Genomic DNA, 55,930 nt, shown 5'->3' on the forward strand with positions numbered 1-55,930 from the left:
ATTTATTCTATTTTTATAATCAACTCTTTAGTATTATGAGTTTGATGTTGTGTGTTTTTTTTTTTATAAACTTCATTATTTCAAACGATTTTAAACAATTCTTGATGTTGGGCAGAGTTTACAAACAAACTAAACCTGAGTCCAAGTCCATCAACGTAGAAAGGGGCCCATCTTCATTTACAATTGGGCTGTCACATTCAAAGCTGGGTTACCAAGTGGGCAACTACTCGGGCCCCCCAAGTTTACCCCATATAATTTAAGTCAAAACTATTTGATTAATCGCAAACTTGGTAAAAATGTGTATACCACTTTAGGTAGCTACAACTGTATCAACTGATAGCTCCTTCATCTTGTGGAGGGACTTGGGACTGGGTCAAAATTTGGTTTTAGGACTTAACTGTTTTAGTTTATACTGTGCTCATTTGTTGTAAAGTTGTGTTTTATCAAATTGCCTCCATTTTTTCTGTGTCAAGTAATTAACACATGGTATTATCATTAAATCATGGAAGTATTAAAAATGCAATCAAAAATAATTTTTCATTATCAATACAGCTGACATTATTACCATTATCATTATTATTCTTTGATGATAAATTGATTGCTCAATGTATAAAAAGCCAAAAAATAGTTAGAATTGCCCATCATTATTCCCTGAAGTCCAAGTGAACATATGACCAACAGTCAAATACCCAAGTGTTGAAACTGTGAAACTACCAAATATTCAGATTTCAGAAGCTGGCACCAGGGAATTTTTGGCATTTTTCCTTAAAAATTTACTAAAACAATCAATCAACAATCAAAACTGCTCAGATTTAAATGTATGTCAATCATCTAATCAATTAATTAACTGTTCATTTCAGCTCTAATGTTCAGTTTTGCCATGTGGGGGTCAATAATGGCCCAGAAACAAATTTTTGCCCTGGTAACCTGTCGGAGGTTAATTGAAAGATGGTCATATACCATTAAAAGGAGGCTAAGTTTTTGTGCATTTCCCCTTTTTGTTTTTGTGGAGACCTTACAGAAAGTGACCAAATTATAAGATTAAAAAAATAACCATCCACAACAATGCAGAGGAAAAGGGTTTAAAAATTGATGGATATAAGACATCTGATTCTGAAATGCAGTCATATTAATCTCAACCATAACTTCTTCTAAAATTAGTTTCATAAATCTGACTTGATTTCATTTTAAACTATATATCTGAAAAGTTTTAAAAGCTTCTCATTTCTTCCTAGCCAAACTTTCACTCTGTCAAAGCTACCAGTGACAGATAAACTTTTATCCAATTTTCAAATGTCACAATGGAGCAGTTGTTACGGATGCAACAGTGAACAGCACAACTGACTGCTTCTCTGCTATTTTAATCACAGAGGATGCAATTATGAAGCACCCTCATGTGGTGACAACTATGATTACACTCAATAGGAAATGCTGTACAACTCGTGGCCTTGAACAACAAGTGTGACCACTGGGAGGTAGAAAGACAGTTTTATTTTTTAGTTGAGCCATTTCTCAAATGCAGGCCTTATACTGTCTCCACACAAACTAAAGACACAGCGACAACAACAGAGAATGAAGAATCATTATATATTTTCTGAACAGGCACATTCCAATTAACTGGGGGTGGCAATATCATGTTTGAACATAATTTGCTAGAGAGCTGAGATGTATTTCAGAAATTTTATCCATCTAGCAAGTCAGAGCACAGAGACTTTAATTCAAATGAATAAACCATCTCTAATCATTCATGTCTTACAGTGTGAATCCAAAGTAGAGCCTTTCCTTGGATTGCATGTAGTTATACAATTTGATGAAACTTTCCAGCACAACAATGACACAGTAATAGCTTTTATTGTTGACAATCTATCAGCTTTTGAAGGAATCACGCTGTTTTCACTTTATGTAAAAATCAGTCAGTTGCTTTCCACACATGCAGTGCTCTCAATCTGAAACAATGTAGTAAAGACAAATCTTTAGAGAATTTACTGCATTGTTAATTCTTCTCAAAACAAAGTACTACATATATAGGTTACCACAGAGGGAGTGATTTACCCCTCTCCACTTCCTTACACATGGGTTGACTTCATAAATGCATCCATCTCAGACCTCTCACTTTGTCTCCCCACCATGCTGCTATCAGCAGAGCCCAGTCCAGAGTTGGTTAGAGAAAGAGTGGGAGGAATGTGTGTGTGAAGTTGAGAGTCCTTTATTGAATCCTCCAACCACCCATTCCATGGCCCATGTAACAGCTGGAGACAGCATGAGTAGGAGTGGACATGGGGTGAGATGTCATCACTGGGGCAACTGGAGCAGAGTGCCCTGTCCTGGGGGCAGGTAAGTGACGTTGCGGGAGCGGGAGAGCTGGAAGGCGATGTCCTCAGCTGCCTCCAGCTTACGTAGCTCTACCAAACCATCGCCAGCCTCCATCAGGGAGTTGGCGATGAGCAAGGCAGCTTGAGAGTCTCCCTCTGCTGAGATGATGGCAGCCTGCTTCTGTTGCTCTGCCTACAACGATAAAAAGTAGATTAATCTGGTTAGTTTTTTCACAATAGAGACTGCATACACAGTTTTAAATGTTCAAGTAGCATAGGGATAACAGGGTTGATTTGTACATTAAAAATACCTTTTCTACAACAAAACGGGCCCTCTCAGCCTCTTGCTGGGCCACCTGCTTCATCTCAACGGCCTCTGTGAATTCCTTGCCAAAGGTTAAGTGCGTCTGAAAGAACACAATACATTTGTTTCTCCCACTTAAAATGAACAATACAATTGTTTCCCCATAAATATAAAATGAACACCACTGCAAAATTTGCCAGCAGCTTCATACCAGTGACACGTCATCCAAGATGAGGCCGAAGGTGGAGGCTCTTTCAGTAAGGTCCTCGCTGACCTGCCGAGACACAAGCTCTCTCTGGGTAATGAGCTCACCAGCATCAAACCGAGCCTGTGAAAAAAGAAAAAACAGACACAGCAGTTTATGACTCTATTTAGCTGCTCATTCTCAACAAAATAAAACTTTCATCTATTTATTTGTTGTTTCTCTTTTTGACACTCACCACTACAGCCTTTAAGACCTCTGTGGTGATGGAGGGTAGCACCCTCTCATCATAGTCCTCACCAATACTGGTGAAGATGCGTGGTAGCTGGGCGGTCACCGGCCGGAACAGGATACGCAATGTGATGTTCACATTCTGCAGATCTGTAGGGTGTATGGTTCACAAGTAACTCATACTGCACACAGTCTACAGTAAAACAATCCTCAAACAACCAATAAAGCCAGAGACACAGAATGTGTATATGCTAAATCAGAAGATGGCAGAGCAAAAGTTCAGTAGTTTGTTAATGTACCTTTACTGCCTGTGATGACAGGCACGTTGCGTGGTCGGGAGCGGCAATCAAAGATGATAGGCTTCTGAACCCAGGGAATGAGGAAGTGGGTACCTTCACCGACAACAGCATCCTGCACTCCTCTGAACCTGTCAAATATCACAGCCCGGTGCCCTGCATCAACTGTGGAAAGATGGATAATTATTCTCCCTGCCAAAAGGTTTGTGTATACAGCATACACATTTTTATAATTTATAGCTCTGCAACCGTCAAATGTCTTATAAAGAACTTTTGAAATCATATATTGCTGAAGAGCTACCTGGAGCTACACGGCTGCTATCGGGTTTATTATCAATTATCAATCAAACTATAAATTTGACCACATAAATGTAACATAAAGACACACTTTGCAAATAAAGAAACACAAGCAAATAGATAAAAGCTGCAAATTATACACAAGTACAAGGAGATTTCCAGGGGACACTGAATACTGAGGGTAAGTAATCCAAAGTATTGCTGGCAGATACCTAGCAAGTATCGCATAATCAGAAAGTTAAAATTAAAATAAAAACCCAGTGTAGAATATCAGTTTTTAGTGTCTCCCAGAAACTTATGTTGTGTTGGTCTTGGGGCATTTCCAGATTTACAACATGTTCTCTTGATTCTTATGTGTAATCAAATCATTATTTGCTTGTGTTTTGTATTAAACTCGTCATGATCACCCAGACTTTCTTGACTGAATGCTGTTGATGGGAAGGACATCCAAAATCACCACAATAACTAGATAAAAAGGCCCCAAGTTGGAAATGTCCACAATTATGCTTGAAGAGTGATCAGTAATGAGTTATGTGTATTGCTGCCTCTTAATACTATTTTCATTATTGATTAATCTGACAATTATTTTCTTGATCCAACCCCCCCCCCCAAAAAAAACATCAAGGTGACATCCTCTGAGTGCTTGTTTTGACTAACACTCCAAAACCAAAGATATACTAAACATATAGTTTACCATTCAACAGGGGTGCAACCAACATTTATTTTCATTGTGAATTAATGTGAAGATTCTTTTTTGTTGTCGGATTAATCAGTCACTTGGTCTATGAAATATCTAACAATTGTCAAAACTAGCCCATTTCAACTTCACAGAACTGAAGGTTTCCTCATATATTTCATTAGTGCAACACTCCAAAACCCAAAGGAATTCAGTTTATTGTGATTTATGACAAAGAAAAACAACAAATCCTCTCTAGAATTATAAAGTATTTATCAGTGTTTCAACTTTTTAGCTCGAAAGATGACGAATGAAAAAAAAAAAAACCAACATGATTGTAAATTATTTTTGTCAATCATTTAATCGACAAATTGTTTCAGCACAATGGAGAAAGACAAAGAAAAGAAGCAAATCCTTATATTTGCGAATCCAGAAAGGGAATTTTTTGCTTTGAAAATGTTTGAAGCGATTAATTGGTTGCTTAATTGATATGTAAGGTATCCAACTGACCAACACTCACCATTAAACAGGGCAGAGTTCACAACACCTCCACCAACGGCGAGGGCCAGTCCCAACTTCCCAATCGACTCAAATAGCTTGGCCATGACAGCAACCTGCAGGCGATGAAGCGGAGACAAGAGGTTGAAACTTTTAGTACACGTTGGTAAAACTACTCCTACGCATTGTAAACCATTTAGGCATTTGTCTTTGTCAAGCCAGGTTAAACCCCTTCTTTCCAATAACAGTTGGCTTTGGCCTTGAGTTGAGTGATGCCAAGGCTGAGGGTGTTAGCTCAGTAGTTAGCATTGCCTCACCAGCTAGTTGTGAACACAGGCAGCTGACAAGTGAAGCTTACTTGACAGAGTTCTGTAGCTTCTAGTTTACGACTATTAAATTACAACTCATAAAAATTGTACGATATATTATAACGTCAATAAAGCTCGTGTCGGCCGAGTTCAAATAGCACGCCGAGGTAACATGCGTACCATGTTACCTCTCCCTGATAGCTTACTCCACACGCGTGAATGATATAACGTTATTTAGGGATAACACAAACAAATAACGTCTCCAACTCGCTTTGTAATTACTGCTATACAAACATTTTTAACGATGCAAGTAAGTATTTTCAATGAGTGTCATAACTCACCTCGGTCTCTCTCAGATGTCTGTGACCTCCACCGGACACGACGTACAACACATGAAATACCTGTCCCACTGCGCATGCTCCCTGGATGAAGCAATGCAGCCTCTGATTGGACAGAAAAAACAGTCCTCTTCTTCTACGGCAGGTTTGAGTTGCAAGCATTCACTGTAATGACGCATTACTGCCACCTACTGTTGTTAGAGTCAGGGTGGACCTCACATAATGTTAAGAATTAATTGGTTGAATAAATAAATCGGTACAATATCATATCCCATAACCCATTCAGTATCGAGCAGTCTACTGTAGGCATTCAAATTAAAGTTTTGCACTCACACTTTGTGAACAAAGTGAGGGTGCAAGTTTCATTTCAGCTTGAAATTAATACTTTCTGTCCCATATTTTGTTCTACCTTTTGGCTGCTATTATATCCCTGCTATATGACCTGTGAAATGACAGAGAGCCATATTTTACTTCATTGAAAACTTTATTTAACTTTATCTATTTATTTAGCATAAAAATACATCAAAAGTAAAAGTTCTCATTATTCAGAATGATGATGTGTAGTTACTGCTGATAAAGGTGGGACACATTTTTACTACTTTATACTGCAGGGTGGCTTAATCTACGATAATACACAATAATTTATTAGTTGATATGCAACTAATAAATTATTGTGTTGATATGCAAAGTAACTAGTAACTAAGTAACTAGTAACTAAAGCTATCAAATAAATGCAGTGGGGTAAAGAAGGCTACAATATTTCTCCCTGAAATGTATAAAGTATCATGAAAATTTTTAAATGTACTTGGTTACATTCCACCACGTCAGAGAGCATTATCATTGCAGTTTAGCGCGTGAAGAAATAATGGCATTCCTGTAAATCACCATACCCACAGAAAAGAGCAATATGTATATGACAAATGCAATACCAGATACTGATTAAATCTGTCTCACTATGAAGTAAATTAGAGAATTGTATGACCTTTTGTATTTTTGGTTGGATTGATAAGCCTGCCTGTCACATTCAGGCTGACAGACCACAGATATACACACATGCTGCATTTATTAGACAAAATTAGTTCAGATCTGTCATTCTCCAGGTTAGCTTTCACTCTTACCTAAGTGGAAGTGGCAATACCACATAATAAAATTACTCTGTTACCAGTAAAAAAAAAAAAAAAAAAATTCAGAGAACCAAAAGTAGAAATATTAATTACTTATAGGATTATAATTAGTGATAGTGTATTCATGTCTAGATTCCAGTGCTTTATATACTGTAAGGTAGCTTAGTCTATGATAATAGGCCTATATCATAACTTATTAGTTGATCTATATTTTGAATTAAGAAGACGCAAAGTAAGGTGTCAAGTAAATGTGGTGAAATAAAAAGTACAATATTTCGCTCTGAAATGTGAGGAAGTGTTAATATAAAGTAGCCTAACATGAAATGGAAGTCCCCGAGTATAGTACTTTGTATAGGCTGAAGAAACTCTGTATAGTAGGATACGCAGTAGGACGGCACACGGTCGCCCCCTCGCGCTGACACGATGAATCACACAACAGTTTGTAGTTTCACTTTTCCTCCGTGGCTTGTAAAGTGTTACGGTCTTTGAAAGATAGAGAGAAACCGCCGTGAAACACTTGTAAGGTCAGTACCGATTACAAATCTGAGAGATTATACAAGACACACAGTAACAGCGTCAGGTTCAAACACACGATCCGTCGATAGTGCGATAGACAGATTGACAGTTTAGATGTGTTTGATTTTTCCACTTCCTTGACACTCAGCTCTGCGAATGTGGCTTTCCCTCTCGCGTCTAGATACATTTTTGTGACATCCTGTAGAAGTGAACATTCGACATTTTTCGCATATCTTGCAGGTTGGTTGCAGATTTGACTATAAGTGTTTACAATTTAACATTAGCTGATATGATTACAAATACCTGTCGTGTGTGTGTGTGTGTGTGTGTGGGGGGGGGGCAACATCTAGTCAACAAAACTGCTGCTTTTCCAGCTGTTTATTCTTTGTCAATTTGTTGCCATCAAAATAGCTGCAAACTGTAGGTGGGAAGGAAGAAGAAGGGGCGTTAACTTCATCATTTGTCACAATCTGTGCAGATTATTTACCATTTTCACATTGCTATCCAAATTACACAAAGGGATTTACACTAAAAGAGGGAAACGCGTTTTCTTCCGCAATACAGATTAAATATCTCATTATAGTTTAGCGCATTAAATCAAATGTCAGCTATCAAAGCCTGTGATTGTCTTATTCTGCCACTCTTTTAAATAATTCAACTTCAGAGGAACTGGAGAAGACACCTGAGTAAATTTGAGACTGACAATGATTTGTTCATAATCTCAATAAAAAGTCATTGATGATGGCAACTGAAATGGAAATTTTTGAGTATGTTGATGTAGTGTCATAGAAACCCCCAATAGAGGGTGTTCTATTATCAAATATGTCTCCCTTCCTATTTGCAAGGGTGGGGTCTGGTCTTTGCATGGCTGCCTGATACTAACATTAACAGCTTCTTAAAGAGGCATTGTGCTTTGACTTTTTGTCACCGTCATGTTGATGTCCGCGCTCACCATTTCTACAGACTCATGACATTCCTGTCACTCTGAGAGTTTCTCCTTCACAGCGGTGATTGTGTTTCTCCCAGCAGATGGCAGAGCGGGGCAGGATGGTGAGGGTGAGTGGTCTGCCCACAGACATTGAGGAAGACAGACTGAAAGACAAGCTAATTATCCACTTCCTGAGGGTCAAGAATGGAGGAGGGGAAATAGACTTTGTCACTATTGTCAAGGCGACACCCTTTTCGGCCCTCATCACCTTCGAGGACAGTGAAGGTTGGTAGGGTCAGGGTGTGTGCATGTCTGTGCATATGAAGTGTGGGTGGGTTTTGGGGGGGGGGTCTGAATAATTAATTGGTTCTACTACAGAGACATTTTCTCTTTGTTGTTTTTATTTCACCCTTGCTTTGGTGATGTAAGTATTGGCTTCCCATTCTAATAAAGCCCCTTTCAGCTGAATTGAATTGAATAGACTATATTAACTACATTTACACACAGGTCTCATGGTACAACATAAATGCTTCATTAACTTTCACTCTAAAGACTCCAAAATCTTGTTGCAATCATTTGCAAGGTAGTAGTAAGGTATCACACTGTATGGGCTGTCACCGGTAATTTACCCGAGCTGGACTCTTGGCATGCAAGTCAATGGTATGGCCAATAGTGAAAGCGCTTAGTCAGGATGCTTTGCAGACTGAGATTGATTTCCCTCTGCTGACCCCTCTCACACAGTGGCACAGAGAGTTATTCAACAGAGCAAGCACATTCTGGAAGTGGATGGGAAGAAGTATGAACTCGTTGTAACTGAGCATCATGAACACCTGGACCCAGACAAGGTATATTTAACTAGATTATTGGAATATACGTGAACAGGTATTGAATATACAGTAACATCCATTAATGTCTGTTGTCTCACTTTTTTCATAATCCTAGGTCATCTTAAATTTGTCAGCGACTGTTGCCTACAGCCAGCTTCCCGGGGGAGTATTGGCATTGAAGAGCCTTCATACGACCCACCCTGACGTCCAGATAAACCATGATGCAGAGGAATTCTGTACATTGTGTGGCGCCTACTCTAAGGTTCAGGCTGCCTTGGCTCAATTGCTTGGCCATCCTGGGTGCCCACAATCAGAGGAAAACAAAGAGTCGGGGCAACCTGCCCCCAGTGGCTCCAGGTCTGTTCAGACAACAAAGAAGTCTCATACTCAGGAGTCAGAAGATCAGAGCAGAAAACCCAATAAGCAAAGAGAACAAAGCAAGAAAGTCCACCTTAGCAGGCCGTTCGATGAGTACAACTCGAGCTCATATAGAGACCTGACACCAAGTGGTTATAACTGGGAAGATACTGGCCAGACAGAGGGTGCAGATCTGCAGTTTCCTGGGCATCCTACCACATCAGAGGAGGACTTCTCACTTATTGTGGATGCAGACATGTTCCAGTATCTGCAGAAACACTGTGGGAAAGAATACCAGCATATCCTTAGTCAGTATGGTGTTGGGGTGGTGGATATGACAAACCAGGGGTTGACTACTCTGTATCTGCAGGTTACAACAGGAGAGGCAGAGGGTGGTCAAGAGCAGGAACGCCTGGTGTTGGCAAAAAAGGCAATAAGTGGGCTTTACCAAGAGAATGAGACCAAGATCCGTCGAGCTCAGCTCCCGAAGTGTATCCTGTCCCCCAGGGGAGGACTGCAAAGGGCGAGAGAGAACTTAAATGTCAGACTTCCTAAGCTTCTTCTGAGTGAGGATGACAGAAATATTTATATTATTGGGAGCAGTAGTGACGTGTCTGAAGCAAAGCAATTCCTTCTCCTGGACCAAGACAAACTGAGGGATAAAAAAGAGGATGTAGCCAGTCTTCGTAGATATCCTTCATATGATTCAAGTTCATTAACTCCTACTGATGAGGTGAGAGTCCCCTTCACCAGGTCCACCACTGAAGGGTCTCTGGATGATAGGATAGATCAGCTGCTGAGGTCAGGGGATGAGGAGAGGAGAACTGATGGAGCCAAAAGGTATAAACTAGCAGCTCGGTTTAAGGATACAGGGCTGTCTGCATTAGGTAGTCGACCAACTGACTTCACTTTACGAGGGCTCTCATCTCCCAGTAGACAAACGCGCCCTGGGCCAATGTTGGGGCACGACGTCCTGTCAGAAACAGCAGGGATTTCTGGTGAAAGATTCCCCAGAGCAGAATCCCAAAACACCGGAGAGGATATCTTGTTTAAAGGTGGAGATGCTTTGCATTCATTTACCTCTACGCAGAATAAAACCCCATTGACTTCAAATTTAATGGATACTCGACCAAAGAGTTTAACATCCCCCCTCAGCACTACTCAGTCCAGTTTGTCAGGAAGTACTACACTTCCACGTGCAGGGTCTGGATCCACCTTGAGGCGAGCCAATAGTTTCTCAGGAACACCTCAGCAGAAGGCTCAGGTTATTAGTCAGAAAAGTCACGACGACTCCAGCAAGTCCACAGTCAGAGCCAGGGGCAGTTCTTCTAGCTTCAGTACCCAAACAGTGAGGGACAAGCGGGAAGTCTGTAATGCAGAGATAACAGTTTCCTTGGTGATGTGGCAGCACATAAAAAAAGCCTACAGCACCCGAGTGGACGACCTGACTTCTGATGTCCAGATGAAAGAGGGCCACCCAGAAAGCAGTGGTGATCTTACTGTCACCATAAGAGGGGCGAACTCGTCCAAAGTAAGTTCATGTCAGCAAGGTCTACAGAAGCTGGTTGACTCGGTTTGTGTGGACTTCTCTGTGCAGGAGCTGCTCTTGTCAGCGCTGGGTGTTACTGATCCAGCTGATGAAACTTTACAGGCTTGTTGCACTGAAGTCCGTAGCCGCTTCAAGAAGGTTACTATCCAGATTTTAAAGAAGAGCTTATTTCTTTTTGGTCCAAAACAGTTGTGTTCTAAGGTACGTGCTACACTGCAGGAGGTGTTTTCTGGAGATTTGGCCCAAATACCTGAACAACAGGTCATCTCTAGCCCCTCTACCTCCAACTGGAATCCGTCCACTTCTTCACAAATGAATGAGGAGCAAAGCACTAGTCTGCACTGTAACAGTAATCCTCAGGGGAGGCTAGAGAGCCAAACAGGCAAAGGCGACGGGACAGCTGGTGGACAGGAAAGGAGAACAAGCCAGATGAGTGACTTTTGTGAGGCAGAGCTTGTGAACGGATCAGTTAGCCAGCCATTAGTGAGGAAAGAGCCTGTCATTAAGGAGAAAGTGAAAATTATAGGTACAGTGGAGATGGATGGATTGAAAATTGAGACACTTGTCAACCACTCTACAGCAGGAAATAATAGAAATGTGACATGTGTGAATGGTGTCGGGTCAACAACAGCCCGTACTGATGAAGCCACGGCCCTTCATAAGAAAGAGAGAACCATGCATTCAACCCAAAAGCAGAGTGTACAGCAAAGACAAGGAGAGATCCAGGATATCCCAGAGGAGTCCAGGGTAGGTCAGGGAAACCTGGGCTGCATCTGTGTGTGTGGGGACAATGGGATGTCAGTGACGAGAACTAAGTGTGGGATCTCCATGTGCTCAAAATGCCTGGACACCGTGCACGTCCACTGCAAAAACTGTTACAAGACAGCTCCGACTCTCCCAGGTGTCCGGGGCAAAATTAGATGCTCTAAACTAGACATCAGGGTACCTGGTTACAAGAGGGAATCTGCTTTCAAGATCACTTACAACATTCCTGATGGCATCCAAGGGGTGAGTGGCATACTTTGAATATATTGTCAATGAGAACTGTTGTATCTACTAGAGGCCATTAACAAAATATACTGGGGTGCCTACTGTGCCTATTTCATCTTGGTTGAGACAACAAATGATATAGGTTTGTTTGTTTTGACTGCTTTACCACTTCACGGAAGGTAATAACATTCTGCGCAGCCTCTTTATTACACAGAAGTTAAATATGGGCTTATTAAAGCTTAATGTGACTTTCTCATTTTATAATATACATGTTTGAATTTACCTTGTGTTGTATTTGACCCCTATGGGATGTGAAGACGCATTTAGCTACACCTAACACCCTTCATAGAGTTTGTTTTTTTATAATGTGGCAGAAATGATAGTTACAGTTCTCGTCCTCCATGGATTTCTTGCTCCGCTGTGATCTGCAAGCACCAGTCAGCACGTGCTTGTTTATTGTCAAAAGTCGTCAATAGTACAACAGAGTGTAAATTCTGATCCTCTGTGCAGGTTGATGCTGTGTCAATAATAGGACTTTACTTTGTGCTTATGTGTGGTAATATCTAGAGGCTTTGTTTATGACTGTGTTCTTTGCTTACTGTCCTACCAGATGGATCACCCATCTCCAGGAAAACCATTTAAAGGAGGACAGTTTGAAGCCTTCCTCCCTGACTGCGAGATGACGAGGAATCTCCTGCCCAGGTTGGAGAAAGCCTTCAGGCAGGGACTCACCTTCACAGTGACAGGCAAAGAGGCAGGGGCCAAGGTCACCTGGGACTGCATCCCACACAAGACCAGCCTACAGGGAGGCAAATCAGGGTGAGTGATGCCAGTGGGAATATCTACCAGAGCTGCAGGATTGAAGGTCACATACACTAGGCCATGTATATCTGAGATGAGCGGTCTTCTTTTTGTCTCTCTCAGGAACGGTTACCCAGATTCCACTTACTTGAGTCGCTTGTCTCAGGTCTTGACCTCCCATGGGATCCAAGAGCCACCAACCAAATCTTAAGAATATAAAAAAGTTCTCATCTACTTTTATACTCTTAATTAATTTGTGATGTTTGATGATGTATATAGAAATGTAGATCTTTTTTTTTTTTTACATAATAGAGATAGTTCTAATTGCAGCTATTTTGGATTTTTTAAAATTTTATAACCTGCCTCACCGTTGCTTTCTTTTAGATAGACAGACGAGTTATAATTTTTCATTTGTGACAAATGAGACCAACCATCACATCTTCATTATTTCAATAACATTCCTGAAAACAGCTTGTTTTGTAAAGATGCTTTTTGTACAGTATAGTGTGTATATTACTGTATAGATATAGATTTTGTACGGTCCTGTTTTGGTTTTAAGAAAAGTAAGGAAACAGGAAGAAGATATTTGTAAAATGAATGAGTTTGTAAAAATCTCTCGAGTTTTTTCAGAATGGGCACGGAAATAAAAATCACATCTCCTGATGTTTTTTTTGTTATGCTTTTTTTATTAGTCCTGGAAAACATGTAAGGCATATGGTAACATTACACACTGAAGCGTTACAAGCTCTAGAGGCCATGTGGACAACATGGCACCACGCAGTAAACCCAGAGTCAAGCACAGAAGCAGCATCAATTCAAAGGGTTTAAAAAACAAAGTCGAGACGAGAAGAGTGTTTGCAACCAGGAAGAAAACAACACAAGGAAGGACAGAGGAGAGGAGTGCTAGCTTAGAAATCAACCTGTTGGGTATGCCTTGTAGAAAATTACCAGTGGTGACTGAACTCTAACAGGAGATGTGTAGCGGGATGGATGTGAAGTGAGTTTCTGAAGCATTCCCAGAGATAGGTTAAGGTGTATCATGAAAGCACCAGCTGGCCATGAGAGCGCCCATGCTGAAGGTGAGGACAGGGAGTCAGGTGGCACAGGGGGGGGCAGTGGATTGGCTTCAGCTGGCAACTTGATACGACTGGAAGGGCATTCTCACTCCCTGACACCACGCCGCTACATGACTACTAAACTAACGTGGAAAGAGACGGTGAGCTGTACATACACACATGCCTTATTATCTGGTCGACTAAACATGCATCCTAGTACTGTACACGACAAGCCCAGCCAGGTTGTACTTTCTTAGCATCTCTGCAATGTTTGCTGTGATGTGGCTGCATTGCAAAAAACCTTTAAAATGACTGCTAAGGAAACAATAGCTGCAGGCAGATGTGGCTGTTTTGGGTTCTGAGTTGGGTTCTGAGTGTGGATGAGTGAAGACAGTGGCTCTGTATCTGGAAATGACCCACTGACAGAACCTCTCCTTTTGACTCGCAATACTAAAGCTTACATCAAACATCGATGGCGTGAAGGAAAATTGGTGTGACAGTTTGTGCAGTGAACTCAATGAAACGGAGTGATGTTGTGTTTGTTATTGAATGCAAAATGAAGTGGTTTCTTACATGACGAAAAACGCTGTTTGGAATGACCTGAGAAACCATATAAAAGAGAAAGAAATTCACCTCAAAGCTGAACGGTGGGTGCCTGTGAGGGACTTCAGCTACACAAGCCAAGACAGACAGAAGAGTAACTATTGGAAATACTACACTCATTGTCTTAGTGTGTTTTTCAGACCTAAAACTACGAGTGTTGATTAGTAAAATCAAATCTAAAACTGCAACTGTTCAGAAAATTACCACTTTGTGTACTTTTACTTTGAAACACTGTTTTTCTCCCGCATATCTCTGAGTTGCTAAGTACTCTTGCATAAGTGTCTGGAATGACTGGGAAACCATTTCAAGATGACATACATTGCAGCTTCACCATGGTGGAAAAGCTCTCAGGCAGCAGGCCAAAGTAGAGAGGGGGTGGGCTTGAGTTTAACCAACAGATCCAGTCGAACCCCAACCCCCAGACATGAAACACCCGCCCCACTGATTGAGTTCATCTCAAAGGCATCTTAGCTCTGAAGAACCAAGTGGAAAATGTTGAAAGAAAAAAAAAAATATAATCCGTTTTCCACATGCAGATGAATGCATGCAATTTCAAATTCCAGATGTCAGAGTAGTGTTTTATTTGCAATGAATGTGAATGGAGAGAGAAGGAGAGGGGGTTTTGGCTGGCTGGCTGGCTGGCTGCTGCTGCTGCTGCTGCTGCTGCTGCTGCTGGACTGCGACTGTAGCACCGGCCAAGACGCTCTGCGGATGCAGCACAGGAAAAGAGGAACGACTCTAATAATCCTTGAGTGAACTGAGATCAGCTGTAAAGCGGAAATGTTGTGTCTGGGACAGGCCAGGGCTGAGCTATGATCAGCCAATAAGCTGGGGTCTTACGCAGCTGCGTTACAGTATTAGCATCCCTGCAACAGCTGTGCAAAAACATCTGCTCCCTCGCTTGCTATACAAGCCATTTGGAAACAAACTGAAAGAAAAAGAAATCCATAGAGAGGGATACCATGGAGATTTGGATTTGGAGGAATTTTGTAATTTCTGTGAATCTATATGTCTTTTGGTGGAGTTTTGAACCTTAAATGCACCTTATCCAGTTCCTTCTCACTGTGATACTGATATTATGATGTAAACAAGTAGGAGGAATCAACCTATTGTGGTCGACCTGTTGTGATGTAAGAGCTGGTAAAACACAGTGAAAAGGACATAAAGATGGAGGGAGGCGCCTCGGACTGAGGTAAGCTGTGTGCAAGGAGAGAGGCACAGTGCAGGCCTTCGCTTGAGAAAGACTCCAACCAATCAAAAACTACAAATTGTGTTAAACCTTTTGTAAACTGCAGCAAAAATTCTGTCAGCACCCATGAGCATTTGGGATACAAATCTGACACAACTCTTTTGTATTTCCATTTTTTCTTCAAGGTTGACGGAAATGCATCCAAAAAACAGAATTTTCTTCATATTTTTTATGCACTGTTAATATTCAAAGCATTGACAGAGGAATATACATACAATTTGGCACACATGGTTCAGACCAACAGAAAGACTTTGTCACATTTAAAAGGAGTGCAGGTTGGCAGGTCCCCACATAAAGAGTATGAGCTTTGAACTTTAAACCCTTGGATAACAAAAACAAAAACAAAAAAAAACAAAAACAAACAAACAAACAAAAATATAAAGGTAAATTAAAATAACATATTAAGTAAAACATCCTTTTTTTCTTTTTTTTTTTTTCACTGAAGCGTTTGTTTCTCACATGGCACTCGGAACAGAAGCACCGTCCACAGGTTCACAAAGGGAGCCCAGCAGATTAGAACAGAACACTAACCAGAGGCTGACAGGACACAGTCACTCCCCACACCAGCGTGGCGGTCACACTCCAGCCAAGTCCACTCCGCCCTGCTCCATATTTTACTTCCCACAGTCAAGGATGGATGAATGCTTTGATTTTAGCTGCCACCCAGGAGAAGTTGGCCTGGACAGGGACTGGCAAGCTGAAAATGAGGGGGGACCTCTACATGAGTGTGTGTTTCTATATATGTGTGTGTGTGTGTGTGCCACCTGTGCTTTCAGTGAGCTTCAGCAGATACACTGGGAGTGGATGATGGGAAACAGGCTGCAGACCTGGAGCACAATCAAAGCCTGCGTGGGACTGGAGTGCGACTGCCATGCTTGTAAGTGCATTAAGATCAGCGAGCAGAGTGCAAAATACTAATACCAACTGTCCTCATAACACAGGCCTCCTATCAGACAGGGAGAGAGAGAGAGAGAGAGAGCGAGAGAGAGAGAGAGAGAGAGAGTGAGGAGGGAGGGCTGGGTTGGAGCTACATAATACTGTAGCAGAGGAGTGTGTGTGTGGGGGGGGGGGGTCGCAGGGATAGGGATGGGTGTTTTTAAAACCTGACAAACGACCTGAGGACACACACACATCTTCACACACAATGGCACACCACACACAGCACATGAGGGAGGCCACTCATGCTAACACAACAACTTTTTTCTTTCTCTTTTTTTTTTTTTTTTTTTTTTTTTTTTTTTTTTTTTTTTAATTTTTATTTTTTTTAAACGTTTTGTTTTTGTTTTTTACAAAGTCACTAGTCACCATCTGAGTCTCAACACCGGGGCCGGGCTCACAGACAGACAGACAGACAGACAGACAGGCAGGCTGGCAGGTAGATAAATGTCTAAGGTTGTAAGATGTGAAATCCATCTACATGAAAGATTTAGAGCCCACCCAGAGGGATTTGTGATGAAACATTTAGGATTATACTTGTGGACTTCTAACATGACACCAGACGGGCAAGATTCATACTGGCCATTAGGGGCAGCGGTGTGCTGCTTTAGCCTGTATGCTCCTAATGGCACACCATTGTCAATACTTTGTTTAAATTTCAGACTGGTTTAAAAAAAACAAAAAAACAAAAAAAAAACAGTTTACGGGCGCTATTTTCTAACAACCTTAAAAACTGCTTCACCTCCTCATTTTATCATCAGAAACTTTTTAATACATGTTACACCTGTTGAAACACTGGTCCTCAGCACCGACTGCTGGCAGATACAGAGTTAGGGAGGCAGAAAAGAGAGACACAGGGAGAGGGAGTCAGAGAAACAGACCACAGTGCCATCTCTGACGAGCCTGACGCCTGTTGCTATGCCGACCATAGAGAGGGAAATGGAAAGAGGAGGGAGAGAGAGAGAGAGAGAGTGGAGAGAAGGAGGGGAGGCAAAGTATGGACGCCAGCTTGAATTGAATTCTCCTCTCTCAGGTCAGGGTGATGGACAGGCGAGCGGCCGCTGTGAAAGCAGCAGAATGCCGTGGAATGCCTCGAGGAGGATCAGGGAGGAGAAAAAAAAGAAAGAAAAAGGGATCTGATCCCGAGGAGAAAGGACTGGTGTTCACCTTCTTAACTTGCTCATTTCAGACGCTTCACTGTCTCAGCATGACAGTGGCCCTTTCATCACATTCAGAGTGTGTATGTTTGTGTGTGTATATGTGTGTATTTGTGGCTTGTTTGAACAGAAACAAATTCTCTCTTAATTGGCACTGCGCACTTCTTGCCAACAGTTGGTCAGCTAGAAAAATCTGTAACTAAGGAGAAGGAAGCTGAGCAATGATTTCTGCCTCCCTATTCAACGCGGCACAGAAAGGCTCATTATGAGGGAAATTCATATTCAGGCAAGTGCAAAACTGCGGCCGCTATGTTAACTTCCACTGAAATCTGGTGGGAACGCATGCATTGTGGAGCTGTTTCCCATGCCGCTGATGGAGGCCGATGCGAGCTATATCCGAGATACACGTATAAAATCACCAATGTTAGGCCTTACAGCATTGTCTGAGCAGTCGTACATCATGATCAAAACCAGGATGCAAATATCTCCAGGGGAGGTGGGGTGCACGAGCCAATCACAGGCATCTCTGACTCACTCTCAGTGACATAACTATAAGTGTTTGGACACCAAGAGAGCAACGTGTGGGTGGGTGTGGTTCTTCTCGGTTTTGTCTGCCTGTCTTTGTTGCCTGTCTGTGGGTCCGGCCCGTGTCTGGGTGGGTGGATGGGGGGTGGTGTGGGAGGTTGGGTGGGGGGACTCAGCACAAGTTGAAGGGGAGGGGGGGGGGTGTGGTCTGTGGTGTGTTGGGGGGGGGGGGGTAGGGCAGAAGAGAAAGAGAAGAGAGAGAGAGAGAGAGAGAGAGAGAGAGAGTAGGTGGCAGGTGGAAGTCAGAGCAGAACAATTTAGCACAGTGGGAGTTGAGGTGCGGAGGGGCATGTGGGGTCGAGGGTGGGGCCGAAGTGCGAGCGGGGATTACGGTTGTCAAGGAGACAGTAATTTGCACCAAGCCTGGACCCTACCCACGGTCCTCCATGGCTCCGAATAGGAAGAAATCTTCCGAGTGTTGTGGCTGTTTTTTCTTGTGAGGCAGGGATAAATGTTTGGAGCTCACAAGGTGGTACAAGTGATTGGATTCTTTTTTCTTTTAAATAAAGGCTCGAAAATTGTATGGAGGGCAGGGGAGGGAGGAGGGGAGGGAGGGAGAGGGGTGGGTGAGCCAGGCCTGAGTAATCATCTGCCCATTGTGGACTCGAGGGTGAAGCGGAGGAGATGAAAGACTGACAGTGGGTGTGATAATTTTGTAATCTACCCTTCTAACTCATTCCCATTCTTGTTTTATGCTCCACCCCCACCCTCCCACACCATCCATCTCCATCTCCATCCTTACCCTAACCCCGACCCCACCCCACCATCCCACACCACACCCCCTGCTCCCAGGACACAAACCCCCAGGTGGTCTGCTTGACTCTCCATCCCTCCCTCTCACTTCTCCTCCTTCTTGACCTCTTCCTTCTTCTCTTCCTCCTTCTTCTCCTCCTTCTTGGGCTCTTCTTTCTTCTTGTCGTCCTTCTTCTCCTCCTTCTTGGCATCGTCCTTCTTCTTGTCATCCTTCTTCTTGTCATCCTTCTTCTTGTCCTCCTTCTTGTCATCCTTCTTGGGCTCCTCTTTCTTCTCCTCCTCGGGCATCGGCTCCGTGGTGAGGATCATTTTGCCGATGTTGTTCCTCTCCTGCATCTTCCTCATGGCATCGCCCACCTGCAGGGGAGACGAAAGGAGAGAGACAGTTACGTAAGGAAAGATGAAAGAGCAAAGGGTGAGAGGAGGGCAAGGAGGATTTTAAATACACCCATCATTGAGAAAAATCTATTGAGAGCAGCAGCCAGTTTCTCTTCCACCAACACATTTCCACAGCACTACAAGCCTCTCTGCATTCTGCGCTTATTATCTTTTTTGCTACCACACACCAGAAACAAATCTTCCAAGCGGGCACCCCTCAAATATTAGTTTAATATGCAGCATATGGGAAATTACATTTGTTTAGACGAGACTTTAATAATCTTTGAGAGGAAATGAGATTGTTTCAGCAGAGAAACAGGAGGATGACAAAGTAAATGGAGGGAATAACACAAACAGATACTTCCAATATTAGAATTTATTAAGTATAAATATAATGACATTTATTCCCATTATTTAAGATTATATGTAGGCAAGAGATGGAGGAGGCACGATGCAGAAAGTGAGAGCTTGTTTGAGGAAAACTGTGAAGGTGCAAAACAAAATGAGACATTTGTTTCTATCTCTTCTGAGCTCAGATAATCACATGCTCACAGAGCTGTGGCTGTGGACCCGTAGCATGAATGACGCAGGTGATGTTGGTTCTGAGACCCCGGTTCGATCCTGGTCTGGCTCTGGGGTCAATTTTAGGTGATGGACTTTTTAAGAACTGCTCTACTTTGAACGCTTATATCATGATTTATGAGAATTGTTGCTGCTGTGATGTCTTAACTGAATTTGAATTGATTTAATTTTCTTTTCACTGGGCAGACTCACTAACAAGGCAAATAAAATGATGATTATAATTGTATTAACTTTTTTTCTTCCCTGTGATGTGAGGAGGCCGTTGCAGATGAATTAACCAATAAACCACAGCTGGAAGAGAGTGTTTCATCACAGGTGAAGCCCCGGGACAGACAAATCACTTCCTGGGTTAAACTGGTGGTAAAATCAGAAGTGGCTAATCCACTGACCACAGTCACAATTTTGTCATAGTATTTTGTTTATAGTTAAAACTGTTACTGTACTTTTTGGCGACCCCCCAAGGATTGATCCCACTGAGTATCAATCCCAGCCAGACCAGCCCCACCCTCCTCTTGACCACCGAGCTCTGTCCACTGTCTGTTCCCGTCTCCATCGCCCCCACCTCCCCGACTCCCTCAGCCAATCCCCCTGTTTGTGCGAGGCAGGCAGACCACCTAACGACCAATGCCACGGCAACGGGGCCATCTCCTAGCAACGTAAAGCCTGGCTGAAACGTGGCCCTGACGACTCAGACACATGGGAAAGAGGGGGGAGTGGGTGTTGGAAGTGGAAGGGATGGTGGGTGGGTGGGGGGCGATGACGACAGAGGGAGCAACTGGTGTCCTTCGGATGATCGAGGAACACGCCTCAGTGAAACTGAAAGGGAGGGAGGGGAGGAGGGAGGGAGGGAAGGGAGGGAGGGGTGAGTCCCGGAATTATAAGAATCATCTTCAATGTGAATGAAAGTCACAGTGAGAGCGACTGAGGCCCTTCTGACGACTCCACCCACTTCCACCCTTCGCTCTCTAAGATCTGTCAGCCTCTCTCTGGCTCCCAGGCATCTCTGGACTGGAGTGTGCTATTTGCGGCTACAGACATGACCGTTGTGTTATCCTTGTGGGTATCAGTGCAGATGTAGATAATGAAGAGAAACCAGGGGAAGGAGGGATAATAATGCTAATTTACAGATATTGCCCAAGCATATTTATTGATTACTGGAGCAAAAACAAAGAGTGACAATGGAAGAGACGCTGTGATGGATGGGGGCAGGGCGTGGCATTTGTAATAAGTCATCTAGTATTTGATTTACTATCGCCCAACAGCCTTTTGTGTCTGCTGCTACTATGAGCATCAGTGTTCGCAGACATCCCCCAAAAGCTTTTACACACCAAGCCAGAGTGAGATATACCTTCCTTTCCCCTCTGTGTTTCCACCCTCCTTCAATGTCTCTTTTTCATACATCAGGGCCCCTCCCTGAGACAGACGCACACACCGACTAAAGGATGTCACCATAGCAACAAGAGAGAAAAAGCAAAAAAGATGCACTGTGAGGAGGGAGAAGGAGAGAACACAGCGAGAAGGAGAGAGAGTCAATAACCTAAAGACAGAGAGAAAGAGTCTGATATGAAGAGCGGGCAGATGGAGGGGCAGAGAAAGAGCGTCAGATGGCGGAGAAAGACAGCGGGTGATTCTCTCTGGCTGCAGCCACACAGGCCAAAAATACTGACCAGCTCCGACTTTGACAACAGAAGATGTCAGCCTCTGACTCCCTTTCTCTCCCTGTGTTTTTCACACTCTCTCTATTCATATCTGCTCGCAGTGTTAATTTTGTCAGCAACAATCTGACTCTGTCTGGCTGGAGTGAGTTACGATAGAGGAGATACAGGGCTTCTTGTGGACAAACTTGCTGAATGTGAGTCTTATTGAATCTGGGCCACACCCAGCTCCTGCAGATCCCCACTACCAAGCGCACAGACCCACCTGACGTTCACAGTCATTCTGGGCCGGAGGCACGAGGTGTAAAAATGCATGTCAATCATGTGAATAATGTAAATGCAGCCATGTCACAATGAATCATCTGGTCATTCAGGCTGAGGTGCACACGGATGCGTTTGGTTACACTAACAACCAGGCATAAATGGATCTGAAATTCAAATACAGAGGCCCGCTGTTGGAAATACACCTTTGGATGGATTCAACCTAAGGGGACATAAAAAATGGCAGCTCAAACAGTCATAGAGGCAATAGAAATACAGTGAATAGGGTGGATGATTAGGAAAATATAAATTTTCTATTATCATGATAGTGATAAATATTGTGACATAGCAAATTGAGCTGAAAAATAGTTTATAGATTAAATAAACAGATAAGATTTGTTTTTGGTTCAATTATAAATACACTTTTATATTCGTAAAAATACTTGTATATTCACTAGTGCCAAGAAAGAGTCCTCCTCAATGATTTTCGACACTGCCTGCATTGTCCTAATGAAACCAGAAATATTAAATGGATTGTGATCTTGGTAGAAATGATGAAGTACAATATCGTTTCACTGTATCTATCATCATATTCCCCAACGCTGGTTATAAAAATTGCAAATACTATACGAGATAATGCAAAAAACATTATCTTCATAGGGCATATAGAGAATTTAATCATTCCTGACACAACCCACATAAGAAACAATAGTATACATGGACAAAATGGAAGACACGGACCTGCTCAAGATGCCAAGTGGAGTCGATGCGGGGCTTGACCTTGCCCTGCTTGTAGAGATCCAGGATGGTGTTCATGGCCTGTGTGATGAGCTCTGTCTCACCGTCCAGGTAGCCCAAGTGGAAGCCGCACACCGACTTGTTGCCCTGGATCAGGCTGAGCGTGTGGATGGAGAACTGGTGGTACCAGTTCTTGGCCACGGCGAGCAGGTTCTTCTTCTGGCCTGCCAGCATGTTAGCCGTACCTGACAGAGAAGATAAAGTCTGGATGCCTGGGAGATAAAGTCTGTCGAAGACAGCGTGTGCAGGTGTGTCTTCTTATTTTCAGGTAAATTCCTAACTCCCTGTCTATAACTGATTTCCTAATGATGCGTTGTTTAGAAGTGTGATTCATCTACTATCAAGTTATCTGCCCCGACTCCCACTTTCTTCTTTTCCTTCTTCTGCTCTGACCTCACCCACTTTCCCTCACCTAATCACCTGCCTTCACCTGTTTTAGTGGTGAAACAGTCACTTGATTATTTGATCGATGAAAAATAATTGACCGAAGTTATTTTAAAGGGGATAACTATATGTTGTTGCTGCTGCTGAAATCTGGTTTCTTGCCGGGCCATTGTTGCATTTGCAAGACAAGAGGTTATAATACTCCCTCTGAGCAGTGCTACTTCTTCAGGGGAGATAGGAGGCTACAGTGAGTTGCTATTGGAAAGTGGCAAGACGGGCCGGAGCTAGCTGGTTAGCATGCTAACTTCAGTAGAAGAAAAGAATGAAGTTTGATGCTGATCTCACAACACTTCTTCTAGACTTGTAAGTAAAGCGCTGTTAATGCTAACGCTGGCTATGTAGCCATAACAAAAAAAATACTACTTCCTTTAAAGAAAAAACAGCCAAACATTTGCTTGTTCCTGCATCTCAAATGTGAGAATTTACTGCCTTCACTGTTTTATGTTATTGAATGTGTGTTGGTTAAAAAACTCTTTTAGGTTTTTCCAATTTTATGACATTTTATTACAATTACGACAATAATAGACTGATTCAGTATTTGGTGACATGCCAAATCAACATTAATTCCTGCCAAGTGCCTCTACTCATTAGTTCTGGTTTATATTTTTGTTCCACCTCTGTTCCCATGTACCTTCACACTCTCGCCTACACCTTTCACCCTGAAAACCACTTTAGCACCTCAGCTCTGACTGTCACCACATCACCTTCCCATCCCCTCCTCCTGTGTTCACACAGCCTCCTATGCTCTCAATGTCTCTGCCTCTCTCTCGGGGGAAACAGGGGACACAAAGCGCGCTCTGAGAGAAGAGAGGGACCCGGCCTGCTACATTCAGACACATTCCAGGTTTCGTGTGCATAGAACGCCCATTGTTCCGCCATGCATACTTCTGATAAGCTGGAAGAGAAGCGGCCAGCACAGAGGGACCGGGCGGGTAGGTTGGGGTTCTGTAGGGGTGAGAGCGGGTGAATGGGCGAGGAGGGGGGATTGGAGGGGGGCACCATGCTGGGTAGTGGGTTTTTGTGCAACATGCAAAGGCAAAGCCCTGTTCTCCGTGGATGCCGACCCCGCCCACTGTTGCATGCACGCTGGTTCCAGATTGGCATCGCAACAGAGCGAGCGTAAAGGCCTTCCCACGGATGACACACAGCACACTGAGGACACGGACCTCTGCAGAGAGGTCACACTGCCCACCAGGAAGCAGCTTTATCGTACGGCAAGTGTGGAAACCCATGACTATTTTATAGACTGAACTGATGTGGTCAATATTCTTCAGCTGGAGGGCTTTGCTAACAAATGCTTGTTATTTTGCAATAAATCACATGTAACACTGAGTAAAGAACTTCCTGTTAATCACAACAAGCAGCTAATGAGCCCCACTAAGGAAGAGCCTGTTCATGGGCATTTCTGTCTATGGCTGCTAGCTTGTGCAGGTAACTTATACAGAACCCTTGATGCTTCCTATACTGTGCAGTGCCGCCAACAAGCTTCATAAACCACATGTTTGGCTTTAGGTATTATCTACATAAGATGTTGTGGTAACTGTCAAAAATAAAACTCAAGTGAAGCTTGGTTAGAGAGGCACATCCAGCCTGAGGGCAAGTGCTGTTGGAGAAGACTTTTCATTTACAACAAATTTGCCTGTGAAAGTTCAAGCTTGATTTTTATTTGACTTTGGCGCAAAAAAGTGCTTCTGAATCTAATTATGTTGAGTGGGAAACAGTGGGGATTGGGGAAATTGGCAAGCAATCTTCCAAGTTGATCATTTTAATCACATTTACAGGGTATTAGCTCTTGACTATTCTTGCCTAGTGAGCTGCTGGACAAGCTGTCTTGTATCAGTGAGGATTCAAACAGAGCCGCTCCAAAACTACTGATGCACTCTCAGGTAAAGGATTTTTTTTTTTTTTAAACTTACCATAGGTAATAAGTTTGCCCATAGGCTTCAGCAGGTTGTAGGCCTTATGGGTGTCTGATCCTCCGAGAGGGTCCAGTATTATGTCCAGCCCTGGAGCAGGAGAGACAAGAAGTGGACAGTTATCACTGGTGTTAATTCAGAGAGCAGCCTGCCAAGTCTCCTCAGCAGCCCCCTCCGCATGCCAGAGTTCACTAGGAGTAGTGAGTGTAGCCAAGTTGTGCCATGTTTACATGAAGAGGAACCCATACGTATGCCAGGAGAGGAGAGGAGAGGAGAGGAGGGGAGGGGAGCGGGTTAGATCTTACTGGTTTTATGTTTTTTCATTCTTGTCACTGATAAAACAAGAGGGATAAAACGTCTCCCCCATTCCTGTTCATTCCATTCCTGGGTGGACAGAATAACAAACCAACCTCTGAGCAGATGGTAAAGCATGGCAACCTAACTATGAAGGTTTCTCTGTGGCTTATTAATGCCTGGCCCCGTAGACTCAACCTTAATGATGATCCTTTGTGCCAGAGGGGACTCCTCAAATTGGGCTACCCCTCCTCGCTCCGTTAAACCCTGCTTCTATTGATTGTGGGAGGTTCACAGCAGGACTCTGCCTTGACCGCAGCACAGATGAATTGACAGGGAGCCAAAGACAGGGGGAAAGGTAGCGAGCAGGGCTGCACATTGATCCAGGCTTCTAATTAGATACATTCTGTCTCAAGTGTCAGTTCTTGCCCTCTTCTTATCCGTCTCTGTCTGTCTCTCTCTGTGCTACAAAGAACAGAGACGGGTTGGAGAGCTGACTATGAAATGAGCCTCCAGCATAATAAGAGTCTCCGACACAGCAGTAGGCACAAGAAGAAACAGGAACTGGACGTTGCTTCATTTTGCTGAAAAGCAGCATTTTTTTTTTGTGTGGCCTCTTAGTGAGTCCAGGGCCAGATCTACATAAAACTCTGCAGATACATTATTGATGGCGATGTGAATCCAAACAGTCACTCCTTATTGCAATGAGTTTTGTTTGGTAGGGATAATGACTCCCTATATGGCAGCCAAAAACACACACACACACACACACACACACACACACACACACACACACAAAGTGTATGAAAATGGATCATATCACTGTCTGCACTTTATTCAGCACTGTTCAACAAATGCTGCAGTCACACAGTATTGCTCTGTGCCAGTGGGAATACATCGATCTGGACCATTCCTCCTATGAAACAATCTCAGTGCATATCACTGTAAATCCTGACTTGTATACAGTTTCCACTGGGCCATTTATCTAACATTATTTCCACTCGCACAACCCTGCACACACAAACTGATGGCCAAGTGTCTCACCTTTGGGACTGATCTTGCGGACCTCCTCCACGTAGTCCTTGGTGCGATAGTCGATGGCATGCGTGACTCCGCCCTGGCTGATGGTCTCATGCTTGCTGGCCGACGCCGTGCCGAACACAGTCACATCCTTCACCGTCTGGCACAGCTGGGTGGCTGCGATACCCACACCACCTGATGGACGAGGGGTCGGGTTAATGCATGGTCATGGTTTTGTTTGATTTCTACAGCAAAGACCACTGACAAAAGATGAACCGAGTGCAGTTGTTGCAGGCAGCAGCGAGAATTCCCATCCCGCATGTGTTTTCTTTGGCAGGTAAATGTGATTTACATTATTTATTGTCCCGAACAAGACAGCATGGATGTGTTTTGCTCAGGGGTATGTAAAGAGCGCAATGAACACAATCAAATTACCCCAGCTGGCCCTGGGGAGAATAGACACCCACACACAGATGCACAGACACACACATATCGAACTCTGGAGAAAGTCGCCATTGTAGCTCAAATGACACATCTAATTTTTTTTTTTTTTTTTGGCTCCCTTATTCAAAACAACCTGCCTAGAATTCCACTGGATGAAAAAATGTAGCTGAAGTATCTGTTTTGTTAGGAAAGGAGAACTGGAGGACATTCTATCGCAAATTACACAAACACAGCTCCTTGTGACCATGCCAGCTGAAAACTCAATGTGCTACATTGTCCAAGATAACTTTTAAAAGACAACATGCTGTAGGTCTGCGTGCTTCAGTGGATGTTTGGGATATCTGTGTTTGCGTTCGCTGTATTTGAACGTGTGTACATAGTTGTGGCAAATGCCTCAGCCGGTGTTTGCTGAGGCAGCCGGACCAAGAAGTAATAGGTTACTGATAAGCAGTGGCTCGTTTGAAACATGGGCCGACTTGAGGACTTGAAATGAAAGGCATCCATAAAAGTCTTTTATGCCTGGCCGAGTTAAGAGCAAGTCTTATCTGATACCGGAGAGTAACGCAACACAAAGCAATATGTGCATTTAAATAACAGCCATTTTAAAAAGTGTGGAAAGCAGAAAGACATACACACACACGCATGTCGGAGAAGGTCTTTCCATGTTTTGATTGTGCAAAAGGATCCAAAGAGGAAGATATTTTTCTAATTTGGTGCATTTCAGATTTTATCATGTGATGTCATTCTGAAACTCTTCTTCCTTTGTCCTTCTAAACTGACAACACACACTTCTTCTATGGTCTGTTTTGAGTAATTGGGCCAGTAATTGCACAATTTTTCAAGTAGTTAATTTCTTTCATGATGTTTGATCATGTACATCTACTAGATATCTTAATAATATCTTGTAGTACTACTCAGTAGTGTCATGTCTTTATATCAGCTGTACGGGCAGAACATTAGATGACACAGATGAACCTCTGGTCCCTTCATTTCTGCATGAAAATGATTCGGAGCCAGCAAACTACCCAAATAACACAATTTCCTCAGTGACATCCTGGCGTTTGCTCTCTGAGGCTGCATTATCACATGAATTCAGCAGTGACACAGGCAAAAAAAAAAAAAGAACTATCTAAAAGAATGATCTAATGATAAGATTAAGGCCAATTCAAATAATCCTCTTTATTAATCTCTGACCAGATACGAGAGAAGGTTTGTTTCAGAGCTTTTTGAAAAAAAAAAACCCTCTGAGCACTTTGTTACAAAAAATGGTCCCTAGATTAAAAATAAATGTAAAAATGATTTGAACAGACCCCTTCCCCTTCCTCAAGTTCACTGCAAAGACCAAAAAAATCATTTCTGATTTGTAGTTGGAGCCCGCGTGAGACGAGCAGACCGCTCTGCATCACTGTAATCACGCGTGCTGACACTGAGGCGACGAGAACTCATGAGAAAACAAAATCAAGCTGTTGGATGTGAGTGCTGTGGCGGCAGCGTTACAGCAGCACACCATCTCTCCTTGTCCTCAGTGAGAAACCAGGTTTGCGTTGCCAAGGAAACCTCGGCCAAATTGCCGGCAATGACTGAGCAGAGGGAGCCATTTTGTTTCATTGACTGCTCTTCCCCTTGAACATGTAGGAGTCATTTGACGGCAGATCACAAGTTTGTCATTAGTTTGTATTTGACAGACAGAGTGTCTCGTTCCTCTCGGCGGACAGACATCCACCTGTGAAGATGTGTCAGGGCTTGTGTATATTCAGGAGTAATTTACTTACAGTGACATGTGATGTACTCATAATGTAACTGCATGCATATTTCTCCACACGCAAACATATTTTTAGACACGTAAACACTACAAGCAAATACACATCTGTTTGCCTATGACATGTGCGGTTTAAGTACACAAGTGAATGTTTGTGTGAGGTCTGAGGGCAGAGAGAGAACAAAGTGAGAAAACGTTGAATATGCATTGTTTGTCTTTGAGAGCTGTTTTTCACTAAGAGGCTCCGCCACACAGTAGCAACCCTGAGATACAGGTGTGAAGAAGTGTCCAACAGGATGATGCATCCATTAAGCCGGGCACTCACATATTAATATTTAACCAACGCTGCTGTCATAAACACAGCGACTCCCCCCTCCTGTGTTTACTCGATGAGGTCAGTGAGCGACGGGAAAACAACCACCGCAGAGATCAGTCTTTGTTCTTATCATATTGCTTTTGTACTTAAAGAAACAAATAGTTTCTTTCCCATCAAGCCTTGAATCATTGGTGAGATGACAACAGAACAGAACAAATTCCATTTATATAATCTGATAGATTTGTTTTTTAAAAATGTGGGTGTGTTAAATTGTGTTTGCGAAGAGTTATTGCGCCCAGAGAGGAAGAAGGTGCCTGATTTTGAATCCGCTAGAACAAACTCCTGATCTCCAATCACAAGACTGCTAAGCTGTGCCAAGAGCCCCTTACCGCACCCCACCTCATTTCACAAATACACACACACACACACACGCACACGCACACGTCCATACATATGTAGACACAGATCACACAAGAGAGTGGAGCGCGGCTGCAGCCTTGAACAGTCCTGAATGGCTGCTGCTGGTTTCTGCTAATCTTCACAAATATGCACAGAGATTACTTATAAACTTTTATCAACCCAGTGCGTTGGTTCCTGTTATTTCCCTGGTTTCCTGATTTCTTTCTGTATAGCTACCTCTTTAGACTGGAGTCTTGTCTCTAGGTAGGGGCAGAGTGTGATTTAAAACCATCCACAAACACTTAACCACTGCACGGGGAAGAGAAAGCAGCTTAAGCAAATTCTTGCTGCTAATTGCATTTGTTCTCCTCAAGATTCATTGAGTTGTTTACACTTGTCAATTAGGAAACGTCCAAAAAAAAACAAAAAAAAAACACCTATCTGTTTTGTTTTTCTCTCTCTGGAGAAACAGGACACACAGCAGGGTTTTGTCTTCTCCCTGAATCCTTACATACTCACATTTTGGCACAAATTGCACTTGGCTTCCATAACATGACTGTTAGCAGCGAGGAGGAATTTTCCCCCAAAACACAGTGGAATCCAGACTGACACAGAGGCCACTGTTATTGCTCCACACCCAGCGTTCAACAGCAGGGGCGGGTGGGGACATCTGAAATGTTTTTCAGATTCATGAAAAAATAATGGGATGGATACCACGTCTGGCTCGTCCTCATTAATACATCTCTCAATCTACGTCCTCATTGGCTCGCTCGTGATTTTCATCGAAATAAAGACGATCTCACGCCAAAGCACATCTCAGCTGCAGCGGCCTGGCAGTGATCTCAGGTGTTAAGTGTGGGGCGGGGAGACACCTGGTCGCCATGAGGCTACCGTCAACACCAAAGAGAAGACTGGTCGCTGAGCTCCATGTCGTTTCCTTGTCTCATCTCTTCTGCATTGATCTCCACGTTTTCCTCAAGGACTCTTGTCTTTCTTAACCTATCATTAGCTTGTGGTGAGACAAAGTATGAAATACAAATGTGAACCTAAGCATCTCTTTTTTTTTTTTTTTACCCAGACCGGCTGTGGCGGTGTTACAACATCAACAAACTGAACCGAATAAATGAACATTTTATTGCCTGAGTAACAGAGTTCAGATGTGAGTCCTGTAACGGTGATAGGGGCTGTGGTTTGGTGTTTGTGAATGTGTACTCTTGAGGTATTACTCTGCATTATGTAACCTTGGTGTTTTTCTAGGATGACAGTGGAAGCGTGTGTGTGTGTGTGTGTGTGTGGGCTTTAACAACAGTGTAATGTGCTCTCTCTGATGGTGAATTTCTCTCTGTGCAGCAAAGAGGAAGCCCATTTTTAGGTCCTGAGTGAGTGAATTAAGGAAAATAAAAAAAAACATCCTTTGCTTGTGTGTGAAGGTGGTCCCTGTGATTTCCTGAGTGGGGATTCTCACACTGCTCACTAACACAAACACAGCACACAGAGAGACACACGATATGCATCCTCATGTACAGACACAAAATATTTTTCTGTCATGAACCACTTTCTTTTAAACCCGTCTGCAGAATGAAACACGAGCTGGTGCACACACTCACCCTGTTAAGCCACAAAGACTCTCTCTCTCTCTCTCTCTCTCACACACACACACACACACACACACACACACACACACACAAACAGGTGTCCTGACACAGGTTTCACATACACCTGTGACTGCATGTGGTGGTTAGGGCAGTGGTGGGGGGGTGGGGGTGGGGTAGATGGGGTCATTTGTCACTGCGGTGATGAGAGCGCGAGCGAGCGATGTGATTGGCGGGTCGGGTTGGAGGTTGCCCTGGTTTCCCTCTCCTATCAGTGCAGCTGATCTGCCGCCGGCGATGCCAGGCCCGGGGAACACAGAGACGGTTCACCCACACAGCCCAGACTCCCGCTTAGTGGTCAGACTGAATTAGCATTCTCTAAACTAGGGTAAGACCTCCCGAGCAGACAGACTGAGGTGGGGGTGGGGGTGGGGTGGGTAGTAGAGAGGAGAGGAAACCATTTTCAAGACACATCAGACTTTTATCGTGGCTCCCAGGAACAATGGATCTATAAAAGTGAGAGATGTAACTACACTTGAGCTCATGCTTAAATAGCAAGGGGCTTTGTCAGCTGGTGAATAATGAATGAGAACAATAATCTAGGAGGGAGTCCTGGGAGAAATAAGATACAGAAAAATCCTTCTTTCCTTATAGCTCACTAATTTTTTTTTTTTTTTTTGCAACAATCCTTCTTCCAAAACATTCTCTGGCTTCTCATTTTTCAATCCCATCTGTAATCAGCTGTGCACTGAGGCTCATAACGCCTGAGGCCCTGCCTACAGGTCTGACAGCAGCCATGAAGATCTACACCAGGACCGAGCTCTCTTTCACCAAAACCAAGAGATCCAGCCACCTGTTCTTCTTACTTTAAGCATTAACTGCAAACCTCGAACAACACGCACACTCCTCCGGGCTTGTGGCACAGAGACGGTGTGTTTAAGGTCTTCACTCTCTGATTTAGTTCATTGAGTTACAGAGTTGGGAGACGGGTGATTTCAGGCATCCAGGGTTCAAAAAGTTTTTGTTCTGCAGAGACAGTGACAAAAAAGAGGTTGGTACAAAAGATGAGCAACTGTGAAACTGAGAAAATACCTGTTTTTTTAAAATCCTGTTGTTTGTACCTCTAGACAGTTTCAGATGAATTTGGCAACTATGACTCAGTGTTTTCCTCCCAATTGCAACAACAACGTTTCCAAAGTATCCATAAGAAGACATATTTGTGATTTTAGAAACCCAAAACCATCTCAGTGTAGTTTTACATCTCCTCTCTCAGGCTTCTCTCTGGAGCTCTAGTAACAACAGGTCGGTGAGCCAATCAGAGGTCATGCTCTGAGCCTCTCTTCTGTTTGGCTGACTGTTTTCTGAGTGATCCAATAAAAATATAGCAGATTTCGAGTAAACACACATAAATCCAAATCCTGCAAGGTTGGATGGTGGGTCCAGGTGGGCGGGGCTTGGGGCGTGGCTGAAAGTAGTGACTCCTTTGTTGTGACATCACAGAGTTCCAGAAGTCCTGACGGCTGGTTTTAAGGCTCAGTTTCTGAATACAGGCTGTGTGCATTTCTCTGTGGACTGAGGCTTTGATACTTTCACAATAGAACCTTCACCTGCTTTATAATCAAAGAAGACATAGAAATCTACCTTTATACAATATGGGACCTTTAAATTATCCAGGATCTTTTGATATTGGAGCACACAGAACAAAAAAAAAACTTTAAAACTTGAATTTTAAAGTGCAGAATCTGCAGTTTGCCATTAACAAGGACTTGACCTGTCCACTGTGGCTGCTGTCACTCATCACTCTCACTTGCAGGAGCTGGAAGCCTCACACATCAAGTATTTCCGGAGAATCCTCAGTGTAACCTGGTGTAACTCAGTCCCATACACTGACACTCCAACAAGAAGCAGCTGCACAAGTATGGAAGCCACCGTAATTGGCTGGTGGGGAAAATAAAAGGTTTAGTGACGGCCAGTATAAACGGCGCTCTGAGGATGTGTGGAATCTAGCACACAAACCTCAAACACACGGCTGTGGAGCTTTATGAGAGGAGATGATTGATAACATCTGACATTCAGTAGACCGAAGCACCTTATGGTGCTATTAATGAGTATGTTTTCCTCCAGTTTGAATGAAACCACAAACTCTGGCAGCGTTGGTGCCGAAAAGTCAAAAGGTGACTGAGGCCATGAAGCAAAATCATCACATAAGTTGATGACACAGGCTCCTGCAGCACCACCTAATTCATATTATGCATTCCACATCTGCAACACAATGCATGACACTTGACGTTGGCCTGAAGTCAGTGAAGATCTCATAAATAAAACCGAGGTGGACGTCATCACTGGAAGCAGCGGAGCCCCATATGTATGCAGGAATGTGTAGTGTGGGTGTGGTGGCGGGTTGGCTGGCCAGGGTTCATAAACATTAGGACCAGTTCAGGGAGAGGTCAGAGGAAAAGCTGTTGGCCGAGCACCGTGGAAGACCCACGAGATACAGAACATCCAAATGTCACCAAACTTCCCCCCGCCCAAGCCCTCTGGGGAAAACAAAGGGGGAAACGTGCGCACGTTCCCCGATGACGAGGGCTCGAGCACGGATATGGCGAGGTCACGCAGAGGGAGCGGAGGTTACGGAGGGCCGGAGGGGGAGGAGGAGAACTGGAGGATGCAGATGTGCGGTGGAGAAGAGAGGCACGATGGGAGGAAATACAACAAGCTATTGTTTGGAGAGGGGAGGACAGGAGCGGACCCACGAGAGAGGCAGCTGAGGACTATTCACCAGAGTTTACTTACACACACACACACACACACACACACACACACACACACACACACACACACATACATAAAAGCATGACCAGCTGATAGACTTTCACCACTGGTCATCTGATCCTGGTGAGTAAAGGTCACTACACATTCGAGGAAGTCGTGTTCAGACATGAGAATGGCGCTGATCCTCTCCTTTAACTCTTATAATATACTGTGAATAGAAAAATAAATGACAACATTATCTATTGATGACAGGACTATATTCTGCATATATCTATAGAAATTTCAATCCCTGTTGAAAATGATGATGCATTAAGAATATTGCTAGATTTTCTAATTAATTAGAGTGAATTATCTGTCTAGCTGCAAGTTCCAGGGACTTTGGGGACAAGGTAATCTAAAAGTAATTGAAAGGAGGCTGGTTATTTTCCTAAAGTAATTAAATCAGCGGATTATTATGAGAATAAACAGGTCAACTGTGAGATGGGTCAAGTGAGGATGAGCCCCCTCAAGCATTTACTAGAAAGATTCACTGATGAAAAGATTTATGACAGTGGAAGAAGAGAAACTGCTCTGCGGCTGTTTCGATAAGAAGCTGTCAATCTCACACGGGCCTACGATAAAAATCGCCATTACCTAACTGAACCCTGCGACCGAGGGTCCGCGCTCTGCACCGCCGCTACTTCTCGGCTGTGCAAACAAGCCCAGTTAATCTGGTGCAAAAGCTCACCACTGTGTCTTTGCTCAACTCAACATGAACTGGTCTAGCAGGAATGCAGTGTTGTGAGGAGACACAACATTATCACTGAGTAGCTGAATATACGGCTTCATATGCAATTGTCAGTTGCAAAGACTTGTGAGACAGTCTGACGAGGTGAAGCAGAGCCATTTAACCACACACTAATACTGTCAGTGGTCGGATGGGGGGGGGTTCACGGAGCTGTGGGCGGGGTTGAGTAGAAACAGACTACTTGTTAATTAATGTTTCATAATCAAAACACAAAAAAAACGCTTTGTGTTCTGACGTGTTCCTTAGAATTGATTTTGACACCAAAAAAGGAAAACTTCAGAAGTGGAAAGAGGAATTTCAAGTGAGGTAACAGCGGTGGTGTTCCACATCTTCATGTGACACATTACAGCCAAACAAATGATGTGTGAATGGGTTGGTTTCAAAGTAACTGCAAGTCATCAGAATACATGGTTGCAAAGAGCACGGCCAGGATTCTCACGAGGGGCAGCAAGATAAATCTGAGGAGTCATGAGAGAAAAACTTAACAGACAACACAAAACTATTTATTTTGTTTGCTTTTTTTTCTTATGAAATACTGAAAGGCTCTAAAAGTTATTTTTAAGCCAAAGATTGAACCACGCCCTTTGGTTACATTTATTCAAGTGTGCAACTGACAATTATTTTTATTATCTTCTAATTGTTTGGTTCATAATGTGTAAGAAAACACTGAGAAAAAGCCCATTACAGTTTCTGAGAGCACTGAAGTCTTCATAGTGCTTGCTTTGTCTGACCTGCTGTTCAAAATGCAAAGATATTCAACTGACAGTGATGTAAAAACTGCAAAACCTCATATGTGCAACATTTTTGCTTGATATAAAACTTTTTAACTGATTATCAAAAGTGTTAATTGTTAAAAAATAATTTCATTTGATTAATAGATTCAGCACTATATTGCTGATTATAATATTGTGGAAATAAAAAGCTCCAGTACTGGAATACATTTAATAAGTAATGTGCAACCCTGGCTGCAATTTCCTTCACAATATAAAAAATATCAGACAAACAGACTCACACAGTCACAATGTTGTTTCCTCTCTCTCTCTCTCTCTCTCTCTCTCTCTCTCTGTCTCTCTCTCTCTCTCTCTCTCTCTCGCTCTCTCTCTCTCTGGGCCTGTCACAGCAGATACCTTTGATCTCTCTAATCAGAGAACATCAGGAAGAAATTTTGACAGACTCAGAGGTGGGACTCCCTGCCCCCCCTCTACACACACACACACACACACACACACACACAGACACTCTCAGCATCCAGCACCATGTGAGCCATGCAGCCCAGGGAGACGGTGCTCAGAGAACAATGTGCACATCTCACTCACTGGTGACACCTTTTTCGCGAGAGGCATTACCGTCATGTGCGTAGCTATTACAAAGCTTTGAGGTCTCGGCAGAGCAGCGCTGCAGAGCGTACAGTATGATAATTATTTACACATGCGGAGAATGACAGAGAGCAGGCGAGCAGACTGTTAAGCAAATGTTTTTGTCATAGCCTCAGTAATGTGCTTTTACAATCCTGATGTCCGGACAGCTGGCGAGCCGAGACTGGCAGCCTTCCCTGAGAAACCAGAGACGCCGCCTCCACCGAACCAGCAGGGAGAAGTGTCTTACACCACACGTCCACAGCATTCCTCCTATAGCAAACACGCTCACAAAACCTCTGGCAGTATGTGTCTGTGTTCACAGGGATGAGTGACATCAGCTGGATGATATTGTGTGTACAAAAACATTTGGGATTCCTCTGTGACCGCCGATCCCACAACTATGAGTCTGTTAGCTGTCAGTCAGCTCTGGGGAAACTACATTTTAATGTTAATCTTTCGAATTCATTCATTTTTAGGATTATTGTGTTAATGCCAAGGGACACATCCACACGGGTTGGCGTTCTCCCAAAGCTCTCTGTCATTTTTTTTTTTTTGTCTCCTAGATAGAAAACAGGCTCAGGTTTCATTACTTGCTTACATCCCTTCGACATCTACACCTACTCACGGTCCCAAATGTCAAGGGATCTCTTTGTGACTCCCTTCGCAGAGAAAGAGTGGGAACCAGAGGAAAAGTGAGAGCTGCACACCGGCAGATAGCGAGAGAGAGAAACAGGGAGAGAGCAATTTTTCCTTTTTTTTCTTGGCTAATGTACTTCCATTCTCTCCAGCTGGCCTGATTGTGTAAATACAGCAAAATCAAATGCTCTCAGGCTCCGTGCATCACACCCCAAAACAGGTGCTTCTACTCCCTCAATCCCCATCTTTTTTCCCACCCACTCACGCTGAACTTTGACCTTACAGTCCAGGTGGCAGGTGCTCCAGTAATAGTGCAGAGAGTGCACTCGCTGAGCCATATCTTATACTAATGAACAATGGGACCTTCTCCAGCAGCCATAATTTATATAGAAAAGAATAGCATAAACAGGAGGCGCAGAGAGGGAAGGAGTCTGGTAAATATAACAGAATGTTTCCTCAATGCCACCACACAAGTTTGTGTCTTTTTGTCTTGAGCTTTTGCAGGGGATTTTTAATAGACGCTACTGTGTGACTCCTTAAGACAGAGAAGTTAGAGAAGCTGGGCTGACACTGAGATCAAACTGATTAAATGTGGTTTTCAGCTGCAGGATCTCAACATGAACTTATATTGGAACTTTGAGTCACTAACAGTTACTCATAGCTACTGCAGTAAACAGGAAAACAATGTTTGTTTTAGTTTTTGAATTAATTATTAATCAATTTATATTGAATCCACCCATCAGTGAAATTAATGACCTTTCATGGAGAGTGATGCATCCAACCCCAACCTGAGGCTGATGTAAAATAAAAGAGTTTATGTGTCCCCTGTGTGTGTGTATGCATTTGTATTTTGGCTCTGCACCTGCAGCAGAGTGGACGAGGACGCTCTGGTTGGGCCGGAGGTTGCCGAAATCAAACAGCATCATGTAGGCGGTGACGTAGTTGACAGGAAGGGCCGCTGCCTCCTCGAAGCTCATGCCCTCTGGGATGAGGAAGGTGTGGGTTGCCGGCACCACCGCCACCTCCTGCCAGAGCCCGAAGCGGTTCAGCACCATCACCTTGTCACCGACCTGGAACAGAAAGAACAGGGAGAATAAAGGTGAGGCAAAGGGCTCTCAATCAATCTGCACCAATTTACAGTTAATGAAAGCTAATGTCATGCTAATGTCGTGTTTGGCTCCAGTAATTTGATAAAACAGAAATTTTAATTTGATTAAAAAAAAAAAAAACATGTCCAAATATTGAGTCAGTGAAAACCCTTAAGCATCACAAGTTGTGCCAAAAATATTACAGTGTTTGAACAATAGCAGTCAGCTAATACTAATGGACAAATGGCTGAAATAGCCGGTTGACAGGCTGAGATGTCCAGCTTCAACCAAACTGAGCTAAACACTGACAGTTCAACTTGTGTAAAAATATATTGAAACATCCATTTTTATATCAGTAATAGTTAAAAAAAAAAAAAATCATGCACTTGCATCAGTGGTGGGTGGTAAATGGCTGAAGGGGTGCTTGAGTTCATCTGACCGGGACAATGACCGGGCTACATCTGACACAAAAGGGTTGGGAGCCACAGCTCTAATGCACCGGAGAAGCAGTGAGATATTGGACTGTTCTGTAATTATCCTCTTCTAATTTGTACGGGCCACATGTCCAACAGTGAAACTGGGTTATTACTAAGCCAAGGCTAAAACTTTGCTTTCTATAATTATTTGTTTTTGGAAAAAGGAATCAAGTCCTGGGGTCAGAGCTCAATCTCCGGTACAATGACAGCATAGGGATAACTTAGAGTTTAAGACCACTTTAAAAAACGAAATCCTACAATATCTAAATCAATAAATGAGGATCCACTGACGGTTCAGTGCCCCAGGAGGTTTCACCACCAGAGCCTGATGTAGTTTGGAGCATCCCTCCATCTGCAGCCTCACAGTTTCTTGTTTCTTTGGCAACATGATAAGAGCAGTGCAGCAGGAACAGTGTGAATGTGGTTTATTGTTTTGCTTACAACAACGGCAGACATGCAAACATGCAGCCACCTTGTCCAACAAACCTCAAACAGTTTGCTCTTGAAGAGTGCAAGCAAACAGGGAGAGCGATAACCCACAGCAGAGTGCGGGTAGTAACCAAGGCTGCGTTGACTTTATAGAGAAGCTAATGTGTTTTTTTTTTCTCTCTCAGCTGAAGTTTGACCATAGCAGAGGCGTCAGAATCTCTCTTCATGTGATAAAATATGTGATGATCATCTAAGATTTAGCCGTTTCAATGCTTCAGAACCACTGTTGTGACAGTGAGGAAGCCACGGGCGTCATTAAACACGCTGCACGTCCTGATCTCCACGTTGTCATTTTCGGCTCCAAAACTATCCTTATCAAAGCAGGATCCTTCGATACACAACTGTCTCTTTCCAGAAGGACGAACCCTGATGTAAACTTCCCCCCCAGCGCTCTAACTAACCAATCAGGAGAGCCCACTCGAGGAGCACAGGAAACAGAGACGACTGCAGCATTATAAGCCTCTTCCTGTTTTCTTCCTCCCCCTTATCCACCTCTCTTGACACCGCTCTCCCCTCCCGCCCCGTTTCCATTCTCCTCACTTTTTCTCTTCCCTTCTTTCTCTTTCACTTCCTGACTGCTTTTCCTCTTACAACTTTAGAACGTCTTCCTTCCCCTTCTCCGGTCTCATCCTGTCTGCGCTTCGTTTTTTTGCCGCCTTCTTTTGACGCGCCCTCTTTCATCCCCATTTCTTCAACCTCCGCTGTCTCTTTCTGTCTTCACCGTCCTCTTTCTTCTTTCCCTCGCGAGGAGTGTCCCGTATCCCCTCTTCCTCATCAGCGAGACAGGACAATGGGGCCCATCTTCTCCCCTGGCTTCTCTCCACTCATCAGAGTCCCTGCCAGATTCTTCCCCATGGCTGAGCATAAGACAAGCTCTCTCCTCCTGGGAACAAACCCTCTCTACCCGGGCCTCTCTAATGGTCTGGAGGGAGCCATGCGCCTCGCTGTCTATCCACTCCAATTAGAGAGATCTCCCTCTCGCTTTCTCTTTCATACCCGCATCTTTCTGTCTGAGGCCGAGTCATTCGGTTTATTTCCAAAACTGTACGCTCACTTTTTCCCCGTGAGCCACTTCTCTCTCCTTCCCTTTGTTATCCATGCTGACTCTCCCATCTCCATCCCCTCTGTTCTTTTAGTCTTCAAACTCATCAGCCTTGCTGGTTTAATTGGGGGTACAGTGTGGCACAAATCGATAGATGGAGGAGTTCAGGCTTTTACAGGAAACACACACACACACACACACACATACACACACAAACACACACAAACATGACTCACACACCGCATTCAAATGCATCTGCAGCTATTCTTCCATGCCCACGTAAAGCATGAGAGTTACTGTCAGTCACATAGAAACTGGTTAGGAACATTCAAGGCCAAGCCAACGAAGCCTTGTGACACTTCTGTTACAACATCTTCACAGTGTGACACACAAGCGCGTCTCGCATTTCCTTTCTGAGCCTTCACGCATCGCATGTAGTCAAGGCTGGGGTCATGGGTGCAGAGGGGAGCTGAACAAAGACACTTCCAGTTAACTGTATATGAATAGACTTAATCAGACGGTGATTCAGTTTTGGGGCATGTGGGGCCTCCAAGTCAGCTGCTTTGTGGCTTTGGAGATTTGATGATCTCAGCAAAAAATTATCAGGGAAAAAAGAAAAAAAGTTGAGTCAGGTTGAGGCAGAAGATGAAGGTTAAATATAACACCCACACAGCCCTCATGGCACCGGTGAACATAATTAAAAGAAAAGATAATATCTCCCTGGTGTCAGTGTAAGTGTTGCTGTGCTTTATCACAGTTTGTATGATGGTTAGATGAGAAGCCACGCCCAGCTCGCGCAACATCTGTGACAGGAGGACCCACATGCTGCTGTGCGCAAAATATCCTGCAAAATAGAAACATCTGATTTTCTTCTTTAACCCAGCAGCTTATGGCCAAGTGTCAGCAGGCCATGTAGAGAGTGAACGCAAGTGAAGGGGACATGCAGGATGGAAGAGCAGGACAGGGAGACGTCCCGAAGGACAGAGTGGTATAAAATGAGGGGAAGGAGAGTGGATGGCATGAAAGAAGGGATTCACCCACAGCACAGTTGATGGAGGAAGAATCAAGGGATTATATGAAGGAAGGAGAGATAGATAGAGAGAGGGAACGAGGGATGGAGGAAATACCAGACTGACAATGTAGGCCAGAGGGAGGTAATTGAGAACATATGGGTCAGATCCTACCAAAACTCACAGAGAGGAGAGAGAGCATGAAAAATGAGAGGTCTGGAGAGGAAAAAAAAAAAAAAAAAGTGCTGATGTTTGGTGTCACAGGAGCTTCGCTGTGATTTGTGATGTTTCCCGTCTTTCTTCGCTTACTCACTGTTATACTTTCCCCCCCTGCACTCCCTCCTGGGTCATTTCGGGTGAGCTCATTGTAGTAGCTATTACTTCACTCAACTTTATTGTCCTTTTAAAAGGACGCTTGTTTAGCCGCAGTTATTGGAAGACTCGCCTCTCAAATGTCTCTCATGTCTGTGTGGGAAAGCAGCAGGCACTGACATCGGAGAACATTAGGTTTCAGAACTGTATTGAAATGTCGAAAAGATGAAATAAAAATCAATCACACTTCGCCCAGCCACTGATGTTTATGTTGCACTATCTAATTAAATGGCATAGCTCTGAGCAAACATTCAGACACACCCATTATTGTATGTCTTTGAGTGCATATATATGTGTGTGTGTGTGTGTGTGTGTGTGTGTGTGTGTGTGTGTGTGTGTGTGTGTGTGTGTGTGTGGTAAACAGAGGCAGACTGGTGAAGCTGCAGCGAGTGACTTGCCTCCCAAAAATCCAGTACCATCAGGGTCAGCACATTCCCTCTGAGTTAGCTGCCAAAAGATCTCAGAGATCTCCATCCATTAGCAAGATTGGCTCTTAATTTTATAAGCTGAGGTATACAAGAGGGGTGTGGAAGTGTGAGGCCTTGATGGCAAGCTGTGTGTGTGTGTGTGTGTGTGTGTGTGTGTGTGTGTGTGTGTGTGTGTGTGTGTGTGTGTGTGTTGTGCTTGACCTTTAAATCCAATCTACATCACCGACAATGTGGAAAGAAGCAATCAAGTATTTTAGAGACACAAGTGTTTTAACCTTCTGTGATCCCTGGCTGACCCATCACCAATCACACCCCCATTACTCTGCACACTCTCCACATGGATCCGCACTTGACAGACACATGTGCCACTCCCAGCCAGATGCACCGATTCTGCACTTGCACCGCTACATGTGATCAGCGCGCGCGCGCGTGTGTGTGGGGGTTTATGACTGATGTGAGAAAATGTGTAACAACAAACGGCGTGAGTCAACACCGGCTGATGTGTTAACATTTTGGGCTTTTGTAGCTTAATTGTCTTACCGAAGGCGTTGCCTTGGTGATGCCATGCAGCCAGTGTACAGACACACACACACACACACACACACACACACGCGGGCCTGTGACTCATCATGCAATGCAAGAAATCGACAAATAATCCTCTTTCGATCAGCACATTATCCTCGTGGCTGAACATGAAAGAAAAAGTCTAAGTCATTTTTATTTGATTGTTTCTCTGACTTGGCTTAATTGTGTGTGTGTGTGTGTGTGTGTGGGGGGGGGGGTTGAACTTTAAATCGCAACATATTGATGACTGTATTTTTTTTTTTACACAACCGATGCGATTGACTCTCTGTTGACAAAGAGGACGAGTGATCCCATCTCTCATGCCATGCTGTCTGTTGCGTCGCGCCTCGCCCTTTCCGCTCGGTGAGTCTGTGCGCCACCGTCGCTCCCGGTAACAAAAGGCGTCGTTGACTCCGCGCTCGCCACCGGTGTCAAGTCAGCCATATTAATAACTGTGGCTCGTCGAACTCTCCAAAATAAAAGTCCTTTATTCATCAACATTTTGGAAAGCGAGCGCAGCAAAGCATAGGACACATTGCTGTCATCCACAGTGCTATTTTTACAGTTGTACTTAGAGCCAAGCAGGCCTAAGCAGGATAAGGTACAACTGCAGACTACAGCCTATGTGTGTAGGCTTACTGTATTATATTTTTGCAGCTCCAGTAAACTGTATTACACTTTATCATTTTACATAGTCACCATTCCTTCTTGTATGATGGTTTTCATATTTTCAATTTCTCTTATTTTGTCGTCACAATAAGACAAAAAAAAACTCTTAAAGCGACTTTAAAGCTTTAATTTTGAAGGCGGAGAGTCTAATTTCCGGTTTTATCGTGGCTGTCTCTGGCTCACTTGACGCAGCTCTCCGCGCCCTGGCGCACATCAAAGCTCACGCAGCGTAGGTGCAGCCAGGGCGGTGGAAAGCATCCCACGGCTTTGCATTGTGCTTATTGAGACTTTAGATTTACAATACACATGTTGCGTCCATCTCCACCCCAGCAACTGTTCTGTCTTATACACGAAGTCGCTGATCGCTGCGCACAGGCAGCACAATCTGGAAAAGCGGGGAGACAAGAGGGGCGACACCTGCTGCTGGTTTCATTGTGCTCAACTCCTGTCATCTTCACACTTTGGCTTCCTTCTAAAGACATAAAACGCATCACGAACACACCACCAGGCTTTAACGCTTTCCATTTTGACACAGACAGATGCTGCCTCCTCCCTACGCAGGAGTGAATGAATGGATGAGCAGCCAAACGCATCAAACATCAACTATAAAGACAGTTTTAGGTATTAGCCTGTTTATGTGTTGATTATCTGACCCTAATTGTCAAGAACAATTGAATTAATTCAATCATGAAACTGTTAATGACAGTGCACAACACTGCTGCAACTGCCTGAGCAGCGAGCACAGCCTGACACGCCCATGTCCAGATGTAGCTGTTCAGCACCAAAGCGAAGCGAAACCAATATCCATCCAAACAATTAAACATACACTCACATAAATATAGAATAGTAAAAGGTGACTTAAAGTGGGAAGAAAAAAAGCAGAGAGTCATGAGTTCTTACTTTTCTGTCTGTCACTTCTTCCCCTACAGCCTCCACCACCCCGGAGCACTCCATTCCCGGGGTGACCGGCGGGGATGGCAGCCGGTCGTACAGCCCCTGTCTGGCCATCAAGTCGGCGAAGTTCAGCCCGCAAGCCTTGACCCGCACCAGGACCTCACCGGCCTTGAGCGCCGGCTTGCCTTTCTTCACCTGCAACTTCACTTTATCATAGCCCCCGTAGCCGGTGAGCACCAGAGCGCGGTAGGTGAACGCCTCCTCCTCGGGGACCTTCTCGGTGGTCGCCGCAGGGGTAGCCGCTGCTTCGGCGGCAGCGGCGGGAGCGGACTCCGTCTTGGGCGACTCGGTTTTGGGCTCCTCCGCTGGTTTGGTCTCCTGCTTCTGGTCCACGGCGTTTTGCTGCTGGGCAGGTGCGTCCTCTCCAGACATTGTGCAGGGAGCTGTGAGACACTGGTGAGTCTAGGAAAAAAATACTTAGAGCCTTTTCACTTCTTGTGCTTTTGTTGCCGTGGACGGGCGTGTTGTGTGGCTGCGTCTGCTTGCCTTTGCAAAATCAAAGAAAGTGCGAGAGTCAGAGCTTCTTTTTCAGCAGTCTTGCATGGAGACACAAACCCCGACCAAGTGGGCTGATCAGTGGCCAGTGGCTGTCAACGCCGCGCTCTGACAGAGTGTGTGAGTGGGACGAGACAGAGGCAGGCTGGAAAACACGGAGAGCTGATGAAACTCCGGGATTGGCGTGTGTGATCGGGTGGGTTTGGCTCTTTGGGGTAGGGCTTTATGTTGAGCCTATATTGCATCAAGCAGAGAGGTGATTTGCAGAAATGTCCATGATGGCTGAAAGGCAAATAAAGTTGAAACCAGCCCTTTGCAAAATCTGTTTATTGCTGCAAGTCTCAATTAGATTATTAAGTTGATGTGGTTAGAGGAAATAAATAGCTGCCAAGCATAGAAAAGTTTCTAATAAAGCCACAGATTAAGATGATTATAACTGAGAGACAAAAGATGCCACTATAAAGTCAATATTGCACATGAATATTTCATTTTGGGGCTGTTGTTTGTCATGCCATCAGAGTACAGTGCGCCTCTGCCCCTCAGATCTGATGAATTATACAAGTTACTGACACAGTTAATGAATTAATATGTCTTTCATCAAGCCTTGTTTGCTTACTTCTGGCTGTTTACCGCCGCATGTTTCACAGTGAGGGTTGTGTTGCTGGAACAGTGGGAGCCAGAGGAAACGTCTGTTTATGCTGCCTGTTCTGCAGTAGGATTTGCAGGAACTTTGGGCCTGCGTATGGTTCATTGTTGTAACTTCCCTGAAAAGGCAGCTCAGAAAAATATGAGCTTGCACTGAGGTCACGCCAGCTTTTGATTAAACGATATAACCTGCTTTGTATTATTCAGCCTCATCCACGGCCACAGGAGCCAGATGAACTTCTCCATCAAAAGCTGATACACAAGGGCACGGGGCCTGTCATAAAATTCACAGGTTTATTATGTGTGTTGTGGAAGGCCAGTGTGAACGAAACACATGCAAAACGCACTTTTATAGTGAACCTTGTTTCCGTGTTATATGTGTCACAAAATGAAACCATGAGTCTGTTCACATTTTCCAGCTTTGTGCCTTCAGAGCTGAAAAAGACCAGCTCTGTGTCTATTCAGGGGCGAGACCACAAGAGGAGTGGTGAGACACCTTGTGGCCATAAAGTGCCACTCAGCAACTTCTGATGCTAAATGTCCCAATCAATATCCCACAGGGGGCTTAATGATGTAGGATGCAAGCATTATTGATCTGCCGCTTTGACACAGGCAAAATGTTACAAGGCAGACTGTCTGTTCTTCCCCGCCAACTGCACCCAGCCACTCTGAATAAACATCAGTCTGCTGCGGGTGCTTGTAGAGTGGCTCTCCTCCTCATTAACTCTGACAAGGCTGCTATGGTAATCTACCGGCGAGGCCTAGTCAGGAAAATGACTTGGACTGCAGGTTTGGATTAAAAGAGAAGCATAATGTAAAAGTTTTCCTCATTAGTTTCACTGTGGGGCCAAGAAGAAAATTTCAGACCATGTTCCAGCAGCTAAACAGGGTTTGAAAACGTATCCATCACAGAAAATGTATGTGGTTAAAGGAGCACAGGAGTAGCACACAAGAACAGAGATGCGCTCTGCGTTGGACACCTGGTGTAGTCTGGAGACTTCCTCTTTTGTCTAAGTAGGTTACTGAATGCATAATTTTGCTCAGTGGTGTAATTCGGGCTGAATAAAGTACAGTGCCACCGCTCTTCCAGGCAGCATGTCTGGACGGTCTCTGAGGATGTGTGTGTGTGTGTGTGTCTGAGCTACAAACACAGATATTTTCATCTCTATTAAAACTGGGCAAACACTGGGATTTACAGCAAATCTAGAGAAAGGAATAATGGCAAACCGTGCAAATCCCACAGATGCAGTCAGCATGAATTTTACCGCAAATGTGAGAAATACTAACACCCTCAGGTTTAGTGGCTGTGGTGAGTTATCTGCCTATTACTCAAAGTATTACAGAGTCCAAATGTCTTATTGGTCTGTTCAGACTGGGTACACAAACATAAATGTTCCTCTTTCGCGTTTTAACACAACATCCTTGAACAGGATGCTGAATCCCTTTCTGGGCTGTTTGTGAAGATATGTTTATGTGCTATCTTGTTAATCATCTTGTGATGCCTAAAACCACAAGACCACTTGAGAGGTCCAGAACCTCATGTCTGGATCCACTGTGCTGAACCTGCAGCTCTAACTTCCTCCATGAAGAATATTTGTGCGTTCCTCACTGCACCAGCTTCATTCTCTCGTCCCATCAAACTTGCCCCTCATGAGGGTATTACAGGCCTCAGGTGTTGCAGTTGCAGTTGGCACCAATGGTACACTGGAAATAATCTGTTTAGTTTGAAATGTTAAGCACACGTGCTACTGTCTTTTGCAGAAGTTAAATTGAAGCACTGAGTTTGGAGGAAGCTTTCTTCATTTCACAGTGAGGTCTATAAGAGCAATCAATTCTGCTTGGCACGTTTACAGAAAGTGAGAGATTAGAAACCAGAAATCACTGCATGCTGGCTCTTAACCAATTCAATCTGGTCCTTGAGTCATTTTTTTCCCGTTGCATTTACCCTCCTGTTGAGAGACCTGGCACCATCGTCTCTGCTTTACTCCGGCATCAGTGTAATGAGTTTACTGGTGGAGTACAACATCCACCGAAGCCTCTCCAAGCACAGAACTATTCAGCACAGTCATACTGATATACAGGCGATGCAGAACAATACAGCCACCTGCTGGCAGGTGCGGCAGATTGTGTTGAATAGTCAGCACGAGAGTGAGTGTAATCCGCCCACCATTTACGCATTTATGTGACTGCTTTTTTAAACGGGAAAGTGTCATTGGCCTTTGTAGTTTGCGAAATGCCCGACACTGTCTGCTTGATTTTTCACGTCCCTTATGTCCAGCTGAAAAATCCAGTATCTTCAACAAGGAAAACACCTCACCAGAGGCAGGAGATGCAGCCAGTAAGCAAGTGAAATCAATTTTAATTGATATGGGAAATGTCTAATGTATTCAAGACCAAAATGAGGAACTGGAGCAGTTTCCTGAGATTCCTGCTCAGTCCACATATGAAAAAACAACAACATATTTTAGTCTGTGTCCCATGATGTCTGAGGGGTTCTGGGCTAAAATATACAGAAGTCTGCACTAATAATAAATACATACTGCCACCTGCTGTTGACTCCAAGACAGAGCAGCGACTTTGACTCTAAAGGGTCAGTTCCCCCAAATCGCAAACAACTTATCCCAACTCTCTGAAACGTCATTACAGTGGAGGTGAATGGAAAAATCAAAAACGTGAAACTGTCAGTCTCAGCAGCAACATCTCGCTCCAGTAACAATGCAGAGAGAGAGACGATAACTGTGACTGACGCACATATGAACCCTGACAAATTACTGATGTTAATATTCATATGAGAACTCATATTGTAGCTCTGATACTTTCAACTCTTTCAATTGTAATCTCGAGTGGTATCATACACATGAATCTATATTGACTGCACGAGGTGGAAATATAGGCAGTGGACACAAACTGCAGTTTTTGGATGTTCTGGAAGTGGCTTATTTTGACATTTAAGTTTTCAGGGTTACAGGAACAGACAATATTACAAGACATGGAGAAGAAAAAAAAAAAAAAAAGTAGCAAAAGTGACAGACCCAGTCCACAATAACCAACATGTAAAGAAAAGCTGCCACAGAATTTTGACTGTGCTTGAAATCTAAACAGGCACTCCATTGATTTTTGTCCAAAATGTCCAAACAAGGTTTTTGGAAGTCATCATCCAAACTAACCTTAATTTAATTAATCCACTGAGCACAGATTCACAGGACACATTGCATCTACCTATTCTGTCAAACCAGGAACTACAGTAGCGGAGAGGGATGGTTGTAACACATTGTAACAAGAAGTTACAAATCAGCTGATTTACCCTATACATGCTCAATTGAGTCCTTATTCCACATGTGAGGAAGTAGCAGCCTGTGACAGGCAGTTTTACAGGGGGAAATGAATTTTGAGGTAAGAAAGTATTTTTTATTTGTTTTTGATATTGTTACTGATACGTATTTGATAGCATGGACTGTGTTGCATGTTTATTGTTAGTCTATGTAGATTTTTTTCATGCAAGTTGTCAGTGCTAATATTTTAGCTGTTGGCTGTAAGGTAAGCTAGGTCGTTGGCTACAAGAGTCTGGGTTAGTTGTAAACAACAATACACACACACACACACACACACACACACACACACACACACACACACACACACACACACACACACACATATTCAATTGCTGAAGCTGGTGCACATTTTGTTCAGTTTTATAATGTTCAAATGTCTTATAACTACTATGACTGACAGTAACTAACATGCTTGACTCTCTCTCTCTCACACACACACACACACACACACCAATTATGATAAAAACTCATGTTGTTGAATAAAAAGCTTTCAATATTAAATGTTTGTCATGATCCTTAGAATTATATTGTATTTCTCCCCCAGGATATGTTACAACTAACCTGGACTATGGGCTGAATTTTAACATTTCACTCCTTGTGTTTGAGACTGAACCATTAAGCAGCAGACACATGTGACTAGTGTGCACTACATTCTGAATGCACTGGCTGCTCCCCCGATAAACATAAAATCAGAGTCAGAGGGATTGCTCAATCAAACCAGCCACCCAGGACTTCCATGACTTTGACCCCTGTGCAGTGCTCTCTGCCATTCACATTCACATCACTTGTAAAATTGTTCAGCTGCGTGACGTCCCTGCAGCAAATCCAAAATCATTCACAATGTGGTTGTATGTGACACTATAGAAGCCAATGTTACACAATTTGTTCATGAAAATAAAAGATTTTTAGTCTCGAGACCAATTTGTTAAATTAAATCTCTATGGGACATAAAAGCTCCTTTCTAATGAGTGTGCAAATTCCCGTAATGGTTCAGAGCACAGTACATTTAATACCAGTCGTGTCCAGCAGGAGGCAGTGTCGGTCTTCAGGGGAGAGAGATGACTCAACAGTGTTGACCTGTCCTGGCACGTGGTAGCAGCGTCATTCAATGATCTCATTCACAAAACCATTAACTCCTCTGTTGGGGGGCACAACAGCTAAACTCAAGGCGATGAGACCCATAAAGACAACCCAGTCACCTCTGACTGCTGAGTTTGATGGACTATTTTATCTGGGTGCACGCTGCATTTATTGTATCTCCATTAAGAAGTCATGTTGGCACTAAATCAAGAGGCGTAATGCGCAGAGGATTTATGCTGCTTTCACAACAGTGATAGAGGAAAATAGGTCTTTAGTGATTATCACTCAAACAGCTGCCACTATTAACATATGAATTATAAAATCAACATAATTTACAAGCACTTTTATTTAAAACGTTCACGCCTCTAATTAGAAATTAAAGCTACTTTTAAGTCTATCATGATGTGAAGATTTCTAACATATTACTGAACTCCATCATATTCCTGAACACCAGTCCTCGGGCAGAGCAGTTCATCACGGCATTCAGGACTGAAGTAATGAAATTATCACTCCACACCCTGCCCGCTGACAGAAGTCTGATTTATTCACTGTAGTGTCTGTTTATTGGATGAATCGAACACCTGAGCTGCAGGAGCAGAGGTGACTGATGAGAACCAGAAATCTACCCAGTAGCAGCTGCAATGAGGGCTTTCACTACATGGCAGCAGCTACATTACTGAACTGTTTGTTTTTGTGTATAGAAAAATACCACGGCAAAAGTACAAACAAGGCCTGATGTGTAGGCCTACCTATAATAGATCAATTGAATTAGAGTCGACCAGTAGGTTGAAAAAAGTACGACATTTTAGTGTCAGAATTAAATAAAAGATATAATTATTAATATCAAACCTTATGATAAGGTTAGAACAGGAGTCCCTCTGTTATAACAATCCATTTATCAATGTTATTGACAAATTACAAGGATGCCAGCAAAGAGGATATAAGGTCACTATGAACACTTTGTCCCGCAGATGCTTTATTTCCCATAAGAGCAGCCTATTAAATGTGAGTGATGTGACTCAGACGAGAATATTAGGAAGGCGTGGCCAGTAATCAAAGTACCGGAGTTACCAGGGAGGGCTGCGCGCGTCCTGACTGAGGTTTTGGTCGCCGACACAGTCACACAGACTCTTGTCAGAGAGACCGGAGGGCTGCGCGTCGGACAGGAGGAGCTGGGTAAAGCGCACCGGCTCGGCGCATGTATTTGCCCGTTTTTCTTTCCAGCCTTCGATTCCGCCGCGTCTCGTATCGGATGCTGGATGCAAACCATCCCCGCGTCAAGAATACACCTCTGACGGACAAACCATGGACAGTCTAGGCAGCCGCTGTAAGATTGTGGTGGTAGGGGACACGCAGTGTGGGAAAACGGCACTGTTGCACGTTTTTGCCAAGGACTGTTACCCAGAGGTAGGTCTGCCAAAACTTCGTGTTTTTATTCTGCAGAGGAAGGAGATAGTTTGTGAATGAGTGACAAGCCCTGCTATTAAAATATATAATTGGGCAGCTCAACTTCAGCACTTGTTCAGCAGGTTTCATACACCTGCCTAAAGACAGACATGTTAAAACAGAGAGAGGGAGAAAGCTGGTGGGGAGGAAACTGTAATGAATGCCTGTAAAACCCCAGTAACAGTCCTGTAATGCCTAAACTGACTTTTATTGTGTCTGTAGTGCTGCCCATAAAACTTTAAGGCGTTGTCTTCATGAGCTACAGTATCACTAGCCTATATATAATATCCTCAAAAGGGATTTGCAGCTCTAGCTTTGCTGTGAAATGTTTGCCAGTATTTTGTTTGACAGCTGCTTTGTTTCAAATATGATATTCCCACCAGTCTACTCCTCTGAAGCCTGTGGCTGTGTAAACACAGGCTTATCTTGTCCCTCTTAATTGGATAACTCAAATAAATCCCTTATTTTCAGAACTACGTGCCCACGGTGTTTGAAAACTACACAGCCAGTTTTGAGATAGACAAGCAGCGGATTGAGCTGAACATGTGGGACACGTCAGGTAAGACAGTTTCATGTCTCTGTCTGCACCGTCCCTGACATCAAATCAATCCATCCCTGCTGTGCATGGTGCCTGTCGCTGGTTGCGACCGTGGGAGGACTGCCTCCAGCTCCCCTCTCCAACTTTTCCAGCAGTCACCTCTTTGACAAATTGCTTTGACCTAGCCAGTTTCAGATGGATGTCTTTGTTTTTAGGGCTTTTTTTTTTTTTTTTTTTTTTTTTTAGCTTGGGGCATCTGTTATTTATGATCTTTGTCTTTGCTCTAAACTTCGGTGCCAGCCATGTCTCTCCACTGTGTCTTGTGCTTGCATTCCACCCTCTCCTCTGTCCACTGTGTGTGGCTGGTGCTTCCCATGCTCTGGCCAGGGTCAGGCGACTGCAGCAAGGGGTGGGGGATGGGGTGGGGGGGGGGCATGGATAATTCAGACAGGATGTGCCTCTCTGCCTCTCTAACTGCCCTAACTGTTTAAGTGTTTTCATCCAAGAAAGACAAATGTATCGGGCCAGATAAGAGACATGCTGTCTGCTAATGTAATAAAGATTCTTCGTTTGCAGACAGTCCGCTCTGATATTAAAGGTTAGCTTCCTTTGCAGATTTTATTGACTCATTAATTAATGAATCATTAATGTAAAGAGAGTAATGTTTCCAGAGTTTACACAGCTGGCCACCACACCTCCCTCCTATAACCCTGAAAGAAATTCATTCATCAAGGTTTCAACTGAGAGTTTCAGTGATTTGTGATTTTGTAGATGTTTTTTCAGGGTCTTTTCCTCCCTGAATAAAATTCTTGAGGTATTAAAAATGTCAGATTTGATCGTGCTGATATGCTCTGAAAAACAACCACTACTGACGTCAGTGTAAAAACATTGAAGGGAATCCATGTCAGCAGTGTTGTGCCTTCAGACGGGGACGTTCTCTGCAAACAATCCATGCTTTGTGTGCTCAATGATCTTTTGTGTGATTGGGCTTCAGCGTATGAATGTGCGTCTTGCTTGGGAAAGTGGTATAGTCTTGGCTACCAGGCGGCCAGTAGCATCAGTGAGGCTCCATGCTCCACTTTCATCCCAGTCTTGTCAGCATGGATGGATTTACAGCTCTGAGCCACGCTGAGACTCTGCATCTCATCGTATAGTCATCTCAGACCGGAGGCTCGTGCCAGCTAACTGCCCGGCGACACTGCTGACCAGTCAGAGGACTGAGCGGGATCTTCCCGGGGGGAATTCCTTCTTTTTTTTTACCATAAACATTCCCAAACACTAAAACTAACTTCTGGGACAGATGATGGGAATATTTTTACGTTGCACGGTCAGTTCGTGAAAGAATGTTGTTTTTTTTGGACCTCATGTCGACCCAGTGAGTAAATCAGCTTTAGCCTGTCAAGTCAGGGGTCGGGGTCCTCTGGGGCTCGGGGCCACATCTTAGAGGAGTTCCTTATCTGTTGGCGGTAACAGCCTAATGATGCAGTGGGAATGTTGTGCTTCTGTCCATCTTTAAAACCCCAAACCACCTTTGGCAGTGTTCGTCTTTAATCTTCAGCCAGGAGCCGCCCACCTCACAAACAAACTGACGTCACCCAACCCACAGGGCAAATGTGTGTGTGTGTGTGTATGTGTGTGTGTTTCGTAAGCATGCGTGCCTAAGTGCTACTGTGTGTGCTTTCAGAGGTCCTTGTGTGGTGTGGCATTATTCACTGATTCACAGCAAACACAGATGTTCATATTATCTCTCAACAAGAAAAATAATTGGCTCACACTTATATGAAAAAGGCTTTCATCTGAGGAAAAAACCACGTCTCCCATCGTTCCTCATTTAGAATCTGATTTTTTTTTTATTGCTTTCCTCGTCTCCTCTTCCAGCCTCTTCCCTATTCTAGCTGTGCATTTTTTATTTTTTTTTTTGGTAATTTTCTTTCATGTACCTAAGCAGCCGCAGCACCAGTTCAGCACCCAGGCTCTCAGGGCTCATTCAAACCGTCATTAAATAACAGAGAAATTTCAGACTGAAATCAATTTAATTTCAGTGAAATTGCTGCAATCAGTGGATTTACCCACAGATTTAAATTGACAATATGTGACGCGCTTTGTCGCAAAGTTAAACCGTGGTAAAAAAAAATTGACCCGTGAATTCACTCTGTGGGCCCATTACAAAACCATCTTGACAGTTCTGACCTTTGAGGGAACAGAGAGCTGGAATAGGAGCCGTGCCAACAGAGCTTTCCTCGTCTTATCCATTGCGCCATGGACGGAACACAACCAAGAGCATCCTCTTCGACCTTCGTGCGTCGACCAAGCTTCCACTACCTGCTATTTCCAGAGGATGTGGACGTGAATTTCACTGCCATTTTCTGTTGGCGCAACTACAGTCCACTAGTTTCATTTCAACCTGACATTTGTATCAGTCAATCCTCCATTTGCTCTTCCTAAGCCAAAAGCCATCCCCTCCCCAGATATACAGCTGTTTTGTTTTTTTTTTTCCTCACAACCAAGCTCACAGCCTCCTCACACAAAGTATTGTCTCCCTTTTAATTGCTGGTGAAGTCTGCCTGCTGCGGTCTGGCTCCGTTCATAAAGCTTTATTGATCGCTATCCCAGGCGAGGCTATTTAAACAGCTTGCGTCTCGCGTGGTCCACATTTCTCCAACATGGGTTAGCTGTGTATTGCTATTAAAGACGCTCCTGGCATTCATTGTTGCAGCATGGAAGTCGACTATTGATTACTTTGGTCTCATTAACTCCGGTTCTTCCGCCGGGTCTAGTCCTTACAGGATGGATGAGAATCGGGGGGGTGAGGTGTTCGTTTAATTGAGGTCATTACTAAGCGTAAATCTGTGTGTCCGTGCACCCGTGTGTTTGTGTTGCATTTCCCTGAACGAATAAGTGTTTTAAGAAGCGCTCAAAAGAAACAGGGAGGTCTTATGGCCAGAGGGCAACTTTGGGCTGCGCTTTGTATTCTGCCCTGCGTTCAGTCCCGACCATGTGGAGAATTAAATCAATTAGAAAGTGACTGAATGGAATTCAAATGAGAGAAACCACTGCGTGCATCCGCATCTGCCTTACACCTTTGAACAGCCATGGTGTAGCCTGTTTAAGCATTGCATGTATCTGCGTCTTTTAAGTGGTCAAAATGTCAGCGCAGATTGGAGATAACTTGTGTAAGGGCCATTAGGTATTACTGTCGACGCTCACGGGGCCCATTGGTAGTCAGCCAGTCTGGGCTTTCAGCGAGCCTGAGGCATTAATGCACTCTTCCTCTCTTCCCAATATGGCAAGGGTGCCTGGGAAAGATTCCCTCTAGCCTTGGCCTCAGACTAAAATCCCACTCAGAGGTGTACGTGCTGCTTCTTACAAGTCCAAGTCAGGACAGGCCGGGTTTCCCCTGAACTCAGTACAGCTGTACTTTCCTGTCTCTTTCTGTTTCTCTTCTCTCTGCTGTCTCTCTAACGCCCGGCCTGATTCTCACATGAAAACTGGAACTCTTACATTGTGTTTAGTCATGCTAGAGTGTGCTTTCAAGTGGCAATCCACAGGAATCTTGTTTTTCTTTCTTCTTTTGCTGACATCTTTGCACTAATCTCTCCTGCTGTGGTGTTTTTTTGCAATGTACCCCCCCCCCGAAAAAAAAAAAAAACACTCCTCATTCAAACCACGTGCACATCACTTATCCCGAGTAGTTCTGTGGATGGAATTTGAGCTTCTATTGCTTTGTCTCATCACTGACGCTGGCTACTGCTTCCCATTCGAACCGCTCAATTTATTATTTTTTTCTCTATTTATTTCCAAACAAAGTGCTGTTTCTGCTGCTGGGAACATGAAACGCATCACTTGCTGTGCAGTGGAGGATTTCTCCTCCAATAGACCTGCCTGACACCGGCTGTGCACAACAATAAATACAAAAGCTTTCATGAGCTAGCTACAGGTTGAGGCACTATTTTGCTGCACAATCGGAAAAAATATTTATTTGTTTGAAAAATGTCACGGAGATTCTTAAATAAAATTACCACTCACATGAATGTCAGAGCCCCTTTTTGCTCTATTGAGTCTTCCTCTGCTAGAGACATCTTTTAATGTTTTGTTGTGACTCATCTCTCGTGACAGAGCTGTCTCGCAATTTCACAGTCAGAGGTGTGATTGTTTTTGACTTGAGGGACGATAACAAGACACTGCAAGTGTGTAACACCAGTCCCAGTGCCAGCACTCACCCAGAGTCACAGTCTGGCTGCCTCTCCTCTCCTCTCAGTCTCAGTCTCTGTCTCTGTCTCTGTGTCTCCTCCCTCGCTCGCTCCTCTTGTACAGACTTTCCAACATTCCCCGTGTCTTTGTGCTCTTTCAGCTGCACATTCTCCTCGCGCTGGACCAGTCGGGCGTCCAGAGGCCTGTAAAAACACGCTGAGTTCACTCGGCTTTCTGTTCCTCAACACTTTCTGCTTGATTAATCTTTAATAGAGAATAAGGGAACTACAACCAGTACACAGAGCAGAAATAAAAATCAACAACCCCCCCCCCCCCCTCTTCTTTCTGCCCTCAAACCTCGAAAGGATGCCCAAACCAGTGCTATCAGACCTGATTGGATCTGACCATGTTGATCACAGGAGATAACACTATCTGCTCTTATTGGTCCGTTGTTTGGCCTCTCTGAATCTCCGCTGTAAAATCACACTCTGCATTAAATCATTAAAAAAAACCCACATTCTCATTTTCCTCAAAGGTTTCCAGTTTGAGAAATACTGTTGAGGTTGGTTGCTGCGAAGCCAGCTGCATATTTAACCGCAGACTGTAAATATGCCTTTTGTTTATTTTTGTCAGCATCCTGAAGGGGAGGATGATGACATCCTTTCACCTGCTGTTTACAAGCCTCAATGTATGCGCCGAACCGAAAGCCCTGAAAGTTACTCTTTGCCTAACCAGCCCAGGGCAATAACTGCCTGAGCAAAACCTGTTTTGATGATGCATAGCAGGCTGGAAGGCCCCCCCCCCCCCC

The 55,930-nt window shown here is 43.9% G+C and overlaps 4 protein-coding genes across 4 annotated transcripts in view; 2 read left to right on the forward strand and 2 right to left on the reverse strand.

Moving 5' to 3' along the window:
• Positions 1-1,568: 1,568 nt before the first annotated feature.
• phb (prohibitin) lies at positions 1,569-5,533 on the reverse strand. The gene is made up of 7 exons (XM_022739737.1): positions 5,466-5,533; positions 4,839-4,932; positions 3,349-3,510; positions 3,057-3,199; positions 2,828-2,944; positions 2,624-2,719; positions 1,569-2,505 (listed from the first exon to the last, which is right to left on the reverse strand). The coding sequence occupies exons 2-7, from the start codon at positions 4,921-4,923 to the stop codon at positions 2,293-2,295; spliced, it is 816 nt and encodes a 271-aa protein (XP_022595458.1). The 5' UTR covers positions 4,924-4,932; positions 5,466-5,533; the 3' UTR covers positions 1,569-2,292.
• Positions 5,534-7,054: 1,521 nt separating this feature from the next.
• On the forward strand, positions 7,055-13,198 carry LOC111217498. Its single transcript, XM_022739395.1, has 6 exons — positions 7,055-7,110; positions 8,132-8,315; positions 8,772-8,875; positions 8,973-11,771; positions 12,364-12,572; positions 12,678-13,198. The coding sequence occupies exons 2-6, from the start codon at positions 8,132-8,134 to the stop codon at positions 12,763-12,765; spliced, it is 3,384 nt and encodes a 1,127-aa protein (XP_022595116.1). The 5' UTR covers positions 7,055-7,110; the 3' UTR covers positions 12,766-13,198.
• Positions 13,199-18,926: 5,728 nt separating this feature from the next.
• Positions 18,927-43,973, reverse strand: LOC111217659 (synaptic vesicle membrane protein VAT-1 homolog). Its single transcript, XM_022739623.1, has 6 exons — positions 43,342-43,973; positions 37,166-37,373; positions 26,265-26,435; positions 24,927-25,016; positions 22,510-22,751; positions 18,927-19,249 (listed from the first exon to the last, which is right to left on the reverse strand). Exons 1-6 carry the CDS (start codon positions 43,765-43,767, stop codon positions 18,977-18,979), a joined length of 1,410 nt encoding a protein of 469 aa, XP_022595344.1. The 5' UTR covers positions 43,768-43,973; the 3' UTR covers positions 18,927-18,976.
• Positions 43,974-50,037: 6,064 nt separating this feature from the next.
• Positions 50,038-55,930, forward strand: part of LOC111217510 (rho-related GTP-binding protein RhoN-like) — a 29,203-nt gene continuing 23,310 nt past the window's right edge. The window contains exons 1-2 of the mRNA XM_022739415.1: positions 50,038-50,354; positions 50,865-50,952. Coding sequence (XP_022595136.1) covers positions 50,253-50,354; positions 50,865-50,952 — 190 coding nt within the window. The 5' untranslated portion in view covers positions 50,038-50,252. The remainder of the gene's footprint in view (positions 50,355-50,864; positions 50,953-55,930) is intronic.

Source organism: Seriola dumerili, unplaced genomic scaffold, assembly GCF_002260705.1.
Source record: "Seriola dumerili isolate Sdu_G_001 unplaced genomic scaffold, Sdu_1.0 BDQW01000044.1, whole genome shotgun sequence".
Classification (NCBI taxonomy): Eukaryota; Metazoa; Chordata; class Actinopteri; order Carangiformes; family Carangidae; genus Seriola; species Seriola dumerili.

What these genes read in the sequence shown, in the direction of transcription:
- LOC111217659 (XM_022739623.1), bottom strand. Translation starts at nt 43,767, where the DNA reads ATGTCTGGAGAGGACGCACCTGCCCAGCAGCAAAACGCCGTGGACCAG. An exon ending in CCTCGTCCACTCTGCTGCAG is followed by an intron (nt 26,436 to 37,165) that starts GTGCAGAGCCAA and finishes CTCGTCCATCAG; the next exon opens with GTGGTGTGGGTATCGCAGCC. An exon ending in GGGCAAACTTATTACCTATG is followed by an intron (nt 22,752 to 24,926) that starts GTAAGTTTAAAA and finishes CTTCTCTGTCAG; the next exon opens with GTACGGCTAACATGCTGGCA.
- LOC111217498 (XM_022739395.1), top strand. Translation starts at nt 8,132, where the DNA reads ATGGCAGAGCGGGGCAGGATGGTGAGGGTGAGTGGTCTGCCCACAGAC. An exon ending in CACCTTCGAGGACAGTGAAG is followed by an intron (nt 8,316 to 8,771) that starts GTTGGTAGGGTC and finishes CCTCTCACACAG; the next exon opens with TGGCACAGAGAGTTATTCAA. An exon ending in AACACCTGGACCCAGACAAG is followed by an intron (nt 8,876 to 8,972) that starts GTATATTTAACT and finishes TCATAATCCTAG; the next exon opens with GTCATCTTAAATTTGTCAGC.
- phb (XM_022739737.1), bottom strand. Translation starts at nt 4,923, where the DNA reads ATGGCCAAGCTATTTGAGTCGATTGGGAAGTTGGGACTGGCCCTCGCC. An exon ending in GAACTCTGCCCTGTTTAATG is followed by an intron (nt 3,511 to 4,838) that starts GTGAGTGTTGGT and finishes ATCTTTCCACAG; the next exon opens with TTGATGCAGGGCACCGGGCT. An exon ending in TGTCATCACAGGCAGTAAAG is followed by an intron (nt 3,200 to 3,348) that starts GTACATTAACAA and finishes TACACCCTACAG; the next exon opens with ATCTGCAGAATGTGAACATC.